We start from the raw sequence: 66,693 nt of genomic DNA, 5'->3' as shown, positions 1-66,693 counted from the left end.
ACTGCTGCAGCAGCTCCCAGGGGCCAGGGAGGAGGACTGGGAAACTGTGGGAAGGGTGAGGAGAGCGGCTGGGCCATTTCCAGGAGCTTGGGACAAGGTCTGTGGGCTGCCTGTGTCAGTGACCCTGCAGGGCTGCAGATGTGGGGAAGGAAGGTAAAGTCTCCTCCCCAGGGAGCTGCTGATCTCGGCACATGTTGGAGAGCAGCTGGGAAATGCTGTGACCCGTGATTCTGGGACCCATCACCCAAATAGGAGCCAGAAGTGAGTCCATCCCTGCCCCAGTGCAGTGAGAAGTGAAAGCCCTGCAGCTCTGAGCAGTCAGACTTTGCACCTTACTCGAGGGCTGAACTTTCTCCTGCCATCCTCATTTGTAAATAGGGAAATGAGGCTGGGAAACAGATCTGTGCCACCCTTAAAGCTTCTCCTCAGAGCTGCACCTTCAGCAGGGAGATGTTTTGGGTTCACTCATGTCCAGTGAGGCCAAGTGGCTGCTGGGCTGGAGCCCTGGCTGGGTTCAGCGTCCTGGCCTGACCGTGTCCCTGTCTGCAGGACGGTGCTGCTGCTGAACCGCTCGGAGGTGCAGAGTGAGTTCCTGTCCATCGCTGAGAAGCTGAGCTCCAGTGAACCCCCCCAGCACTCCACGCTGGTGCTGCTCCTCCAGCACCTCTACCAGGCCAACTTCGGCACCCACTGTGACCTGCACAGGCTGCACCACCTGCTCAAGGTGGGATCGGGCAGCGCCTGCCCTGGGGTGCCACGGGCGCATTTCAGTGCACTTGGCTGCTGCATTTCCTACCCAAAATGGGACTGGCTTGGCAAAGGAAAAGAGTTATGGTAACACTTCTTGGAGGAAAAATGCACGTTTTTCCCTTCTCAGGTTAGACCTGAGTCTGAAGTGTCTTGTGAAGTGTGTGCAGAGGGTTCACTCTCCTTTTATCGTGTCACTCCTTTCCTGTTCTAAAGTGGAGAGAGGAAAGGCCCCCAGATTTGAAAATCAGCAAAAATGTTCGTTTGACCATTGAGAAACACTTGAGCGAGAGGCAAAAAAATAATGAAGAAAACCCCTGGAGTGTTTTCAAAGTCGTTTTAATTTTCACTGGAAAAGTTGGGGGAACTTGGGGGGGGACGGGGGCAGTGGGAGGGAAGAGAGTCGCCCCATCATTGATGCTGCCCCTGCATGGCCTCGGTGGAGGGAGCCCCCTGAACGTCTCCCCCGGCTCTGCTCCGCAGTCCAAGCCCCTGGAGGAGCTCTCGGAGCTCTACGCCAGCGCTGCCGATGCGCAGGAGGCAGCGGCTGCCAGCAGTGACCCCGCGCTGGCCCGGGAGCGGCTCCAGGCTGTGCTGCGCGACATCGCCGGGGCCGCCTCCTTCCCTGCCGTCACAGGTGAGCATCCCCCCATCCCTGTCTTCCTTCCCCTGCGCTTTCTGCCAGCTCAGCCCCTGCAGCAGCAGCAGGGGGGAGTGGTTTTGCAGAGCATCAGCCGAGTGCAAGGACTGCGATAAAAAAGCACCGGCCCAGGTCCTGTTCAATAACCACACCGTGAGCCACAAATGGCTTCATTAAGATAGCAGAAAAATGAGTTGTTCGGCCTTTGAACAATTCAAGGGTGAGATGAAAGCATTAAATCAGAAGCCGATGGTAGCTGTGACATCTGGTGGCTGTGCAGGTGTGAAGTGTCCCCTCTTCCCAATTGCATGTGACCACCTGGAGCTAAGGACAGCAGCATCGGGACTGCCCAAAACATGCAGGGGCTGGAGAGCTGGCAGGGCTGGCACTGGAGGACCCTGCAAACCAGCTGCTGTCCCTCTTCTCTCCCCAGGTGAGGCCCAGCCCTGCAAGCTGCAGCCCATGGCCATCCCCCCCGCTCGCTGCTACACCTACAGCTGGGACCAGGACAACTTCGGTGAGTCAAAGGGGAGCTGAGCTCTCAGCCAGGCCCACCAGTTTTGGAGAAGTAGGTTCCCCTTGTGCTGAGCTGGTGCCCCCAGCTTCCCCATTCCTGGAAGGACCTTGTCTGTTCCTGGGAAGGCTCCGTGTTCCTTCTCTGCTGGCCCCAGGAAGCGGGAGCAGAGCTCTGGCCCACGTTTGCAGTGAAGGCCAGCCCTGATAGGGAGCCAGGGTGGGTCCCTTGGGGGTTTGATCAGGCAAAGGCTTGGCTTTGCTCCTGCTGTCCGGTTAAACCTGGATCAGGTGTGAGGATATTGTGAAAGCCGGGTGGGAAGGAAGCAAAAGCCCAGCTGGAGTTTGCCTTTTGAGAACCCAGCCAGAACCTCGAGGAGAGAAACACAGTTTTCTTTGCATTATTGCAACCGGGCCTTTTGTGAAAATCTAAAAACACTGGGGAGGAGGTTTCCAGCTCTGTGCTTGACACCAGGATGGTGGAAAGCTTTGGCCACGAGGAGTGGCGGTGGGGCTGGGATCACCACGTTTGCAGTGGCTTTGCTGGAGCTCGTGGCAGACACCTCCCTCTGGTTGCTTTCAGACATCCTCAACGATGTCCTCAGCAAGGAGTGCAGCGTTGCTGAGCCCCTGGCTTCGGAGAACGAGGAGGAGGATGAGGACGAAGAGGAGGAGGATGTGGAGATGGACGGCGGGTCCCCTGAGCAGGACTCGCTGCTGTCCCCGCTCTGTTCCATCTCCAGTGACTCCGTGTACTCCGTGCTGTCCGAGGAGAGCTCCAAGCCCTCGCGGGTGTCCCTCTTCACCTCCTCCAAGGAGTCCATCTCGGAGCTAACGGTGGTCTCCAGGAAGTCCCTGAAGTCGTTCGTGTCCAGCCTGAAGGACTGCATGGACAGCGGCTACGCCGAGGACAGCGACGAGAGCTCTCTGGACACGGCGGGCAGGGCGGAGCCGAGGGCGGACAGGCCGGCCCCCAGGCACCGGCAGTCGCTGACCAACAGGCTCTACAAACTGTTCAAGAGCAAGAGCCAGCAGCTGGTGCAGCGCCGGGAGCTCAGGGACTGCCCGGAGCCGTGCTCGCTGCGGCGCGCCGAGAGCCTGTGCGCGTCCCCGGCGCGGCCGCGCGTCCCCGCGCGCTCCCGCCGCGCGCTCTCGCTGCCGCAGCACGGCCCGGGCCAGCGCGGGCCCGCCCCGCTCGCCCCCCGGCCCCTCGGGCTCCCCCGCCGCCCCTTCCTCAGCTACGACGAGGACGCCAAGGCGGGCACGCTGCGCGTCGTGGTGTTCGGCTCGGACCGCATCTCGGGCAAGGTGGCCCGCGCCTACAGCGACCTCAGGTGAGGCACGGCGGGGTGGCCGCAGGTGGCCCGCCCCGCCGGCACGCCCCTCTCAGCCGCCTCTCCACCTCCCAGGCTCAAGGAGGGCTCCTGCCCCTCACTGACACGGTACTTCAGGCTGCAGTTCTTCTACGTCCCCGTGAAGAGGAGCTGCGTGGCCCCATCGACCCCGCAGATGCACCATCACCCCTCGCCGTCCCTGGGGGATCCCCCGCCCCGGGCACAGGTGGGTGTCCCCTCCCCGCGGTGTCAGCGGGGCTCTGCTTGGCCCGGGGGTGCCGTGTGAGGTGGGGCAGGCTGAGGGGACCCTCGGGGTGACCCCGTGTCTGGTTTCAGGACCCCTCCCTGGCTGGGATGGAAAGCAGCACCAACGACATCTCGCACTACATCGGCCTGCTGGACCCCTGGTACGAGCGCAACGTCCTGGGGCTGATGAACCTGCCCATGGACGTCTTGTGCCAGGTGTGTGTGTGTGTGCCACGGGCAGGGAGGGGTGTGCCCCTTCCCTGGGGAGCTGTCTGGAGAACGTTCTGCTGTGCCGCATGGACACAGGATGGACGTGGGGCTCCTAGCAATCAGCAGTTTCCATCCCTGGTGGGGTGGGGTGGGCAGCTGTGGCTGGAGGTACCACCTGCCCCATCGCATTTCTGACCCTTTCTGCCACCCCAGTGTGCCAAGCCCGAGGCTGAGCCCCAGGAAGACTCCCAGGAGCAGCTACCCATCCTGGCAGACATGATCCTCTACTACTGCCGCTTCGCCACGTGCCCCGTGCTGCTGCAGCTCTACCAGACCGAGGTGGGCAGAGGGCTCAGCCCAGCCTGGCAAGGGAGTGGAGGGATGGCTCTGCTCGTGCCACCTGTCAGGAGCTGCCTGTGCAGCACGGGGGGTGTGACACATGCTGCTGAGGCAGAGCTCGGTCCCTTTCGTCCCCTGGCTGGCAGTGGTGCCCTGTCTCAGGGACTGAGAGCAGCTCCTGCCCAGACCACAAGCAGTTTTCCACCCCAGTACTGTTCCCCATGGCACAAAGAGGTGCCTGACAATGCTACCTGGTTTTCCACATCACTGGAATCTCTCCAAAGCTCTGCTTCCCATACCAAGCCCCTCCGTGAGGGGAATTTTCACATCCTGCTGTGTGCCTGGGGCAGGTGTGCCGGGGAAGGTTGAATTTGGGGCTGCAAGCCCTGCTTTAGGGCTGTGGCTGGGGACCGCCTGCAGCAGGGCTTGGTGAGCAGAGCTGCATAGGATTTGTGCTCCCAAAGCAATTCCCAGACCCTGCTATTGGCTCACTGTGTTTTTTGGTTTTTTTTGGTTTTTTTTCCCAGTGGGCTGTGGAGTTTTAAGTGAAAAATGAGAGGTTTGGGTTGTTCGGGGATCTGTCTAAACAGTCTGAAGCACAGCTAAAGGCAGGTGCCACCCCAAGCAGCTGCTGAAAGGTGCTTTGAAAACATGGAAGGATTTTCCCAAACTGACCCGTTTCTTAAGGGCTGAGAGGAGTGAAGGCTGCCTGGCTGGGCTGTCCCCTCACCCCCACATGTCTCCTCTCGTCCCCCTGGCAGCTCACCTTCATGGGAGGGGAGAAGAGGACTGAGGTCTTCATCCACTCCCTGGAGCTGGGGCACTCGGCAGCCACGAGGGCTATCAAGGCCTCAGGTCTGTAGCTGCTTCTGCACCCTCCACCTGCCCTGGGGGTGTGAAACCAGGGTTGGGAGGGAAGGGAAGGAGGGGCTGGGGGAGCCTGGGCTGCAGGAGATGTCTGAGCCAGGCCAAGCAAGGACCCAGGCAGCTCTTCCCTGGTCTGGGAGAGAAACATCCCAGCTTTGTGTTCTCTCCAGGAGCAGAACCATGGCACTGTCCGATTGCTTGTGCTGCTCTTAACTCTAGATTGGATTTACAATAAAACATCTCCAAGCCTGTTTCCTTCCTCTCATCAGCACCCCAAATGCAACTCTTTATCTTTCCTTCTTACTGCTTTCTCTTTGTGCTTTGTCCAGAAGTGTCATTTATTAAATCCCTCTTTTCATCTCCTTATTTTACTGGGAACAGCCAGGTTTGTGTGTGTGCTTGGAGCTTTCTGTGTGTAATTTTTTTGTACATTTATGTTATGAATTTATAACATCAGTGATATTAAGAAGCAGAAGCAGCGGCAGGAACATCTGTCTGCAGTTTCTCCTGGGTACCCAGGACGAGATGCTCTGGTGAAGTGCAGCTCACACAGACACCTCATGGCCAGCCCCCAATACTGCACCTGCAGATGTTCTTCATGGCTTTAACCAACTGCTTTGGTCTGAGCTCTACTTGTCCATCGAAGCAGAGCTCATAAAATTCCCCATTATGAAGTGAGCCTACCCTGCTCCCCCAAAATCAGGCTTGGGCAAAGACCTCTTCCCTCCAACTAATGAAACTTCCAGTGCTGAATCCAGTGTTTTCCCCTTGGCTTGTCTGGCACCACTTCACAGCTGCAAAAAATTATCCAGGGGATAAAAACCAGAGAGTGTCAGGCCCAGTGTTTCAGGGCTCATTTGATGTGGGCAGAAGTCTGCTTGAATAAACAGGAGCAGGGAGGGCTCAGAGAGCTCAGCCAGAGCCACTTGCTTGCTGCAGAGTGGTTTTGTGTTGTAATTCCTCTGTGGATTCTTTGTTTTCTGCAGCTTTTAAGCCACCTTTTCTCTTTATTTTTTTTTTTTTTGCCCTTTTGCACCACAGTTGTGCTCAGCAAGCTCTTTTCCCTTTCTTACAGGTCCTGGGTGTGCTGCTGTATCAGCAGCCAGGGAAGGCTGGGGGTAAGAAGCCCCTGTGTAACATTTTCTCCTTGTTCCCTGCAGGTCCAGGCTGCAAAAGGCTGGGAATAGATGGAGACAGGGAAGCAATCCCACTGACACTACAGATTGCATACAGCAAGGTCTGTGCTGGCACTGCTGGGACACCTCCAGTGCTGGGGACAGTTCTGAGACACTCATGGCAAGGACACTGAAGGGCTGGAGCGTGTCCAGGGAAGGGAGCGGAGCTGGGGAAGGGGCTGGAGACACAGGAGCAACTGAGGAGCTGGGAAAGGGGCTCAGCCTGGAGAAGAGAAAGCTCAGGGGGAACTTCTGGCTCTGCACAACTCCCTGACAGGAGGGGACAGCCAGGGGGGTCGGGCTCTGCTTCGAGGGAACGGCCTTGAGCTGCACCACAGGAAGTTTAGATTGGATATTGGAGACTATTTCTTCACAGAAAAAGCTTTCCAGCCCTGGCACAGCTGCCCAGGGCAGTGGTGGAGTCACTATCCCTGGGGAATGCTTAAAAGATACAGGCTTGGTGCTTAAGGACTTGGCAGGTTAGATTTAGGGTTAGATTTGGCCTTCAAGCTCTTTTCCAAGGTGAATGGTTGTGCACTTCTCTCCTCTGGGCTCTGGCTGGTCCCTGCAGACAGCTGCCAGTGGCAGGAGTCACTGGAATGACGTGGAGAAGGTCTGCACATCTGTCAACCTCAGCAAGGCCTGCAGGAAGCACGAGGAGCTCGGTGGGTGCAGTGCCTGTGCCCCAGGGAGGGTGGGGGGCACTGGGGGGAGCGAGGGAACCGTGTGGATCTTATGACTGGAGCAAATGAGGGAGGTGAGAATGTAGGAGACACGTGGGAATCTCCTGATGTTCCCTCAGCTGTCCTTGGGTGTGCACCAATCCTCAGCGCCACGTCAGGGACAAAGGACGTGTCCTGCCCCACTGTCCCAAAGCTTCCAGCTGGAAAAACATCCACTAGGGATGGGGCTGGGATGGTTCAAACACCAGGATGGTCACGGGAGAGTGCTACTTTCCAGAATAACACTTTAGCAAGGAGGAGCAACAGATGAAACTCCTTAGATGAAGCAGGACCAAAGGCCAGGTGCTTGTCCTGCACCTGAGCAGGGTGTCAGCAGGCCTTTCCTGAGCTGCTGCTGCAGCCTGGTTCCCTTCCTGCAGCTCAGAAACAGTCCCAGCCACCTGGCTTGGCCTCAGAAACCTTTTTCCTAATCAGGTTTCCAATTAATCAAGCTTTGAAAAGCTCCAGGTGTGGTCCACGTATGTATTTAGTTTGTTTTTGTTTAAGAGCTGTTGGTTTGGCCATCAGATACATCCAGTTTTGGGGGGACTGAGGGGGCTTGGGTCCTTTTTCCTGCTGTGCCTGGTGCCTGGCAGGAGTTTGTCAGCAGGGTAATCAGGGAGTGGGTGTTGTACAAAACAGGAGACATCCCTGCATGCTCCGTGGAGCTCTGCACTGTCCCTCCTGTCCCTCCCCATCCTGGAGCCATGCAGCCAATCCTGGGAGAAAAACATCAGGAACGGGTTTTTCACCCCCTCTAAACGTTGGGTTGGATGTTCCTCTAGTTCAGGGTTTGCATCAGGTGTGCCCTCAGCTCCTCTCTGGGGACAAGCCCATCCATGAATCTCTGTCCTTCCAAGAGGAATCTGATCTCCCTGGCTCCGTTGGTTTTCCCGTTCAGCAGTTTGACCGCAGGATGTCACTGTAATTCCAGGCGCACGAGGAGGCATCTCCAGGTGGGCTCAGGAGAGGCCACGCAGGCAGAGTCAGACTCACAGTGATGGGCAATGGTTTTTCTCCTGTTTGCAGCCCAAAGTGGTTAAATGCTCTCTCCTGCTGTGTTTTGGAAAGCAGCTGGAATTGCAGAGGACGTTTGGCAGGAGGGGAGGAAAGCTGGGACTGCACTGCTTTCCCCCAGCAGTGGGATCCTGCTGGAGCTCCAGTTCTGAGATGCTTTGAGAGGTGCAGGGACCACGTGGGTTCCCAGCAGAGCCCCAGGTAATGGCAGTTTCCTACTGTTGCAGCCTCGAAGACAGAATGTCTCAATTTAACCATGACTGAGGTGGTCAAGAGGCAGAACTCCAAATCCAAGAAAAGTTTCAATCAGGTAACTTCAGTCCTGAAGCTTTTACATTTGGGAGATAAGGTCGGCCTGGCCCAGCGGGGCTGGAGAGAGCAGCTCCTTGGGGGATGCCTTTGCTGCTGCCCCCAGTCCTGCCCAGCCCAGGGAATGTGCTGAGGCAGCAGCTCCCTCACTCCAGCCTTTCCTCTCAGCAGATAAGCGTGTCCCAGATCAAAGTGGACAAGGTGCAGATCATCGGGGTCCAGTCCTCCTTCGCAGTGTGCCTGGACCAGGATGAGCAGAAGATCCTGCAGAGCGTAACCAGGTGGGAACTGCAGCCAGAGCTCCTGGGATGGAGCATCCTGACCTGTCCCTGAGCTATGGCTGGGAATGGGGTCCTGGCCTCATGGGGGATCTGTGAGCCAAGCTCTGAGCTCAGCTTGGGTAGATGCTCCTGCTCAGATGCCAGCAGGAGTTCACCTTCAGAAAGTCCCAGAGTCTAAAGGATGGTCCTTTGTCAATTCTTCAACCCCAAAGACTCATCTTTCTGCAGGAGCAGTCATGAGCCAGGGGTTATGAGACATAAAGGAGGCATTGGGAGAGCTCTGGGTGTACGAGGAGAGCCTTCACCTACTAAACCTCCTTTGGGTCAGCAGAGCCTTCTCGTTCTAAGGTCGGGCTGTCCCCTCCTTTGGCATCCCCACTGCGGAGGGAATTTGTGATCCTCGTGGGAGAGTCTGGCCTAAAACAGGAATTGTTCATGGGACTGTTCACCCATCAGTGCTGTCCCCAGGGCACTGGCCTGGCTCCCCAGGTGACGGAGTCTCCATGAGCACAAGAGATCAATCCATGGGTTTCACCCATTGGTTTTAAAAATGTAAAAACATTTTAATTCCACTCTCAGATTGAGCAGAACTCTACAAAGTGATGCTGCCTCCAACAGAAAAATATTTGGGATCTTACACTTAAATAACCCCAAATAGAAGCATTTAACTTGTTTGCTGTGAAACTCGGGGGATTGGTGGAGTTCATTAAATGCTAAAGGAGCTTCATCTCTCTTCCTGAAACTTGGGGCATGCAGAAGTTCTCATTTTCTCTAATGAATTTCTGCAAATGCCTTGGATGGGTGGTGTTGGTTGAGATCCCATCTTGAGCTAACTGAAAGTCCTGAACTCTCAGTGCTCAGGCTTCAGTCCTGTTAAGGACTGGGCTGATTCCCACTGGGTTTGCAGCCCCATTCCCTCTCCCACTGAATTGTAGCCCCATTCCCACTGAATTGTGGCCCTATTCCCTCTGTCCCTGGGGGTTCTCAACCCACACCTCATTCAGAGGTTGCTTCCTGGTGTTCCCCTGCAGGTGTGAGATCTCCGTGTGCTACAAGCCCAGGGACAGTGACCCCCTGGCACCGAGAGGGTCCCCTGTACCCCCCCCGGACCCCTCCGAGTTCCACTCCCTGCTGTGTTTGCCCATTGCCACCTTCAGCGGGGCGCTGCCATAGAGGAGCCATGTCCCTCCGGAGCACGTGTCCCACACCAATCCAGACTCAGGAGGAGGAAGAGGACACCGAGCCCGGCTTGTCCAAGAGCTCCTGCAGCCGAAGAGTGGCACCAGTGTCAGTGTGCTGGCTGAGCTGCTCCTGCTCCAGGCCTACCCCTCCTCGGGAAACGGGATCGCTGTGCTCTGCTGTCTCTGGGGGTTCCTCAGCAAGGGGAGGAAGGTGCTTCCTGGATATCTCCCCGTGGGTCAGCAGATGCCAGTACCTGGGTGGGAGGGCAGGGTGAGGACAGGGATATTCCCTGCCAGAAAATGGTACAAGTGGGATGTGGGGAAAGGGTGAGCTCCTGGGGGGATATTTGGGAAAAGGGATGTCCTTCTCTCAGTGGTGTCAGGTGGCCATCAGTGCCTGGGAAGTACAGATCCCATTGGACTGGTGAAATGCCAGCCCAATGCCAGTCCTGGTGCTGTTTCACTTGTGGCCTGTTGAGGATGCTCAAGACAGTTTTTTGGGATGGGGACAGGTTTCTCAAGGTTTCCCTTCCCTGCTGGAGGTTGGGTGTCTTGCGGGAAAGCAGAGTAGGGATCCTGCAGCATGGGCTGGGTGTGTCCCAGGGAACTGAGTGCAATAGGCCATCCCAGGGCAAGCACAGCTGCTGGTGGATCCATGTATTTCCTGTACATCCAGGAGAGGAATTCCCAATTCCTGCAGGATTCCAGCACTGTGTTGTACTCACTGTCCGTCCCTGGTCTTGCATCCAGCTCGCAGCACTGTGTGCCAGAGCCAGCCCAGAGCTGAACCCCTAGTCGTTGCTGGAAATCCATCAGGAGCCATGCTGGACTCCCAGTAGGGAGGGAAGTACTGGGGAAAGCACCAGGATTGCCTTAGGCCCAGCTGCAGTCACGTTGTCTGGAGAAGGACACAGCTCCAAACCCACCGAGTGACACCTGCAAGTGACAGCAGCATTTGAGAGCCTCCCTCCCACAAACATTCCAGCTTCTTCCTCCCCTCTACAAGGATGTAGGTACAGAGAGGTGCAATATTTGAGGGTATTTGGGGGTTATCTGATCCTATGAGCAAAGAAATAAGACTGGAAAAGCCTTACGCTCTTTCTGGGTGTTCTTGGGCATTGTGCTGGTGCTAGCAGCACAACAGCTCACTGCCTGCTGCAGGCTCAAAGGAGCTCCATCCCTGGGTTTTGTGTTCCCTGGATGTGTCTGGAAGAGACCCCTGGCACTGCTGGGGGCTGCAGGGCTCAGCCACAGTGGGGTCAGTCCACAGGTCCCTTGATCGTCCAGGGAACAGGACCTGGTGAGCTCAGCGCTGTCCCCAAGCTTGGTGGCACAGCAGCAGTGCCACTTGAGGTTCAGTCTACCAGGGAAAGGGCCACAGCTCCTGGGGACTTCAAGTGTGTCTCAGAGGAGTGGGGGGGTCAGGTTGGTCTGCTGGGTTCCCTCCATCCCTGCTGGAGGTGCTGGGGGATCCCTTCTGTGCCCCTGACTCTGCTCCCAGCTCTGCTGGCCGCGTTCTGCTCCCAGTGTCCCAGTGCTGGGGACAGCCTGACCTGGGCCCAGGGCTGAACACTGTGGTCCCCAAGGTGCCCTCTTGGTGTCCTCGGCAGCTCCGGGTGCAGCTCCTGCCAGGGCCAGGGAGAAGGAAACCTGAGATGTGTCCGTGCTCCTGAGGCCTCTGCACTTCCCCCTCCTGCTTGAATCCACCACCTCAGGCTGGTGCTGCCCTGGGGATCCAAGGAAAGCCCCTCGGGGGGTGAAGCCTCCCTTGGGCATGAGCAGGAGCCCTGGCCCCAACCCAGAGCAGAGCCAGGCTGGTCTCCCAGCAAGGATCCACTTCCCTGGCCTCACAGCAGCTGTAGGAGCACGCAGCTCATCCAAGTGCCTGGAGCAGAGTCTGTCCTTGGCAGGGACCCCCTGGCAGGGCTGGGCCCTGCTGGACTGACCCCTCCTCACAGGGTGCCTGGGCACTCCTCTCCATCACTACTTTAAGCCCAGTAGGCTCAAGGGATCAGAATCAGATTTTAGTGGCTCTTTCCATGCATTTGGGAAGGGTTTTCTCACTGACTTTTCCTTCCCCAAACAGTTTTGGGGTGTGTTCTCTCCAATGGGGCTGGGATTTGGCAGGTGCTTGTTTTTGTTCAGGGCTTTGAAACAGCACCTTACCCTGTCAAACGCTGCTCTTTGGGATTTTGGTGTCCGTGGCTAAATCCATGCTAGGACAAAAATGCTTCTGGGTTCACTTGGCCCTACAGCAACCCTGGAGAAGAGAATTTCCATCCCATAGAGAAAATCAAGTATAAACTCCAGGGACTCATAATCCTGGCAAAGGTTTTGACTTCTGATGCTTTCTGGAAATGAAAGAATCCCAGGGTTCTTTGGGGTCATCTTTGTACATTTGTGTAGCCTCAGCAAATCTGTGTAAAGTCTGTGCTGATCTGTAAAATACTGTGCAGAGAACTTTTAAAGTAATTGTAAAATATTAAAAGTTGATTTATTTCTAGCACAGGAGCAGTATTTGGGTCAGTGAATTCCTGGGTGGGTGGGAGGCATGGGAGGAGGCTCCATATCTCCCCAGAGGAGCTGATCTGGGAGTAGGAAAAGGCTCAGAGAGTCATTGGCAAAAGGCAATTCCAGCACCCCCCACAGTTCTGGGATTTTTCCTCCAGGTGCTCCAAAATCTCCTGCTCACAGGTGAGTAACCTGGGATTAACCTGCAGATAGAGCTGGCACAGTCTTTATCAAATTAATTATATTTTCCACCCTCACAGGACATCCTGAGATGCTGGCCAGGTTGAACACTCCATAGTTCATTATCATCAGCAGCATCTTTTTATCTCCTTAGTATGATGTTTTCCAAGGGGGGAAAAAAAAAAGGTATTGGTGATTATTCGGTTTAGACAAATGAGAAAGGTAACTGCACTACCACCAAACTGGCAGCTTGGCTTTCCCTCTCCCCAGATCCTTTCATCTTCTATATTTGCTGGAGCTGGATTAAAATTAGAACTGGGCTGAAAGCCAGGGGTAGAAAATAGAGCCACAGCGTCAGACGTGTTTGGTTTGTGACCTGTTCCCTTCCAAAGGGTGAGGAAATCACCCCGGCAGGGTTTGGCCCTCTGCCAGGGCAGCTTTCCCTGCACGATGGGAGTGGGGCTCGGACAGCTCCGTTTGCTTTGGCCAAAGCCAAAGCTCCCCCCGAGCCCTCGGCTGCCTGCGGGCTCCGTTCTTGCAGCGGCCACGGAATGACGGCAAATGAAAGTGGGGAAGGCAAAGCATCCCTGCATCCGAGCTGCCCTGGCCGAGGGGGGTGCGGGGCAGTGGCCGAAACAGGAACAGAACATCAGAGGAGGAGAAACAGCCCCGGCCCCGATCACTGTCACCCGGCACTCCCCTTGCCACCCAGCACTGGCACTGTCACCGCCACCCTGCCACTGCCCCAGCCCCCCGGCACTGCCACTGCCACCCGACAGCCCTGGGGGGGCTGGTGGCAACTGAGGGGCTGTGAGGGGCACGGAGAGGGGAGCAGCAGGAGGGAGCCAGCCCCGTGTGATATCACAGGAGTGTGACCTGGGTGAGGAGCTGCCACTGCCGGCACAGGTTCAGGTGGCAGCAGGATCTCCACAGAAGAGAGCTGTGGCTGCTGCCGTGGCAGGACAGCCCCTTCCTGAACAGCAAGATCCTCTCCAGGCAGGGAATCCCCTCTGGAATTAATGCTTCAGGAGAGCTTTTTCTGTTTCCTTGAATCCCAGACCACAAAGCTCATCCAGTGCCACCCCTGCCATGGCAGGGACACCTTCCACTGTTCCAAGCCCCAATGTCCAACCTGGCCTTGGGCACTGCCAGGGATCCAGGGGCAGCCACAGCTGCTCTGGGCACCCTGTGCCAGCCCTGCCCACCCTCCCAGGGAACAATTCCTTCCCAATATCCCATCCAGCCCTGCCCTGTGTCAGTGGGAATCATTCCCTGTGTCCTGTCCCTCCATCCCTTGTCCCCAGTTCTCTTCCAGCTCTCCTGGAGCCCATTAGGCCCTGCAAGGGGCTCTGAGCTCTCCCTGCAGCCTTCTCTTCTTTAGGGAACATTCCCAGCTATCCCAGCCTGGCACCAGAGGGTCTCCAGCCCTTGGAGTACCAGAGCACTTCAGGAGACAGAGTTTCTCCATGTGAGGAAGATTCCAACTGCTTCAAAACCTCTCTGCACCCCGCCCATGCATAGAAGTGACCAGGCAGGGCTCCAAAATACCTGTAAATCCCAGAGGCCCAGGGTTTGCAGGGACAAAGAGCTGTTTTGTCCCTGGCCTGCCACACAAGAGGTTCTTTCTCTGCTTAAATTTGGTTCTTCCCATTTTTTTTCCTCCGTCTTCTCACTGAAGGCTTTGTGTGAGCAGGGTCATACCTGGTTCTTCCTCTCTTCATCGCCAGGAGCTGATGTTATCTGGGGAGATGTGGCAGTTCTCTGTGCTGCTGTGAGGGTTTCTGTCAGCTGTGTTTAATGACATCAGAAAATACGGGGAACCAACCTCTTCATCCCCCTTCTGTGGGCTGCTACACAGATGTGTGGCCCCACAGTGGGAGGAGGGTTAATACTGCTGTGACAGAGAAGGAAAAGGCAGGAGGGGAAGAGTGAAGCTAAAGGGTCCCAGCAGGACCCTTCACTGAAATGGATTTTTGGGTTGGGATCCCAAATTTGGTGGCAATGAGTGGGTGCTGGGAGCAGTGTGTGATGGGCAGTGTCTGAGGGACCCCTCTGGCCTCCCCCTTCTCTGGGCAGGGGAACAGAGTCCAGTTCTAAGCATAAACAGGGGATGGTGAAGGCTTGGGGCCTGCAGTGGGCAACTGGGAGGGGAGAAGTGCAAATATCCAGGAGCAAGTGGGAGATCCAGCCCTGAAAGACGCAGCAAAGCAAGAGCACACCCCAAAAGGAGTGGCCGTGGAGCCCCTGCCACTCCTCCCCTCCTGTTCAAAATGTGGGGCTCACCCCCCAGCCCTACCAGAGCCCTCTTCCCTCTGGGATCACAATGGAAAACAGAAGAGCATGGCAGGTCCTGCCCGTGCCACAGCTCCTGCATGCTGGGACACTCCTGCTGAGGAGGGACAGACAGAGGTGGCATCAGGACAGGGGGACAGGCACCGGACAACGCACTCCTGAGCAGTGACGCCCCAAACCTTCACCTGGGCTCTTGAAGGCGCTGATCCCTGGCAGGGACAAACAGCATCCCACACAGTGTGTGCCCGGGCCGTGCCCACCTGCCCGAGGGACCGAGCCGCGTGTCCGTGTCCCTCACGAATGGGAGCGCCGTGGATGAGCACAGGCCAGGCAAACGAGGATGTTTTCACGGCTGCTGCTGTTCCCGGAGCCTTCCTGCCCGCGGGGCGGCTCTGGGCGGGGCTGGGGAAGGGGATGCAGGACTTGGCACCAGAGCAGCGAGAGGGAATTGACGGCGGGGGACGCTGAGCTGCTCCTCCTGCCTTTCTGTCCCGCTCAGGAAGGAAGGAGGTTATTTTTAAACCTGGGGCCCAGGTACGGAGCAGTACCTAAGGCTTTTCCTCGTGCAAAAGAAATGGGAAGTGATGCAGCTTCAGCTGCAGTTCCCACACTCCCCCCAGAAGGATTTTCTTCCCTAAACCACTCCTCCAGCAAAGCTCGGCACCTCAGACCCAGCTCGAGGTACCAGCTGGGGCGAGGGGCTGATCCAGCACGGCCTTGGCCGCAGGAGGGGCCAGCTCTGGCCGTGGCAGTCGCTGGCCGGAGAGGTCCCTGGACTGGCCTGTCCTGGGTGCTGTGCCCAGCAGAGCCCGGTGCACACACGGGAGGCACACAGGGCTCATCCCACCCTGCCCCACTTGCCACAGGGAGCAGCGTTCATCTCCATATTTGGGCTGGATGTGCTGCGTCCCCACACCCCTCCCGTGTGCCAGCCCGGGATTGTGCCAGCCTGCAAACAGATCCCGGGCTGCACCGGGCTCCAGGGCACCGCCAGAGCCCGGCAGCCCTGAGCAGCCTCACCTGGGGGCTCTGGGCCTCAGCCCTGCTCTCCTGACACTTGAGTCACACGCGGTGACAATGCCGCTCTGCTGAGCACGGCCAGAGCTCTGTCAGGGCAGAGTCAGACTGCTCCAGGAACACATTCCAGAGGGGCCGGCCATCCCTGGCCAGGCTGCATCCCGAGCTGGCAGCAGGCAGGAGCTGCCAGGGCAGCCGCAGAGGCTCTGAGCAAAAGCAGATGTGAGAGATGCTGCGGGCGAGAGGTGCTGGCAGAGGCACACACGCCGCGCCTGGAAAAGTGTCTTTGTACTCCTGGTGTCCCGGAGCAACGCTGTTTGTTAGGAGGTGGGAACATCCAGGCCCTCTGTGCCTCACTGGGTGGCAGCAGCACAGGGCTTGTCCCGGTCTGGCACGGCTGGCAGCGCAGCAGGGGCTGGGCTGGGCCAGGGCCGGTGCCAGGGGCGGTGCCAGGGCTCACAGACCCATCCCAGGGCAGCCCGACCTGCGGGGCTGGTTTGAGGGGATTGGACCCAGGGCAGGGCTGAGCCTCCTTCCCTGCTCCAGCCCGTCCAGGGAGCGCCAGGCGACCGAGACCCACACGGGGACAGCTCTGTCACGGGGGGGACCTCTCTGCGAAAGAGGAAGTTGTCTCGAAATAACTCGGCGCTTCCCTTTCTGCCCTGCACGCTTTGAAGCGGCTGCAGAGTCCGGGAGCCACCGGGGCTCCGCCGGCACCCCGATACTCCCTGCGGGACCCTGCTGTGCCCCCCGCGCTGACCGAGCCCGCGGGTGGGGGGGCTGTGACTCCCTGGGCTCCCGTGCCCACCCTGAGCAAGGTAAGAGCCCCGTGGGCAATCCTGTGCCTCAGCCTGTCCCGTGTCGCCGCTGCCCTGAGCGGCCCCGCGGCTCTCGGGGCTTCCCTGTCACTGCGGAGCGCTTTGTTCGGGACTGGCATCCTGTGCCCGAGTGCTGCATGCCAGGGGTGACAGAACCTGGACAGCCAGGGATGCGGGCAGAGCCATTCCTTTTCTCGGGACGAACGAGGGGAGAGAGCGGTGGTGGTGCAGGAGGTCGGGAATGTGCTGCTACAGGAATATTTGTGCCAGCTCCCCTGCCAGCCGGCGGGATCCTGCTGGGTACTGGGTTTGTCTCAGACAGCAGTGCGGGGATTTTGCTGCCCGTGCCCCGGAGAGGACACGGGCTGGGTTTGGTGTCGCCGCTGCTCTGCCACCCCTGCCGCCCGGCTGGGTGGGTGAGTTCGTTCCACCCCATCCCGGGGTTGCTGGCGCACCAGCCCGTGATGGCTGGCTTTGTTCTGTGCGGAACGACAGCTGCACGGGACAGTCACCTGCCCAGTGCCACCCCGGCTCCCCCGGGGGGCTGTGCTGGGGATTTTGGCGCGGCCGGGGGCGATGCGCATGCTGGCACTGGCTGTGTGTGCAGACGTGTGGCTGCCCAGCTCCCCTGGCCTTAGCCCGTTCCCTCGGCTGTCCCCTGGGGCCCTGAAGCAGCAGTGACAGGGCAATAAAGAGCGATGGCAGCGGCGATAACGAACAGAGAGCACGGCCCCGTCCAGAAAGGAAGCAAAAATCTGCGTGCTGGGGCCGAGCTGCGAACAAATGCACGTGAGCCAACTCTGCAGCAGGCAGGGCTTAGTCCTCCTGCCCTGAGTTTTTTCCTCTCATCCTCTGGCTGCTCAGAGCCATCTCACCATGACTATTTACCTCCCTGGGGTGCTGTTCCCTCCCACGGGAGGTCTCCAAGCATTTGTGCAGCTCAGCAGCTCTTTTTCCTTTCTGTCTTTCACTGGAAACTATGGCTTGGTGATCCTGGAGGTCTTTTCCAACCTAAACGATTCTGTGATTCTCCGATTCTTCCTCTTGACAAAGCCCGAAACACAGGAACAAACTCCTTTGGGCTTCCAGGACCGATTTATCATCTCTGAGTATCACACAGACTTGGCCCTGCTGAGAGGGCACAGGCAACCAGCAGTGGATTTGTTGTGCAGGTTGTTCTGTGACACAAACACTGTTTTCTTACTTTGCCTCCAAATGAGAGAACCTCTGCTCATGGAAGGGCTGTGACCAGCTCCTGTTCAGGCACCAACCTGCACATCCCCACTGCAGCAGATCCCGCGTTCTCTGCTGTGTTCAGAGGGCTCCCCCTGGGATCCCATGAGCTCAGAGCAGCCCTGCTGGGATGTGGTGTCACTGTCAGGGGTGTCCCCTGGCAGGGCTTTCCCTGTGCTCCATCTGAGATGGATTCAGGCTCCCACCTCCCCCCAGCTGTGGGCACAGCTGCTGCTGTGACAGGGCCACGGTGACCTTTCATCCAGTGGATGTGGGCAGGACCCCTCCTTGACACCCAAACTCCGCTTTTCCCTTGGACTCCTCTGCTCTGAGTGCTCAGGAGGGCAGTGACCCCAGAGGAGCCTTGTTTTGGTCGAGTCCCACCCTCCTAAGGCTGGCACAGCTCCCACCCGGCCTGGGCGCTCTCAGGGGCTGCTTTCGCTGCTGCCTTCTGGCTCTGCTGAGCTGTGCTGCTGCTCCTGGCTGCTCTGAAGGCAGGGGCTGAGCTGGCTGAGTCGTATCTCTGTTCTGAGCTGTGACACACCTCGCAAACCTGGAGGGGGCAGGGGAGCTGCTGTCAGAGATCTGTGCTGGGCTGGGTTTGATTGAGAGTTACAGTGCTGGAGTTTTCAGGCCAGAATGGAGTTTGGGGTGCTCACTGAAAGCACAGGGGGGTATTGGTGCCTGTGCCCTGTAATTAAATCCCCTTTTTGACCTCGTTGTCCTGGTGCAGCCCTAAACCCTCATCCCTTCCTTGCTAAGGGCTTCTCTGTGCCCTCCCTGCCAGCAGCTGTCACATCACTCTGTCCCCAAGGTGCCAAGAGAGCACCCCCTGCTCGGTCACCCGCTGCCCCCAGGGGTGGATGCCATACACAACGTGGCTGTGTCACTCTGCTCACCTTCTTCCTGTCACCCGGGCGATTCCTCTGTGCCCTGCCCAGGTCACCTCCACTGTAGCAGCCTGAGGGCAGCTCCCAGCAGAGGCTGGGGAAGCTCCTCTGCTATGGAGAGGACAGACCTGTGACCCTGCACAGAGCAGGGCACTGGGACATTGTTCTGTGCCAGCCGGTGACACAGAGATGTCTGTGACAGTGCAGGGCTGGTGACTGTCCTGCCCATGGGAGGGAATGGCTAGGGAATGGGTCTGGAATGAGGCTGGGAACAGCTGTGCCACCCCAGGAAAGCAGCCTGGCCGCTCCCAGGTGGGCCACATTTGGAAGTCTGAGCTCTCTCTGCTTTTATTTCCCCTCAGGTGGACAGTGATTGCCTGGGCTGTTTGTGAGCACAATCCTGGCAGTGGCTTTCAAATCACACATATTTTTTCCCTGTGATTGTTTTTCCAAAGTCGACTCTGGGGATGGAAAGAGATGCTAAATCTAAAAAGCTGCTGTTTCCGGAAAACTCTTTCCTCTCCTTAGGAAGAATGAAATGTGACGTTGGCAAGGAAGTCTCCAAACAGTTGGTGGTGTCCAGGAAACTGCTGGACTTCCACAGCTTCAGCAAAGGCCTGGGGGCTCATCCAGAGCTGGTGGGCTGGTGAACCCCCACGGCAGTGCCAGTGAAAGTGTTTCATTCCTGAACTGGTCCCAAGAGCCATCCGTGCTCTCCCTCTCCATGGGCAGGACTCCCCTGGCAGGGCCTGTTCCCAGAGCAGCCAACAGGCAAATGGAGCCTCAAAGAGATGCTGGAAAGCAGAGTCTGGGCTCAAGATTCTCTTCCTTGGCAGTAAGAGCCCAAGGAAGAGCATCTGCTTTCATCTCAGAGCTGTTTGGAGCCAGAGCTCTGCCAGGGTTGGAGTCAAAACTGGAAATCAGAGCAGGAGTGGGGCTCAGGCTGGGCCCCAGCACACATGGTGCTCCCAGCTCTCCTGCAGGTCTGTCCACTCCAGCGTGGCCAAAGGGGCCGGAGAGGAGGCAGGGCATCTTTCTGTGGGGTTGGAGTATCGTACCCAAAGTTTTGCCCAGTTTTCATTTGAACTGAGAACCCTTGGAGCTGCTGATGGAAGGGAGAGGAGCAGATGCTGCCCTCGCTCTGTAGCCTTGGCTAGGGTGCTCAGGGGACCCTGGAGCTGCCATGGCCTGGACAGCCAGGAGGGCTGAAGGAGGGACAGCTGCCTTTGTCCTGCTTTCCTACTTCGGCTGTGCAGCTGGGCTGGAGCTCGGGATCCAGGCCAGAAATGGTGGATGCTGAACTGGCAGACGGACAGGGATTGAGCGGAGGGAGCAAACAGGATGCAGCATCTGCCTCTGGTGGGGTCCCCTGCAGCTCCAGCGTGGCCTGGGGTGAGGGTGTGAGGAGTGTGAGGGATGGAAAAGATTTGGGGACTAGGGGTGTAAGGGATTAAGGGGTGTAAAGGATTAAAGTGTGTAAGGGATTAAGGGGTGTAAGGAATTAAGGGATGTAGGGGGTTTAAGGGGTGTAGGGGGATTAAGGGACTAGGGGTGTGAGGGATTAATGCGTGAATGGGATTAAAGGGCATAGGGGATGCTTCTGGAACCATTTCTCAGCATTTCGGAGCTGCCAGCTGCAGTTTGGGGCAGCCCAGAGGATGCAATGTCAGATCCCCAGCGCGGATTGGGGGACACGACCCTTCAGCTCCCACACATCCCCCTCCGGCTGCCATCCCATGCTGTCCCATCCCGTGCCCGTTTTCCAGCCGTGCCGGCTCCAGGAGGAAGCCCGGGCTGGGGGGATGCCGGGAGCCGTGCCAGGCTCTGATGTGCCACTTTCAGAACCAGCCTCTCCCGCAGGAGCCGCGGGCAGACTGGGGAGGGCGGCACGAAGGGGTGGCAGATTTGGGCTGTCCCCAGGCCATTTGTCGTGCCGTGACGACACTGTCGGAGCCCATGTGCTCGTGTGTCCCCTCGGGCTGAGCCGTCCCCACGGCTCCCGCAGGAAGCTCCGGCGCTGAACCTCTCGCTCGTCCTGCCGATGGTATCTGTGCGATCCTTCCTTGCTTAGGGACCAGCCCGGGCGGCTGCGGCAGGGTGGGAAGGGCTGGGGCCGGGCGGTGACGGAGGTGGGATGGGGAGAGGGCAGAGCCGCTCTCCTGTGCCGGGGCGAGGCGCAGCTTTCCCCTCTCTCTCCGTGGTGGAGCTGATAAACAACGCCAGGAAAGCTCAGCCGTGCCCGGGCGGTGAATTTGTAATTGAACACGGGCTGCAGGAGGCGTGGGGAGGTGGCTTTGGAGCGGATAAATATAACTGGGGGAGAGCGAAGAGATGTGCTCCATGTCCCGCTGTGGCACAGCTGTGCTCCGGCAGACGGGGAGCGGGGACAGGGACATCCTCCAGTCTGGCTGTGGCCAGCCCGGCTCCAGGTACTGACATTTGGTGTGGGGGAGCAGAGAGAGGATCTTGGACACGCTAGAGCTTCCCAGAAGAGCCTCGCTTGCTGCCAGCCCAGCTCCCACCACAGAAGGGTTTGGGGTTAGGTTTTCTTTCGTGGCTTCAGCTATTTCTGCCTCGCTTCAGCTATTTCTGTGCCTCTCGTGTTTCACCTGACGGGGGGGGGGGGGGGGGATTGGGGTTTAGTGACTGTGTGTGTTGGTAGCCTGTGAGACAGAGCAGGAGGGCTTCGGGGAGCCTGTGCAGCCCCACATTCACAGCCTGAGCCACTGCTGTCCACGGTGGGGCTGAAGCAGATCGATCACCTGGATGGACACGTCCCCGTCCCTCTGAATGGGATTTTCAGTCTCACCTCACAAAGGGCTCAGCTTCAACCCATGCCGCGGGGCTAAGAGGGAAATACCCTTTTGTGGGGACGGGGCTGTGCTTTCCTGCGGGGATGAACTGTTCCTGCAGTGGTTCCTAACATGGGCTGAGTGAACGTGCATCCTCCTTGGTGGAGGACAAGGAGCAGCCCAGCCTGGGCTCTGAGCGGGGACCGATGACCTTATGGGAACAGTGACTTGCTGGCTATACCTGCTGCTGCCCAGGACCCTCCAGACACTCCCAAAAGCCAACAGGGTGATGTTTGATCTGCTGGTACCCATCTGGTGACAATGTCTTTGGTGCTCATGATCAGCCCTCCGAGAAGGGAGGGAGCACTCGGAGTGGTGTCCCCAGAACTTGGGGCGCTGTCCTCAGCGTCCCTCCCTGCCTGTAAGGATTAGGGAAGGGATACCCCTGAAGGGAGGTGACAATTTCCTTGTGCACACCTGGGTCCGAGCAAACAGGGATCCCTGCTTAGGAGGAAGAAACTTCAGTGGGATGAGCAGGGGGAGGATGGAGAGGTGAGAGGGGGGCAGAGGCTGGAGGACCCCAAAATGGGACAACTTCACCTTGGATTAGCTGGGCTGAGACCGAGCAGTGGTACAAACTCCTCCCCTCCCTGGCCCCTACAAACGAGGGGCTGAGGAGGGGTTTGTGGGGTGCTCAGCACCCCGTGCTCAGCCAGGTCCTGCTCTTGACGTCTCCAGCACCAGTAGTTTGGAACAGGAGGATTCTCTTTAACCCTGCGATTCCCTTTAACATGTGAATTTTTCTGCCAGTGTCCAGAGTGAGCTGCACTTTCACTGCCAAGTCTCTCATTTTTAAGAATAGAGACAGGTGTTCCCCAAAACTGCCCCAAACTCTTGGAGAAGGTGGCTTTGGGTCATTTAGGGGTTTTCCACTACGAATCTCAGAATTATGGAAACCTGAAGGGAGAATTGTGACTTCTCTTCTTGCCCTTCCTCTTTCATTTTTTTCCCTGCAAAAGAAATAAAATCCAGCTGATGCCATGGGTATTTTAAGAATTGCAGAGAGGAAGTGAAGATTTGCAGCCCTGCAAAGAAGTGGGATGAATGCAGAGAAGGCTCTGGTCCTGCTGAGCTGGCAGACAGCAAAATGCTCAGTTATGGGATGAGCTGTCCCTCGTGTCTGCTGCAGGGGAGGGAGCAGATCCAGGGTAGGAGGTGGACAGAGAGCAGAGAACCCTCCTGGTGTGGATCAGGGAACCTTCCCGGCCTTCTGGGGAGCAGGGAGGGGTTCCCAGGTGAAGGGGCTGAGTCCAGCAGGTGTTGGGACCAGCAACAGGGTCCATCCCGAGAAATGGGGACAATTCCTGTTCCTTGCACCAGGGATCCTTTCAGGAGGGCTGTGGCACACAGAGAGGCTGGCTGCAGTGGGGAGCTCTAGTGCCCAGTGCTCCCCTTCCTCTGGGCTGGCATCATCCCTGCCTGCCTTGCTAGGATCTGGGATGGGGCACAGCCGGTGCTGAGGGCTGTACCCTCAGCCTCGGGGAGCACAGCAGGCAGAAAACATCCCAGGGAAATGGGGAATTTCTGCTCATTTGGGTTCCTTTGCTGGTCCTGGCCAAGGGAGAACCAGTGGCTGGAGCCTGGCAGGACCCTGTCTGTCCCCACTCTTCCTCAGAGCCTGTTCCTGTGCATGTCCTTTCATCCTCTTCTCCCCTGACACTTGCCTGTCCTCCCTTGGACAGCGCGACTGGGTTCTGAACGTGCTGGGGACCAGGTTTTGTCACTTTATGTTGAATTTTCCCGGGAGACCCAAGCACTGGGAGCAGGCAGGTGCACCGTGGGCTCAGCCTCAGCTGCTCTTTGCTGCCGGGGAGGAAAAGGAGCCTTTTTGGAGCAGACAGGTGAGCCGAGAACCAGAGTTTCTCAGGCAGGCGGAGCTCACGTTGATCTTTGCTAAATTTGGAAGCTCTGGCCGGCCAGCAGCGCTCGCCCCCGCAGTGCCAGGAGGATGCGGATGTGGGAAGCCACCGACACCTTCAGCCGCATTTAGCTGCTGCTTCCTCCGGCAGCGCAGCCGACAGGAGCCCGAGGGCAGGGCCGGGGGTCTCCCGTGGCTTCGGGGCTTTTCCGGCAGGAGCTGAGCTCTGGGACTGGCAGCGCCAGCCTCCTCCCTGTGCCTCGCTGCTGGTGGCGTTCGGTGTCTTGTGCACTCCAGGGATTAGGAGAACCATCCCTTCCCTTCTGCAGCCAGGGATTCAAGGGGCGATCTGGGAGTTTGGAAATGAGGAGGGTTGGTTGAGCTTCTCCTGTGTCCCAGACTGGCATTCCAGCGGTCACACCCCGTTCCTGGCTGTGGTCGGTGGTGCCCGGGCCGTGGGAGCCTCCTGCCCATGCCCACCGCTCTGCCCTGGGGTGCCAGCTGGTGCCTGGGTGGACAGTGCCGGTGCCAGGGGAAGGCAGGGGACTGTCACACTGTGTCCTCTCCTCCCCTGCCCTCTCTGCCGTCGGAGCTTGGTGGGTGATGGAAATCCACAGGTGTAGCTCAGTGCCAGCACCTTTCTCCAGCCTCAGGGGCAGGGACAGAGCCCACACGGGGCTGGGGAGGGTTCTGGAGGCTCCAGGTGTTCAGGGGCTCGAGTGCATGGCAGGAACACACCCACACGTGTCCCTCCTCCTCCTGCAGCTGAAGAGTTGTTGGATTTGGTGGTGGAGAGTTACAGATTTAGGAACTATCTGGGTGAAGGTTGGCCCTAATTCTTCAAATTAAACAGAAAAAATATTAAATCTTGGAAATTCAGGGTTTCCTCTGTGTTTCTTATTCCGAAATGAACCTTGCATTTCAGGCTCAGTTTGACTTAAATTGAACATTTCTTAAATCCTGGGAGGATGAGGATCCTGATCCTGCCCTTCTCGGTGGTGCTGCTGCTCATCCCTGGGGAGCTCCTTGCTGCAGGAGGCCTTGGGGGCCAAATATCCCAATGGAATCAGCTTTGAACTGTGTGTTTGTGCCCCAAACACAGCCTGTGCTCCCCCTAAGGGCTCTGCCTCTGCCCCACAGGGTGCTGGTGACTTTGTGCTCTTCCAAGGTTCATTCTGACCCAGATCTCCATCCCGACCTGAGCCGAGTGTGTCCTCATTTTCTGCAGGCACAGTCCCGGATCCGAGGCCATGCCCAAGGGCTGTGAGGAGTTCTGTGCAGTCGCCCACGAGCTGCAGCCTCAGCCCGGCCATGGAGAGCTCAGGTGGGTGATGCTGAGGCCTCTGGGGCTGCAGAAGGGAGCCAATGAATAAACCCTCCCCCACCTCTTACACCTGGATTTTCCTATGTTCAAACACCTGGATGCTTTCCAAGGTCTTGGCAGGTGCTGCTGGAAGATGGGAAATGAGGCACAAAGCAGTGCAGGGGCAGCCTGAAGCTTTGCTAAGTGTGGGCACTCAGATCTGACAAAACATTTGACTTTTACAGTAGTTTTATATTTTATTACTATTATTTTTTGTGTATTTTGGTCCATTTCCCCCCATTTCCATTTTCATGCTGTTTCAGACATGCTGTTGATCTCCCAGGGTCAGGATGCTGTTGGGTATTTTTTTTTGTTTTGCTTTTTGTTTGTTTTTTGTTGTTGTTGTTGTTTCTTTTTTTGTGTGTGTGGTTTTTTTGGGATTTTTTTTTTCTGTTTTTAGATCAAAGTACCTCTTGTTTGTGCTGGGTCAGATTCTTTGCTCTGCTCCCCGTGAGGAACACTCAGCACTGGGGTTGCTTTGATTCAGGAGGAGAGGACAGGATTAATATCAGTGCTCAGGAAAAGCTTTCCCTGACAATTAAAAACACACACAAAGCAAAAGAGCAGGAAGTTTCAAATAGTCCTTTATGGCACAATTCCCGTTTGCGGGGTTCTGGGTTGTTCATTTCATTTCATTTCATTTCATTTCATTTCATTTCATTTCATTTCATTTCATTTCGTTCCTCTCTATATTTAATGTGAGATTTTTATTGCGCAGGGGGAGAGGAAGGCTCTCACGGCTCAGGCATGAGCTGTTCTCTGCAGAGCTCCTCATCCCTGCAGGGTCACTTTGCTCTCCAGTTTGGCTCCGGTGCCACCAGTCCGTGCGGTGGCATTCCCGAGCCGCTCCAGTGGCCTCGGGAACAGCTCTGTGTTTCCATCGCGGTTCCCCGGGCTCTGAGGGCCGTGGGGAGGGTTCTGTCCCCGTGTCCCCCTCGGGGCTGGCCTGCCCTGGCTCCCGGGGGTGCTGGCCCTGCTCACGTCCCCGTTGTCCCTTGCAGAGTTGGAGTCGGACATCCTGCGGCGGGTGCGGGCGCTGCTGCGGGAGCTGGACGGGCACCACCCCTCCTGCCAGAGCGACCGAGGTGAGCGGGCTGGCACAGCCCGGGCTCTGCTGGCACAGCCCGGGTTCTTCTGGCACTGCCCGGGTTCTTCTGGTACTGCCCGAGCTCTGCTGGCACTGCCCGGGCTCTGCTGGCACTGCCCGGGCTCTGCTGGCACTGCCCGGGTTCTTCTGGCACTGCCCGAGCTCTGCTGGCACAGCCCGGGCTCTGCTGGCACAGCCCGGGCTCTGCTGGCACAGCCCGGGTTCTTCTGGCACTGCCCGAGCTCTGCTGGCACTGCCCGGGTTCTTCTGGCACTGCCCGGGTTCTTCTGGCACTGCCCGGGCTCTGCTGGCACAGCCCGGGTTCTTCTGGTACTGCTCGGGCTCTGCTGGCACTGCTCGGGCTCTGCTGGCACTGCCCGGGTTCTTCTGGCACTGCCCGGGTTCTTCTGGTACTGCCCGGGCTCTGCTGGCACAGCCCGGGCTCTGCTGGCACTGCCCGGGTTCTTCTGGCACTGCCCGGGTTCTTCTGGCACTGCCCGGGCTCTGCTGGCACAGCCCGGGTTCTTCTGGTACTGCCCGGGTTCTTCTGGTACTGCTCGGGCTCTGCTGGCACTGCCCGGGTTCTGCTGGCACTGCCCGGGCTCTGCTGGCACTGCCCGGGCTCTGCTGGCACTGCCCGGGCTCTGCTGGCACTGCCCGGGTTCTTCTGGCACTGCCCGGGCTCTGCTGGCACTGCCCGGGCTCTGCTGGCACTGCCCGGGTTCTTCTGGCACTGCCCGGGTTCTGCTGGCACTGCCCGGGTTCTTCTGGTACTGCCCGGGTTCTTCTGGCACTGCCCGGGCTCTGCTGGCACTGCCCGGGCTCTGCTGGCACTGCCCGGGTTCTTCTGGCACTGCCCGGGTTCTTCTGGCACTGCCCGGGCTCTGCTGGCACTGCCCGGGCTCTGCTGGCACTGCCCGGGTTCTTCTGGCACTGCCCGGGCTCTGCTGGCACTGCCCGGGCTCTGCTGGCACTGCCCGGGTTCTTCTGGCACTGCCCGGGCTCTGCTGGCACTGCCCGGGTTCTTCTGGTACTGCCCGGGTTCTTCTGGCACTGCCCGGGTTCTTCTGGCACTGCCCGGGCTCTGCTGGCACTGCCCGGGTTCTGCTGGCACTGCCCGGGCTCTGCTGGCACTGCCCGGGTTCTGCTGGCACTGCCTGCCCCAGCACCCCTACTCCCCCGCCAGAGCCAACTGGTGACACAGTGGCTTCACTCATTTGCCCTTCCTGACACTCTCCCGAAGGCGCCAAATCCTTCAGCAGCTGCACCCATGCCCCGGCAACTTCTGTTACCCTCCCTGGCTGTCACCCTGCTTGGCTGTCACCCCCTGCAGCCTCTATCACCCCTCGTGGCTGTCACTACTCGTGGCTGTCACCCCCTGCGCTCCCAGCAGCCTCTGTCACCCTGTGTGGCTGTCACACCGCTTGGCTGTCACCCCTGCACAGCCCCTGCAGGCTCTGTCACCCCTGCACTGCCCCTGCAGGCTCTGTCACCCCTGCACACCCCTCGCTCACCCTGGGTCCTGCATTAAGCTGGGACACAAATGCAGAGCCCCCAGGGCTGACGCTGACCCCTCAGCCAGCCCTGCCCGGCTCACGGAGCCCCGAGCTGGAATGTCCCAGTCCCTCTCCACCGGGATGTTCCTCTGCCATGCCCTGGCCAGTTCATCCCTGGCTGCCCCGGGGGTGCTGGCCGGCACTGTTGATTCCTCTGTGTTATGTGTTTGGGGGATGAAAATCTTACAGCCTGAGGAAACCAAACGAAATTTGAAAAACTGATTTTCCTTAGAGCACACAGGATATTTTACAGTTAATTAAATTTGATTTTGCCTGGAATGAGCCGTGGCATCCTCAGGGCTGAGAGATTTTTTGGTCCCTGAACTGAGGGTGAGCTGTTGGCAGCCAGGGACCAGTGCTGGGACCAGCAGGATCCCAAATTCCTTGGGACCTCTAGGGAAAGCAGCTGGGCACAAACAGAGGAACAGAGGAACAGGAAACAAACTTCACATCTTTGCTTTGCTCCAGCACCCACCCCTAGGATCTCCAAGAGCCATTGCCAAGGGTTTCTCAGAATTAGATCTGATACACCAGTGCTGTATCCGGATCAGGGCAGGGGCTGGCCTGGCCCTTGCAGAGGGGCAGAGGTGGAAACAGAGGGCAGAAGAGGCTGGTTTAGCTCTCAGTGATGTCAGGGCAGCGCCCCAGAGGGGATTTTTGCACTCCAGTACTCAGGTCCCTGGTTCCCCTGTGAAAGCTCACCTGGATCCCTCCCTTGGTGACCTGACCTTCCCTGGCTCTCCCTTCTCAGGAATGCTGCGCTGGACCCTGCATAAGAAAATCGACCAGAATCCCAGTACCAGCTGTGTGCTGGTCAGGATCCTGGTGAAGGAGCTGGAAAGGGTGAGTGCTACCTCAGAGAGAGCAGTGCCACCTCACAGATGTGCCCTGAGTGCAGGGCTGGCCCCTCTGTGCCAGGGCTGGGGCAAGGCAGAGGGATGGACTCAACTCAACCCCAAACAGGCGTTTTAGGGCTTGGGACCTGGCTGGGCTCTGGGGCTCAGCACGGAGTGAAAAACCCTGCTGGTCACCAGGGCTTGTCCCAGCCGATGCTTAAGGGCCAGGCTTTGTTCCTAAAGAGACAGTGAGCCAGCCAGGAACCCACCAGGCTCCTCCCTGCACAGCAGCCCACAGCAGGCAGCCCTCACACTGCTAAACCCTCCCAAGCACCCCAAACTTCCCCCACCCCACCCTCTGTGGCCTCAGGTAGAGCGGAAATTCCGCCCCCACATCTCTCATTTCCACCCCACCCAACCCCGTACCCTGCCCTGGTGCCATCGGTGAAACCTGTGATGGTTTCTGCTTTCCTGCAGCAACCTCTGCAGGAAATCTCTGGTGTGAGCTGGTTTGTGGGCTGGGGACGTGTCATGTCCCCAGAAGCAGCACCTTTGCTTTCTTGTCAGCCTGCCTCAGTTCACCCAGAGCCCTCGTTCCCCTCCTGCTCCTCCTTACCCCACAGCTGAGCCCCCACTCCTTGTCCCCTGTCCAGAAACCCCCCTGGACCACATTTTCTCTGCATCTTTGCTATTTCTTCTTTGAACTGGGAGGCTGGAGCAGCCCTGCTGAGCCTGTCACCTCCCTCAGGACCCCCGTGTCCCCCCTGGGCTGTGCCAGCCCAGCCCACATCCCTGTGCACACATCCAGCACCGAGCATCCAGCAGTGATCCAAATCCCAGTTCCCAGCCAGCCCAGCCCTGCCCTGATTGCACCCAGCACTGAACATCCAGCAGGGATCCCAGTCCCAGTCCCAGCCTCTGAAGCAGCTCTGGGATTATTTGTAGGTGCTCTCTCTTGTGATGTCGCAGTTCTGTTTCCATGAGTGCCTTGGGGAGGGATTTTATCCAGTGGCTTTCACAGATCCAGACAGGAACACCCTAGGCTGTGGATTCAGGGATTCTCCTTGAGGTTTGAGGGCTGTTTTCCTCTGCAGAAGCCAGTCCTCCCCTCTAGCTGTTATCACTCTGTCACTCTTCTCTTCCCTTGCCCAGGAGGAGTGTCATCCTTGCTGCTCGGTAATTCCCTTCCTCTCCCTGAAGCTCTTCCAGGAAATCCCTGTCACTTGGGATTTTTGTGTTTTTTTCTTTTTTTTTTTTTTCAATCCTCAGCAGCTCTGAGCCATCAGCACCAAGCAGGGATGATAATTTAGTAATTTCATGCCTGAGTTCTTCCAGGGCTGATACCAACCCAGTAGTTCCCTGCAGTTCATTTTATTGATGTTTTCTCAGGCTTTGCTGCCATCATCTCCATTTAACTCAGACCCATCAGCTCAGCATCCCTGAGGAAAGGGGCCAGAATTATCTTTGGGGTGGGAATCTCTTTCCCAGGTTTATCCAGGCACATTCCCAATGCTGAAGCTGTTGTTAGAGCCAGGCCAGACTGCAGGGAGGGGCTGGAGCATCCCTCGGATTCCCACAGGATGGGGACACAGGATGGCAACACCTCCCTGCTCCCTCTGCTCCCAACCTCACCAAACCCAAGACAGGATTTTTCTAGAGGTTTTGTGTCCCCATGGGAGTGGAAAGGGGCTCCTGAATGGGCTCAGTTAGGAAATGTTCTTCCCCCTCCCACCATCACCTCTGCCCCTCCCCAGGGACGTTCTGCCCACCCTAGAAGCCTGGGGAGGGATCCCAAAGCCCACCCCGAATCAGGGATCACCCCTTAAACCAGGATGAATTCCCATGCTCAGAGACAGAACCTGGCACACCCTGAGGGCTCTAGGGCTGCTCCTGCCCAGCCCAACATCCTTCCAGGACCTGACTGTGCCTTCCCTGCCCTCTGCTCCCACAGGCAGAACGAGGGGACCTGCGGCACTACATCATCCCCCTGATGCACACGCTGATGTACACCCTGATACAGGTGAGCTGTGCCTTCGTAAGGGAACTGCACCTTGACACACCAGCCTGCCCTGGGCCTCGCTGGGGCAGCAGCCAGCGACATCAGGGGCCACAGGAGAGACCACCTCACAACCCAGAAGAGCCACGCAGAAGCAGCAAAGCCCTGGGATGCCCCGAGTGGGCTCAGCTGTGCATTTCCCATGTCCCTGTGACACACAGAATGCCAGGTCCTTCCACCGGATCCCTTTTCTGGAGGCCTTTCAGTGCATGGTGGTGCAGGCAGCCACAATTTGGCAAAAAAAAAAAGCGTCCCAAATCTCCAGTGGGTATTGCTGGAGGTTCCCAAACTGCTGCACGGCCCAATTCTGCTCCATGTTTTGCATTTAAATCCGTAGTGAATTTGGTATAGTGAATTTGGTACAGTGAATTTGGTACAGTGAATTTGGTGCCCTCCCAGACTGGGGGCTGTGTTGGGGCAGTTTGGGGGATCACTGGCTCTCACTTCCCTGTTCCTCTGCAGGCTCCCTGCATCCCTGACGAGCTCTGTGCCAGGGTTTATGACTTCTGTAAGAGGCTGCTGACCCTGCCCAAGCCCTTCTGCACCATTGGGCTGGACTATGCCAGCAGGGTGCAGGTGGAGAGGACAGCCCCAGGTAAGAGGACAGCCTGGCACTGGGAAGGGCTGGGCCCTTGAGGGATGGTCTGAAGAAAATCAGCTCTAAACCAGCCCCATGGGCACTGAGATGTCAGTGGTAGCTGCAGGGAACAGCCCCATGGAGGAAGCAAGCCCAAGGACACCTGGTTTCCTTTTTTCTCAGTGTTGTTTTTCTCTGTTCTCATTGAAATTCTTCTGGTCAAAGTTTTCTTTGATAGGAGCCTTTCAAAGCAATCCTTTAGAACAGAGCAAAATGCAGACACCATGTGAGGGAGAGGTGAAACAGGAGAAACCTGGTGGGGAATTTTGGTGCCATTCTGGGGATCCTCAGCCCACCCCCTCCACCCCAACCACTTCTCCCCAGCACTGCTTTGGCTGCGGCTCCAAGGGGTACCTTTATCTGCCCTGAGTTTTGGTACGGGAATGCCTCAGTGTGGAGAGAGGGGATCTCCAGCAGGGCTTCTCTCAGAACATCACTGGATTCACAGGAGGATTGTCCCTGGGCCAGGGCAGGTGGATGGATCCTCACCCCTAAGCAGGGGGAGGGGGAAGTGCCTCTCTCCTGATCCAGAGATCCCTGGTGCTCCTCAGATGCTCCAAACACTATCCCCATGTGGCCCTGGGGACAGAGCTCTTCCTCCTGCCTCCAGCTCCGCTCCCAAGCTCATAATGCCCTAAACAGAGGAAGGGAAACACAGGAAATCATCCCAGAATAGAAGGAGGTTTCTTTTTCTGGAGCCTGGCCTATCTTTCTCCTTGGCTGTTTTTAGCTCTGGCCCAATTCTTGGCTGTTTAGCCTCATCTCAGTGGGTGTTCCCTGACTTAGCAGAGCCACCTCAGCCTTTACACCTGGGAGCAGCCCTGGGCTGTCCCAAGAGCTGCACTATTCCTTCTGCTCCCACTCCGTGTGTTTCTGCCCTTCCCAGGAACCTTGTACCAAAGAATGGTCATCTCTGAGCAGAGCCTGCCGAGTGCCCCGTTCCCTTACCAGGAGAAGTGAGTGCTGTCTCTTGGGAGGGCTTGGTGCTTTTATTCTGTGGTCTCTAAGGGAAACCTGTCCTTTTCCAACACTCAGAATTAATCTTGGTTGGAACAGATAGCCTGGGCCTAAACCAGGTCTGGGGTGCTCAGCTGGGTGACACCCAGTACCTCACTAAAACTTTGCAATGGAAGGCACGTTCCTCCTGTGTCCCAAATTATTTTGGGAGGCAGGGAGCTGTCCTTGGCAGGGAGGCAGGTGAAGGAGGGGAATATCAGCAGCAACAATGGAAAAAGCGAGACGTGAGCTGCTCCTGCCAGCCCTGATGTTGGTGATGTGAATTTACATTTCCCCCTTTCCCCACCCTGCTGCCCCACCAGGATTTTCATCTTTGCTGACCCAGAGCTGCTGCCCGAAGTCATCTGCAATGCGCTGGTCACTGACACCGAGGCAGCCCAGGTGTCCCAGAGCCCCCAGGGCTGCATGAGCTGCGTGGTCACCCACGCCCTGCAGGCAGCCCTGGGTGACACCTGCGACATCCACGGCCTCAGGGCCCGACTCCAGGTAATACAGCAGCTCCTCCGGTGCTTTTCCAATGGTCCTGCTCTGGCTGGACACCTTGGAGAAGCAAAAGGTGTTTTGGCAAGTGGAGAAAGCCCCTAGCTCCTCAGCGCTGGTCTCCAGCCCCAGCAGCCCCAGAGTTGGGCTGGGGTTGAACCCAAACACCCTTCCAATAGAAAGCAGTGGCTACAGCAGAGCCAGAGTTTGGAACCCTTAGTCTGAGTGTTGGTTTTGTCCAGCAAAACTGAAGCAGAGCTTCTATTATCTCCTCTGGGAGCCCTCTCTCAGGGGAAAGGTTTGAATCTGTTTTCTCCAAAACCTCCTGGAAGGATCTGTGGAGCTACAGTAACACAAATGTCTGCTCAGAAACTTTGCAGGGGCTCTCAGCACTTTCCACTGCAAGGACACATTTGTGTGCCTGCTGTCCTCATCCCCCAAGAGTCACCCCAAGTGCCAGCACTGCTAAGGATGCCCCAAGGGAGACGGTGCATATCAGCTGCAAAGCTGCCAGAAAAGGACCTTTAAGCAGCCAGCACAGCCAGCATCTGTCCCGGGGACAAGAGGATGTTTGTGTCCCCCAGGAAACAATTTTTGCTTCCTGCAATTTTTGCAGGACTCATTTGCTCTTTCTGCCCCTGGATCATTCCCTGTTTGCAGGTGTTCACAGCCCCTCTCCCAACAGGCCTTGCCCCCGGGGGATGTGGAGCACTGGTTCCAGCAGGTGGTGGTGGCCGTGGAGGGCACAGGCAGCGAGGGGGGCTCGGACCGGGGCCAGCACACGGCACGGCTGGAGAGGATCTACCACGGCCTCCTGGGCTCCTCGCCTGCAGGTGAGCCCCAGCCAGACATTCCCACTGGGACAGGGACCCTTTTGTCCCACTGTGTCCCTGCCATCCCCTTTAGCAGCAGGATCAGGCTCCCTGCAGTGACCCCATCGTCAGCAGGGAGAACTGGACTTGGAAGGTAGATTTGTCACGAGGAAAGGGACAATGGAAATTCCTTCTGCTGATTCAGGAATTGTGGGACTGGATGGGCTTTAAAGTCCCTTCCTGCCCAAACCTTTCTCTGATGTGCTGGATGGTGGCACTGCCATCTCCTGCCACCTCTGCCATGCTCTGTTCCAGCCTGGTGCCACTGGAGCTACACAAACTATAACAAAATCCCAATCCTTCACAGATATGGGGTAGCTAGAGGGAAATGGGGTCATGGTTCCTCTGCTGGCTATTCCCTGCATCCAAACCCCCTCCCCAGAAGGCTGAAAAGTGTCTCAGTGCAGGATTTTGGGACGAGCAGCCAGTGGTGCCAGGAAGGGCGTGGGACCATCACCTTTTGGGGCGGTGAGGGGGGTGGGACCATCACCTTTTGAGGGCAGTGAGTGTTAAATTGTCCCAGTATTGCCACAGAGCTCTCATGGGTTAAAAGAGACGGTGTTGATGGGATCAGAGAGTTCAGATCACCATGTGCATTGGAGGCCCAGTGCTAGAGGAATGTTTATTTATTCTGCAGTCCCTCTGCTGGCTGCAAAGCAAGGTTCTTCACTCCTGACCATGCCTCAGTTTCCCCATTTTCATTTCTCCCTCCCACCAATGGTGTAGACAGTTCGTGAGGGCTCAGTTTGTGAGAGCAGAGGCCTCACATCCTGACATCTGGCCAGGAGCACTGGAGAGGGAGAGCCCCAGGGCAGCCTCAGCCAGCGCTCAGCACTGGGGGCTCGTGCTCCTGTGTGGGGAAATGCTCCCATGTGCTCCAAGCATCCTTGTTCTCCCAGGGAATGCTCCCCGGGAAGGGCTGCAGGGAACCCCTCTGCCCAACCCCAGCATCAGCTTCCACCTGTGGACAGAAGACGAGCAGCTCTGTGAGTGTCCCAGGGCTTGGGGGGAGCTGGGTGGGGTCTGAGCCTGCGGTTCTTGTCCCACAGGGGTCACTTAGCCCTGACCCTTGGGCAGGGAGTTTTGGAATCACTGTCCCAAGGCCAAGCTCATGGAGATTTGTGCTGGCTGTTCCAGCCCTCCTTCCTGGGGGCTGTTGGGGCCTGGTCAGGGAATTTGATTTGTGAAGGGATGAAGGAGCTGGGGCTGCAGTAGGAGGTACCCAGAGTACCTGACTTTATTGTGGCTGCCCCTGGACCTCTGGCAGTGTCCGAGGCCAGGCTGGATGGAGCTCTGAGCAGCCTGCTCTGGTGGAAGTCGTCCCTGCCCATGGCAGGGGATGGGAATGAGATGCTCTTTCAGGTCCTTTCCAACCCAAACAAATCTGGGACTCTGGGATTGGTGTGGTGCTGAGCTCTCTCAGTGAAAGGTGGGACTGAAGGGCCGACTGCCAGACTGCCAGACTGCTGGCGGAGATCTCAGCTCTGCGGTGTCCCTGGGAGGAGGGAAGCTGGGGAGGACAGGGCTGAGCCTGGCCGTGCCTGCCTCTCCCTGCTGAAGCTGCTCCGTGCCCGCAGGGAAGGAGCTGGTGCTGTTCCTCCGCCCGCTGTCACAGAGCTGCGAGCCCGACTGCCTCGGGCAGGACATGGACCCCCTCGAGATGCAGGACATGCTCATGGACTGTGGCTGCTGCGAGCAGAGCCGCTTCTCCGTGCTGTCCACGGACAGCGGCATCGAGCGGGACCTGCCCGCGCAGGAGGAGCCCTGTGCCCGCTGTGCCCCCTGTTCTCCCTGTGCCCCCTGTGCCCGCTGTGCCCCCTGTTCTCCCTGTGCCCGCTGTGCCCCCTGTGCCCCCTGTGCCCCCTGTGCCCGCTGTGCCCGCTGTGCCCCCTGTTCTCCCTGTGCCCGCTGTGCCCCCTACGCTGCGGACCCCGAGCGCTCCCGGCTCCACAGGAAGGGCGGCATCAAGAAGAAGCTGTCCCCGCTGGAGAGTGTGGCCTTGCTGCAGGCTGGCAGCGCTGTCCCCGGGGGAAAGCCCGCCGGGAATCTGCCCAGGAGGGCAGGAATGCCCCCGGAGCCCGCGGCCCCGCTCCAGAGACTGCACACCGCCCGTGTGGTGCTGCTGGGGGACGATCGCATCCTGGGCCGTCTGGCACAAGCCTTCCACTCCCTCAGGTACCGGGGCCGCCCGGGCTCTGGGCGACAGCAGGACACGGGGGCTGCTTTGCCCTTCAGGCTCTTGGAGCAGCCGGAGCGGCTGGGGACGGGGTTGGGCTCAGCGTTCCCTGGGACGGGCTCGGACCCGGCTGTTCGGATCGGCTCTCACCGAGAGACTCCGACCCTCCGACTCTCACCGGAGGATCTCCTGGCCCAAGAGAGACACGCAGCGAGTCCTCCCCTCTGTCCGTGGGCTCGGTTAAACGAACAACAAACGAGGCAAGGTGTTATCCCATGCCAAAGGGAAAAATTCTACAGAGAAGCCGTTTCCCAGCCGGCTGTCCCCAGCTGGTTCCCCAGGGGTGGAGCGGGGGTGGGTGACAGTGTGGGCAGCCTGGGGAGCAGAGCTGGGTGCACAGGGACACCAGGCCTTGACAGAATCCTCTCTGGCACTCTCCATCACCTCCCCGTGCTTGTTTTGGGAAGCCAGGGCGCATCCTGGGAAAGGAGGCAGTGAGGGGGGTGCGTGGCAGAGCAGACGCAGTGTCCTAGCACTGCCCAGCCTTGTCCAGGAGCCACGTTTTGCCCCTTCCCCTCGGGACATCTCATTTTTCATTTCAGGAAACGAGAAGCGCGGCGAGTGTTCCTGACGCCCAGGCTGAACCTGCAGCTCTACCACATCCCCGTGCTGCCGGGGCAGCCACACGCTGCGGTGAGCGCTGGGCAGTGCCGGGGGTGGCTGGCTGGGGGAAGGAAGAACGGGGGGATCCAGGAGCTCCCGCCCGTTCCTGCCCTGGTCCCAGAACAAGAAGGGGAGGAACCATCACGGAGCTGCTGGGCTCAGTTTAGAGTTGCAGCTCCTTCAGTTCTGCTTCCAGGCCTCAGCTGCAGGAGAATCTGTGAGGTTTAGCCAAGGGCTGCTGCTTTTCCCACCTCCCAGATGCTGAGGGGAAGCAGTCGCTGCTCATTGAGGGCTTTGCCTCCTTGGCCATGGCCCGGGTTTTGGGCCTGCGAGTCTCTACTTGTGGGTTATGTCAGGCATATCCCTTCCTCTCGAACAGCCTCAAGACAGAGGTAAATAAACAATTGTATTTAGGGTATTTTAAGCTGTCCCAGAGCTGGCTGTGACCCCTGACAAACAGGCTGTTAAAAGAAAATCAGTATTCCTTATTTTCATTCCTCATGTAAGTGCAGCAGGGAAAGGGAAAGGATGGGGGAATCTCAGAGGTCTCTCTACCTCCTCACAGCTCCTGACAGGGTGAAGCCCCTGTTCCTCCTTGGTTGCAGGAAGCTTCCCATAAGTGTGAGCCAAATCCCACAGGAGCTGGATTTAGGGCTGGAAGTGGCTGGGAGGGGCTTTCCGGGACCTTCTCTTCATGTTTTGCTCCATACAAGCCCAGGAGAAGCAAACAGTCCCCACGCTGGAGTGACTGTGAGTTTGGTGTTTCCCCTGCAGGACCACGCTGGCCCCGAGGAGCTGTGTGAGGTGGCCAGGTACCTGGGCAGGGCTGACCCCTGGTACGAGAGCAACATCAACACCCTGTGTCACATGATCCCCAAGCTGGCCACCATGGTATGAGGAAAACCTCCCCATTTCCCAAAAACACCTGCAGCACCTGAGAGGTCTGTGCCCTTCAGGGCTCTCCATCCCCAGACTGAGATTTTCTCCTGCAAACCCTCCCCATGGCCCTGCCAGGAGGTGCCCATGTCTGACACTGCCTTAACCCACAAGAACCATTTGCTGTGATGTTTTTTTTTGACCCGGGGACAGGAAATGGCAGATTTCAAGAGAGAAAACTTTTGCTGAAATGCCCCCCAGCTCTCATTTCCCAGCACTTTGAGCCACCGTTGGCAGCTTACACAAAAAGGGCTGAGAGGTGGGCGCAGCTCCCACTCCCTGTGAGTGGCGAGGCCAGAGGACAGCTCATCCCTCACTCTGTGCACAGGAAAGTGTGTGACTTTGTGGCAGGGTTTCTGAGAAGTGGCAGGGGCTGACCCAGCCTATGATTTACCCCCCCAGCCACCGTCGCCGAGCAGGGCCCTGGTGACCGACCTGTTCCTCACCGATGTCATCGCCTACTACGCCCGCATGGGCACCCAGCCCGTCTGCTTCCAGGTGCACTCTGTCAAGGTGGGTGGCACAGCCCCCGGGCCTTCAGTGGCCCTGCGAGGGCTGGCACAGCTGTGCAGAGCCAGCGGGGTCTGCGGGGTCCCAGCAGATCTGAGCCTGGATCCCTGTTCCCCCCAACCCATCCCTCCCTGCCAAGCTCCCAGAGCCAGAGAACCCTGGAGCTCAGCTGGAGCCAGTGATCCTGGTAGGGCCATTTCAGGATCTCAGCTCAGCAAAGGAAGCCTTGAAATTCCTCACAGGGTCACTGATTTCCTGCTCTGCTGGGTTCAGGGTGCTCAGGAGCCCTGGTACCTCCTCCTGCTTCAGATGATGGGAGCAAACAGGGCATTGCTGAGCTGCTTTGCCAAAACCTCCCTGTACCTGTGGGGGATTTGCAGGGTTTCCTGCAGCACCATTTGATTTATTTCCTGTCAGCTTTGGTCTGAAATGGTATCAGAGCGAGGCCTGGCATTTGATAGGAGAGCAGAGAAGGGTTAATTTTGGGCATACAATATTAATGCTCCCCTCCCTGCTCCCCTGGCAGCCCTGGCAGCCCCTCCAAAGCTCAGGATGACACACAGAGCTCCTTAGAATCTGCTCACAGCAACTGTGGCACCTATTGCAGCACAGGAGGAGCCCCTGCTCGAGCAAACTGGCACAAGGCTTGCAAAGAACTTTGGTAATTCCTGGTGGAGCATCCCCAGGACTTCACCAATAACCCACAGCCTGACAGTCCTTGGAGCACCTGGACCTCTGTTTGTGGTTGGGCATTTGGATTTTCTGGTGAAATTTTCTTCCTTTTTCCTCTCCTCCAAGGTAAAACCTGGCAGTGAGAGTGTGGGTGATTCAGGCAGGGGATGAGGAGCTGGCTCCAGATGTGATTTTCAGATGGAGGCCCCTGAGCTGCTCTCCTGTCCTGCAGGGTGTGAGCTGCCTCAGCCACAGACACTGCCCCTGTTCTCCCTTCTGGCTCAGGACCCCCCTGTTCCTCTCTGGCTGCAGGAAGCTGCCCACAGATGTGAGCCAAGGCCCACAGGAGCTGGCTGTGGGGCCAGGAGAGTCTGGGAGAGATTCTCCAGGCCATGCTCTTCACACCTTGCCCAATACAAGCCCATGAAAAGAAAATAATCCATAGGGCTGGAGTGACCTGGAGATTTAGGTTGGATCAGAGTGAACTGCGTCCCCTGAAGCTCAGCAACATATCAGCCTGGCCTGGGGGATGTGCCCTTGGTGATGTGGGCGTGTGGCTAGGAGCTGGCTCATCTCTGAGGGCACAGTGACATCCAGTGGCAGGGGACACTGCCCGTGGTTCCACTGGCCAGGTCCCCGGGGCTTCTGGCAAGGCCCACCACACTCCTGGAGCTCAGGAAGCTGAGCCAGGGCAGTTCCCCCATCTCAGAGTGCCATGAAAAGGCCCCAGCTCCACCCTGGCTACTCTGGAGAAGCTAAAAGCCTCGTGTGACACCTCAGGGTGCCAGAGGAGATGTTCCTCTCAGGGCTGTGTCTCTCAGGGCTGTGTCTCTCAGAGATGTGTCTCTCAGAGATGTGTCTCTCAGGGCTCTGTCTCTCAGGGCTCTGTCTCTCAGGGCTGTGTCTCTCAGAGATGTGTCTCTCAGAGATGTGTCTCTCAGAGATGTGTCTCTCAGAGATGTGTCTCTCAGGGCTGTGTCTCTCAGGGCTGTGTCTCTCAGGGCTGTGTCTCTCAGGGCTGTGTCTCTCAGAGATGTGTCTCTCAGGGATGTGTCTCTCAGGGCTGTGTCTCTCAGGGCTGTGTCTCTCAGGGCTGTGTCTCTCAGGGCTGTGTCTCTCAGAGATGTGTCTCTCAGGGCTGTGTCTCTCAGGGCTGTGTCTCTCAGGGCTGTGTCTCTCAGGGATGTGTCTCTCAGGGATGTGTCTCTCAGGGATGTGTCTCTCAGGGATGTGTCTCTCAGGGATGTGTCTCTCAGGGCTCTGTCTCTCAGGGATGTGTCTCTCAGAGATGTGTCTCTCAGAGATGTGTCTCTCAGAGATGTGTCTCTCAGAGATGTGTCTCTCAGGGATGATCCTCTCAGGGATGTGTCTTTCAGGGATGATCCTCTCAGGGGTGTGTCTCCCAAAGTTGATTCTCTCAGCATTGATCCTCTCAGCGATGTTCCTCTCTTTCAAGGTGCTGTTCCAGGACCCGACACAGGACCCAGCTGAGGATGTGTTCCTGACAGAGCTGCTGACCCAGGTGCAGGACAGCCCCTCCCACAGAGGTGTGTGTGTCCCACCAGCCCCAGCCTGGGCAGGACTTCTTCCATCCCCACATCCCACCCACACCACCCCTCAGCCTGCAGAGCTGCAGGCCGTGAGCAATATTCCTTGCTCCTGGGCAGACTTCCCTAAACGCCTCCATGTCCCTCCTGGGCCCAGGAAATCAGGCTGAATGGAAGCCCTGGTGGCTGCTGGCTCCTGGGCTCAGCCAGGGTTGGTGGTCTGTGCCTTTGGTTGACTCCAGGGTGCTCAGGAGTTGGACCAGAGTCCTGATGAAGTTGAGGAGACAAGCTGAGCTTCACAGCCAGATGTTTTTCCTGTTAGAAATGCAGTTCCTCGAGTTGCCAGGGATGGAACAGGAGTGCTTGAAGGCTGGACTGTTCCAGAAGCACCATCCATCTCCTCCATCAGTGAACTCTGGCTTGCAATCCAATGGATATTTGTCCCTGAGGCTGGGCACAGAGCCTGCAGTGAGCCTGTCCCACTGGCACAAACCCTCAGCTCCCAAGGCAGGGACAGAAGGGACAAAGTGTGACAGAAGGTCACTGTGTGACACTGGGGTGGCTCAGCCCAGGACAGGATCCCTCTCTGCTGACCACAGACAGGTGGGATGAGGGAAATTGAATCCCACCTGGTTCCCTCCTTGCAGAGCTGAGCACGACCAAGAAGAAAAGCACCTTGGATGGCCCTGGCATCAATCTCACAGTGACCTACAGGAAGGTGAGGGGGGCTCCCTGCACCCCAAATGTTTCTGCTCCCAGGGATGCCCAGCAAGGCACAGGTCTCCTAAAGGGACTCTGACCCTCCCTCTTTGTCTGGAATTTCTCTCCATGCAAGGACAGAGAGGCTGTGGTGTTAGTTCACCCTGTATTTGTGACAAGCTGTCCCCAGCCCCCCCCCCACGCTCAGCCCCCTGCCAGGGGCACTGCCAGGACACTGCCCCTTGCCCACAGGTTGTGCTGAGTGACCGGCAGAAGGAGCTGGCCCTGTCCCTGCGCTCCACGGGCCTGCTGATGAAAGCCATCCCTGGTGAGGAGGCTGAAGGTGGGTTCTTTCTGCTTTGCTGAGGTTTCTGGTGCTCAGTGGAGTAAATCTGGTTACAGTCCTTGGTGCCAGCTGTGTCTGGGCTGTGGAGTGGGATCGGTGACAAGAATATTGGTGTTCCCATGGTCTGGTTGGGGCTTTCTCAGGAATGACATATCTGAGGATCAGACAGGATTTAAGCATCTTCCCTCTGCTCCAGCCTTCCTTTCAAAGCACAACCTCTGAGCTTTCCACCCTGAGCATGATCACACACAATTCCTTTGCCCATGGACTCTGCTGGAGTCCTGTGTGTCCAGTCAGTGCATCCATATGTGGGGCTGAGCTGAGGCTGTGCTATGGCCCCAGACCAACCCTCTGCTTGTGTCACAGACCTGGGCTGTCTGAGTGTGACCATCACCGAAATCATCAGGATCAACAATTTGGCAGGAAGGTCGTTCTCAGTGAGTACTGGGGATCCTCAGGGGGCAGAATCCCTTACAACAGTGGGGAAAGGGGCAGCCCTGAAGGGAGGAGAAGGCTTTGGGGCCACACTGCTCGGAGGGCATTTTGTAATTATTTTCCATGGAAAAGTCTGGATGTTTGAGCCACAGTCCCAGATGCACTCCCTGCTGGTCACTGCCACACTGAATCCTATCTCAGGAGCCCCTGAATGCCTGAGCTGCTGCTGGGGTTACTCTGTGACCGCAGGGACAAAGTGGAGGAATAAATCTTGGCCCCACTTGGGTTGAGGGCAGGGTCTATATTCGGCCATCAACTCCATCAGTTCCACACCTTCAGTTGCACTGCTCTCCCTATATTAATCCCCCCAGAGATCACAAAAAATAATTCAACAAAGCATAAATGGTGAGCAGGAACTTCACCAAATCTATTTTTCAGCTCACAGAGATGAATTTGTTAGAGTGGGGACTGAAATTTTGACTTCTGTCCTTTTTGTTTTATTTGAGAGTTTCAGTAGACCCCAGAGGAATGCCCATGGTAATGTGCCACTGCAGTTTGGGTGGCATTAAATATTAGTGTGCCTTTGTCATTTGGGCCCTGGGGCCTCCGGCTCCAAGCTGGTGGTTTTAGCCAGCACATTTTGCTCATTTTCACCTGGTTTTTGGGAATAGCGAGGTGCTGCAGTCCCCACTGCCCACAGAGACACTCCATGGCCATGGAGAACAGACCACGCCCCACAGCAGACATCCCAAACTCACAGCAGGGACTGTGCAGGGACTGCCAGTTTGGAAAGTCTGTCCTTTCAAAACACGGCCAGGTTCTGAATTCTGAGAAAGCATTCACTTTGTGTCACATCTGAGGTTAAGCAAGAAAACCAGAGAAATGTAATTTTCTGTCCCTGTCACAAACAGCACGCAGCATGGGGATGGGAGGGACACCCCCAGCAGGCTCCCCCTCCTCTCCCCATCCAGGCTGTGGCAAACAAGTTCAAAACACGGAATATCAAGATCAGGAGCCCAGAGCAGAGACCCTTCACGGTGCGGCTGGACAAGGACAGCAGGAGAACCTACAGGGACGTGATCGGGTGAGAACCCTGTGGTGCCAGGCTCTGCCCTGCATCCCCTCCTGCCTTCCAGCAAGCCCTGATCCTCATCCATGACAAAAACACCACGTTCCTTCTCCAGGGAAAGCAGGGCACACTGGGGCTCCCCTGCATTTATGTTTTTGGATTATGGTGTTAGGAATAAAATGGTTCTTTGCACAAAAGGTGCTGTCTTTGAGCCAGTAGAAAAACAGGCACCTCCAGGGACAAACAGAGCTTAGATTTCCTGAATTATGAATTACATCATGATGCTGTTGCTCTCTGCACTGACTGCATCCCTCACCTGGGGGTCTCCAGCAGGTGTAGGTGGGGCAGAGGACCCAGCCCTGTGGAAATGGCCGGGAATAATGTGCCTGGAGCAGCTGTGGTGACATGGGATGTGCTGATGGTTCAAGGTCCAACATAAACTATGAATTCCTGAGCCAGGCTCAGCACCTTGGGTTTGTGTCAAACACTGACACACAGCAGCTCATCTCTGCAGTCAAACCCAGCTGGACAAAGCATAAAAGCAGCTGTGTCCTGCAGTGGGAGAGCCCTCCCCCAGCAAGCAGTGCAGAGAGCTGGGGTTTTCTCAGAGATCAGATCTGAACATGCAGTAAATGTGTTCTGTTGCTCTTCCAGACTGGAGGTGTCTCCCTGCCTCGAGCCCAGCTACTGCCTGCAGAAGACCAGGACCATGAAATTCAGCCCTCATGAAACAGAAGACGTGGGGCTTGTCAAGTACCTGCCTAAGTCTCTGCTGCTGCCCATCAACACTTTTGCTGGCGTCATGCAGTGAAGAAAACGGGAAAAGCTGGTGTGAGTTATGATGTGGGGTCAGCACAGAGGACATAGGAAAAGAAAACACACTAAAAGCCACCCGTGGTGACTTTAAATGGCAGTGGTGTGAAGAGTTGCCCCAGCAGAGGAGGATAAGCTCGGAGGGCACAGCCATGCCCTGCCAGTGACAATGTGACCGTGGCTGACAGCCCCTGTCAAGGGCACAGCTATGCTGCAGCACTGAGCTTTCACCTTTACCACAAGTCAGGGAAAAGCTTTGAGCTCCTCTGTTCAGGAAGAGTGAGGAAGATCCATGGGAGGTGGTGCTGGCTCTCCTGTGGAGCCTGGGGAGCTGGCAGCAGTGATCTTTATTTTGGAGATGTCTCACAGCCCAGAGGGATCAGGTTTTCACCTCACTGCCCAAACATTTTTGGTGCTCCCCTGTGCCAGACTTGGGCAGCAAACATTCTGTCCCTGAAGGGAGGCAGGAGGGTCACAGGCACATCAGGAAACCCCTGCACAAGCAGCTGATGTTGGGATAATGGGGGGTTTAAGGGGTGACCTGTACCCCTCTGCCTCTTTGGGGCTTCACTGTGGGGTTTGTGCACACCAAGAAAATGCTCAAGAAGCCATAAGGCTTTGAGCTCGCTTGGAGTGTGGGGTATATGTCCGAGTTTGTTCTGTACAGCTGTAAATGATGTAGATGGATGATAAATTATTTGTATAGGTATCATGGTTGATTTGTACCAGAGGGTGCAATCCTTTTAATGCCAATTGAAAGGAATTAAGACAAACCCAAGCTGAAATTGCCAGTTGGTTGTCGTTGTGTGTTTGCCCGTGGCTGGGGAACAGATGCCCAGGAATTCCACCTGAACCTGGGATTCATTTGTTCCTTGCGCAGTGATCGAGCCCTGAACCGATTGTCCAGAGAGGGTGAGGAGTGTCCTCACTGCAGATATTCCAGAATATTCCACCTGGACACAATCCCGTTCCATGCAGTTCCCGTCTGTGTCCCCCGCTCCCCAGTGGGCTGGGATGAGGGTGAGCCTGGGGCCGGTCCCCTCCAAGCCCAGCTGAGCCACAGCAGCCGCTCCCCGGCTCACGTGGGGGCATTGGGCTGGATGATCACTGCGACTCCTTCCAGCCCGAGCCATCCCGGGATCCTGGACCAGGCTATTCCTTTGTCAGTACCGGGCCATTCCCGTGTCGGTCCCAGGCCACGCCTGTACCTGTACCGAGGCATTTCCGTGTCAGTCCTGGGCCATTCCCACGCCTGTACCGGGCCATTCCCGTGCCTGTACCGGGCCATTCCTGTGCCAGTCCCAGGCCATTCCTGTGCCAGTCCCGGGCCATTCCCACGCCTGTACCGGGCCATTCCCGTGCCTGTACCGGGCCATTCCTGTGCCAGTCCCAGGCCATTCCTGTGCCAGTCCCGGGCCATTCCCACGCCTGTACCGGGCCATTCCCGTCTCAGTCCCGCGCCATTTCCGTGTCAGTCCCGGGCCATTCCCGGGCCGGTCCGCAGGCGGCACTGCGCCCCCGCCATCCCCCGGCGCGGGGCGGGGCGGGTGAGGCCGTCCTGGGGCCGTCCCGGTGCCGCAGGTGCGGCCGCTCCTCCCGGAGCGGGGCCAGCGGCGGTGGCGGTGGCGGTGGCGGCGGCGGTGGCGGCGGCGGGTGAGGACATGCGGCGGGGGCCATGAGCGAGCGCTGGGACGTGGGCCGGGCCCTGGCGCTGGCCGCGCTGTTCCGGCTGCTGCAGGGCGCGGGCCGGGGCTGTGCCGTGCCCTTCCTGCCGCTCTACCTGCGGCTGCTGGGGCTGCCCGCTCCGCTCGTGGGGGCCGCGGCCGCGGCCCGGCAGCTGGCGGCGCTCGCCGTGCCCCTGTGCTGCCCGCGGGGCCGCGCCGGGCGGCTGCTGCTGGCAGGGTCGGTGCTGGGCTCGGCAGGGGCCAGCCTAGCGCTCACCCTCGTCCCGCCCGCGGGGGGCACGGGGCGCACGGGCTGCGGCAGCAGCCTGCAGCTCGGCCTGCCCGGCTCCCTGCCCTCCCCGCTGCCCCCCGCGCTCCCTTCCACTCTGTTCGTGCCGATGCTCACGGCAGTGCCCGGCCCGGTGCGCGGCCCCGGCAGGAGCACTTATGGAGCGTTAAACTCCAGCGCTCTGACGCACACGAGAGCTGTGCCATGGGGAACGGGGACAACAGCTGCCGACGCGTTGGCAGCGAGCAGGAAGCCCTCTATGGGCAGTTCAACCTCCCAGGTGTTCTTGGGCATGACAGGTGCGCCTCAGGAACGCGGCAGAGAGGTTGGGGAAAGTGATCCGAAGGGAAAAGGCTCCTTGGACGGTCCCTCTGGCTGGACAGAGAAAGGCATTGATCAGCAGACACCCGAACCAGAAGGGCCGGCATCCTACGGACCTCCCTTCCCTGGGCTTCAGGAGGAAACTCCCGGCTCTGCTGCAACCGATCTAGCCGGTAATGCTGAGGAAAGCCTAAATGCTACTGAGAGTAATGAGCCAGCTTTGCTTAAAACAGCTCTTCCCGCTGTTGGAGATGCCCACGTGTCTGAAAACCTTCCAGACTCCCGAGATGTCAACTCCGAGGCAGTGCAGAGCATCTCCCAGAACAGAGAATACCAGGTTTTTCTCATGGTCTTGGGCGCTGTGGTGCTTTGGGAGCTGTTGGCCACTTCCCTGGAATGGGCCATGGATGAGAATGTCTACGAGTACCTGGACTTTGTGGACACCACGGACAGGTACGGGCGGCTGTGGCTGTGGGGCTCCGCGGGCGCGGCCGCCGGAGCGTTCGGCGTGTCCGTGCTGGTGGATCAGCTGGATTGCTCCCTCGGCGGCTCCATCCCCCGCCCCGCCGTGCACTTCTACGGCTACGCTGTCCTGGTGATGCTCTCCCTGATGGTCGGCGTCTTCTTCCCCGGCCACGTTCCCAGGAAAAGCGCCCGTTCTCCCGGGCTGGCCAAAGCGCTGTCCCTGCTGCGGGGGGACGGCCGGGCGCTGCTGTTCGCGGGCACCGTGTTCCTCACGGGTGCTGCCGGCTCCGTCGAGCACAACTTCCTCCTGTGGCAGCTGCAGGACCAGGGCAGCAACGAGCTCCTCATGGGGCTCTGGGTGGCGCTGGGCCCGCTGGCGGAGCTGGCCATTCACCCGCTCAGGGGGCAGCTGCTGCGGGCGCTGGCGGGCAGCAGGCTGGAGCTGCTGAGCCTGGCCGTGCTGGCAGCGCAGCTCCTGAGCTATTCCCTGCTCCGCGCTCCGTGGGCAGCGCTCCCCGTGCAGGCGCTGTCCGCCCTCAGCAGCGGGGCGCTGCGGTGGCGGCTGCAGGGGACGGTGGGGGACATCGCCACGCCGGGCACGGAGCGTGCCCTGCACGCCCTGCTCGGGGGGCTCTGCGCGGGAGGAGCCGGCCTGGGCAGCTTCGCGGGCGGGTTTGTGGTGCAGCGCTTCGGGCTGGCAGTCCTGTTCCAGGCCAGCTGCGCGGGGCTCGGGCTATGGGTCCTCTTCGTCGTGATTGTCCAATCCAGATTGCCCCGGCAGAGAAAAATTAATTATTCCCGACTCCTGGCTGCTGATTCCAGTGAAATGAGTGACTCGGAGGAGGAGAACGAGAAGGACTGGCTGGTAAAGGCTATGAAGGATGAGAGCTTTAACAGGAATTGGATACAGCAGCAGGGGATCAAATAATCTGTACCTAACTCTGTGGGGTGGAAGGGGAACCTGGTATGATGATAATATCCAGAAATCACCAGCAATTCTAAAGTGCTAAATATATACAGCCTATATCTGACAGGAGAGATTTTTATTTAAAAAAATCCCAAACAAACCTGTAAATCTTATTTTCTTATATCCTACCTTTTTTGTAATATTTCCTTTTTAACTTGATAATTTTGCTTCCAAAGTCCCAAAAGGATATTTCAGGTGTACATTGGTTAAAAATAAGGCAGCTGAGTTTTTAGTCAAAAACCAAACTTGGGTTGTTGCTGCCAGAGCTGCTGCTGAGGCTGTGAGTGACAGTTGTGACCCGAGCTGTGACACAACCAAATGGAAATTACTGACATGATGCCAACACACAGAACTCTTTCAAGGTGGCTGTGAACTCTTTGCACTTTGTAAGGGATGCGAATAAAAAACTGGTTCATTTGTAAAAGAAGGTTTTGCCACAGGCTTTCTGCCGTGTCTTGTTCCGTGATTTTAGTGAGCTCCTGCTTGGAATCTGCTGGGAAAACCCTCCCGGTGTGCGCAGAGCCAGCGGCTGGCCCGGCCCACCTGGGCACTTCCTGGTGGTGATTTAAGGTGTCCCCGGCATTCCAGGTGACAGGAAGCAGCCGAGCCTCCCGACTGGTGTCACTTCTACGGGCTGGGAATTTCCGGAGGGCGGGATGGGATATCCGTCCAGCCTGGCACTGCTGGAAGCTGATCCTGCCTGGGTCTCTTGGACCCTGAGCGGGGCTGCTCCCAGGCAGGGACAGCCACAAGCCCAGAAAGAGAAAGGGGAGTTTGTGTCTGTCCCTCACTAACCAGGCGACCCCAAAGCAACACCTGGGCACAGGTGCACAAGCAGAGAGGGACACTCGGTCCACGCCAGGGGACCTCCTGCACACTGAGTTGTTCCGCGTTATTCCCAGCTGGAAGTCACTGGTTTCCAGCCTTCCTCTTTTAACCCATTCCTGGCTTAAGCCTCCCTTACCTGCCCTGCCTTCACCTCCAAGGCACAGATTTCCTCCTGGAGAGGGGCTGGAAATTTTATTTATCAATAAAAAATCGGTTGTGTGAAATCATCAAAAGGTCTTAAATGGGGTTTAAATGAGCCTTGGAGTCCCTTCAGCCACCAGCAAAGCCTGCTGTCATTTGATCAGGTACTCCTTGGTCAGGACATTCCTGTGCAGAGGGATGGATTTTAGTAACATCTGCCTGAGAGGCTCAACAGCCCCGAGACAGGCAGCTGTAACAAGCAGAATATTTATGGAATGCATATTTAATAGGGCATATGCAAATGGCCAGGCAGTGTGTCACCCTGCCGTGTTGTGGGCTCGGCAGGAAGCGCTGGAGACAAGGGAAGGACTCCCGAGCGATAATTCCTTTCTGTGTATGCATCGATCCCGCATTATCTGCGCATCAGATGCTTTCAGGGTAATTAGCTCCCTCTCTTCCTGGCACCGATCCTCAGCCAGCACAATGCGCTGCTGGAATGGTTCTATAGATAGAATTGTCCCCGTGCCAAGAATAGCTGGAACTTTTTATTAAGATGTTATTTTCACCCAGGAATTCAAGCACGAGTGGAGCAATTTTGATGTCAAGAATTTCTCCCCGTCTTATTGTGCAATACCTGAGGAACAAAGCATGTTAATGGGGGATCTGCCTGCAGACAGGCTCATCCCTGCACGCAGCACATCCAGAGCCTTTGTGAGAGGCACAGAAAGAGCTGGAATGGTTTGAAATGCAGCTGCTGCTTCAGAGAAGCAGAGAGCGCTGCCCTCGTCAGAAGCCGATTACCTGGGTGAGCTGTGCCCTTTTCATCCGCCCCAGCACAGCAGCAGCTGATAGATTCCAGTTTCACAAGGAGACGCCTTGCAGTGACAGGTGTCTGTCCGTCCTGGTGCTGTGGAGAGGGATGACTTCCCTGAATCAGCACCGAGTGTGTTTAATGGATTGATCTTAAAAATCTAAAAGTCTTAAAAAAAACCCCAAAACCTTATTGTGCAAGATTATTACACTAATATTCAGCTGTGGGCATTCCCTTAAATCCTGCCGGTTCATAGGACAAGCACATCTCCCTAAGAAGGAGCAGGGGAAGATTCCATTGAAACTCTTCGGGCTCACAATTCCAGGACCCGGAGAGGGAGGAAGCCCAGGCTGCTCCTGTCCCTGATTTGCACTTCCCTCTGCACAGCGGATTTGCCCGAAAGGGTTGCATCCAATCCAGCAGATCCAATGGTGTGTGGATTTTATCCTGACTCTGGGTGACTCTGGACTGTCTGATTTACTCCCGTGCTTTTATTAGGGATAATGTGAGCATATAAAAAGCATTAAAGTCAAATTCAGCCTGCAGCAGCAGACCTGGCCGCTCACAGAGAAAGTCATCTTGGAGAGTATTTGCCTGAAAAACTGTTTAAAATATTTACAGGTTAATTTTCTCTGCACTTCCGAGCGACCAAAACAAGGTGAGTCACTGCAGACCCGCTGGTTCCAGGGCTGGTGGGTGCTCATCATTTAATGACCTGAGAGGCAGCCACTTCATGGCTCTCCTCTTTGCACATCCAAACACCCAAACCAAACCTGGGGTGGCCCTGTGTCTCAGCTGGGAGCTCGGCAGCTCCTTACAAACCCAGGACATTTCTGAGCAATTCCCTGGAATACTGGAACTCCCTGTTTGTCAAGGATCACCATTCCAGTTTATAGTCCATCTCCATGGCCTCCTGGCTTTGTGCTGCTGGGAGAGGTGCTCCTGCATTTTCAGAGTTCTGGAGCAAGGTGCTGCTGCTGCATTTCCATCCCAAAACAGCAGCTCCCGTGTCCTTTCCCCACTGTTTTTACACAGAGGCTCTTAAATTTTTGCCTCCTTGCTGTGTTCCACAGTTACCCGCAAAGAATGAAGCACCATGTCTCTGGCACGTGTTCTGCTTCAAATCACTTGACTGGATCAAAAGCCGGGAGCTCCTCTTTGGCTGTTGGAGGTAATGCCAAGATTTTGCTCAGGTTTGTGTTTCACTGGCTGGAGGGCTGCTAGCAGAGCCCATGGGCTGGTTCTGGGCAGGGGCTGATCCCCCAGACCCCTCCCAGGTGTCACTGTGTCCGTGTTCTCCAGCCAGTGGAATTTCCCAAAGTGTCCCTGAGCTGCCTGGCCGAGCTGGGGTGTCCCTGAGCCCTTGGAGCTGTGAACAGGGACATCAGTGTTACCTACAGGCACCTCCTGGCTGAGAAGTGTCCAGCAGAGGACACTTGTGTGTCCCTTCCGTGTGTTTTGGAGAAGGGGGTGTTGAGGTGTGTCCCTCCACAGCTGTGAAGCACAGCCAAGTGCTCCGGGAACACAAACCCCTGTGAGCAGGGGGATTCGCAACCCACATCCATCCCCACCTTCCCGTGACGTTTACTGGGCCCAGCCTCCAGGACAGTGGCCCTGGTCATTGCTGTCCCGGCCGGAGAGAGGAAGGGCCACCAGGGTCCTGCTGGGGTGGCTGTTGCCACCGTGCCGGATTTCAGCCCTCGGAGCATGGTTCAAAGTCTCGCTATCGGGTTTTTCCACGGGGAAAAGTTGTTTCTACCAGAAAGAACAGCTGCCCTGGCTCAGCAGAGGCTTCGGGGGGCTGTTGGGTGCTGTGCCTCACCTCCGGCACCCCATGTCCCATCCCCGTGTCCCCCAGAGCCTGGACCCCGCTGTCACCGTCGGTGCCGATGCTGCGCATTTGGGGACGAAAGGGCTCGAAAGGGGACGGGAAGAGCCCCGGGGCATGAGCCAGGTGAAGCTGCGGGGGTGCGGGGGCTGCAGGCGGGGACTCGGAGGGAAGGGGCGGTGGGAACAGTGGGAACGGAGGGAGCGGCGGGAGCCCCCGCCCCGGCGGAGAGGAGCCGTGGGGTCGGAGCAGCGGAATCAGTGAGAGCCCCCGCCCGGGCGGAGCGGAGGGAGCGAAAGGAGCAGCAGGATCGGCGGGAGCAGCGGAAGCGGCGGGAGCAGCGGGATCAGTGCGAAGGGAGCGGTGGGAGCAGCCGGAGCGGTGGGAGCAGCCGGAGCGGTGGGAGCAGCCGGAGCGGTGCGGTGGGAGCAGCGGGATCGGTGCAGAAGAGCGGCGGGAGCCCCCGCCCCGGCGGAGCACAGCGCGCTGGGCTGCGGATGGAGGGCAGCCGCGCTTCTCCCCGGTACGGATCCATGGAATCCACCCGGTGGCCGCCGGCCGGCGCGGGGCCAGGTGAGCGAGGCAGCACCGGGACGGGACCTGCATCGGCACCGCCCGAACCCAACTTCCCCCGCCTCCGAGGTTTCGGGACAATCCGGGCACCCGAGCCCCGGGAGCTGGCGGGGAATCGGCGGCTTCACCCACCAAATGGAGCCCAGCCGGGGGTCCCCGGACCGGCACTGGCACCGCCAGAGCCCCGCGCAGCGGCCATCGGGGGTGGGGGAGAAGGAGGGATGGATGATGGATGGATGGATGGATGGATGGATGGATGGATGGATGGATGGATGGATGGATGGATGGATGGAGTGGCTGGGGGGAGAAAGGACGGCGAGAAGGCGAGAACGGGCTGGGTGGGAGGAAGGGTGGCTGCAGTCGGGATGTCTGGAGGGACACCGGGGGAGCGCGGTCACATCTCGCTGCTGCTGCCGTGCGCGGCCCTGGGCACGGCTGTGACCAGGGCGCAGGAGTGGCAGCCCTGTCCTTCATCGCCTTTGCCTCTCTCTGACCAGTCCCTCCAGTAGGACCCCGGGTGAGAAGAGCGGGGGATGCCGAGAGGGGGAATTGCCTTGAGCAGAGCCCTCGACCTTGGGCTGGGAAGAAGAGTCGCAGTGATGGGCTGTGCGGAGGGGAGGCGCTGCAATCCCTCTGCTCTGCCACCCCTCCGAATTCTCCCCTTCCCCGCCCCACCTTGCTCCCTCTTAGCCCCTTGCACACAGTGAGGCAGGGACAGGCAGCTAGAGAGGCAGGGGAGGAGGGACCAGCCGACTTCAGCATCCTGCTGGATACTGCTTGAGGGGTGTGTGGTGCCCACGAAGCTGCTCAGCTCCTGGCTGAGCTGTGGGAAGTTTTGGTTCTTTTCGTTTGTGTCTTTCCTGGCAGAGTGTATCCTCCCCCACACCTCCCGTGGGGCTCTGAGTACCTTTGTCACCCGGGTCCTCTGCTCCAAAAGCTGGGTGACATCGGGGTGGGCCAGGGACTGGACTCAGGGTATGGCCTGGACGTCCCTGTCCCTATTGCCTGTTGCTGCTGTCAGGAGCAGAGGAAAACACACGGCTCAGTTAGAGGCTTCTTGGGATGGTGCCCCCATAAAGAGCTCTGTCCCCTCCACAGGGCGCTGTCAATCGATTTCCCAACTTCAGTCATGAAGAAAATTGCTTGAAACTCACCCTGCACTGTTGGCTGTGGTGACTCATCCCAGGCTTGCTGCTGGCTGTCCAAATGTTTTCCCCAAACCATCAGGAATGGAAGTCTCTGGCTATTACACTCATTAGTGGAGGCCCCTCCCTGGGCCGGGTGTGATGATTAGAGCATCTGCAAAGTTCTGTCAAAGCTTTCTCCCCCTCCTTGGTTTGCCAGGCTGAAATGGTGCCAGGCAGGATCCCTTTGGCTCAGGCACTGTGGGGTTTTCCGGGAGGAGGGGGTGGGGTTCTGTGTATGGCTGTGCTGCTGTAGAAGAGCTGTAGGAGTAGAGGGACCCGTGGGCAGTGTGCCTACACGTGGGGCCAACCCTGTCTGTCCCCAAAGAGAGATTTGGATTGTGGGCTTGATCCCAGCTTTAATGAACACCCTGCCTTGGGTGTCCCCTTCTCCAGGTGCTCCCTTCCAGGGCCTGTGGGCTTAATTTTCCAGGCGTTTTCTCCTGGCATTGCCCTCCCTCTGCTTCTGCTCTGAATTCAGAAGTTCCAGGGATATGAAGGTCCTGTCAGAGCTTCTTGTCTAGCACCGACTGCTTTGGAGAGCAGTTCCCTGGAATTCCTGAGGGATGCAGAGTGCCAGGACCTGACCACAGCACCTGAAGGCACAGCCAAGGGCTTGCACCCTCCAGCTGAGCCCTCCAGCCCTGGCTGGGCTGTGCTGTGACCTTTCCACTGTCCCCATGTCACAGAACACTCCTGGCTTGATAAGCATCCAACAGAAAGGTGACTTCAGAGCAGTGTGTGAGGGCAGGGTCGTGCCAGCCACACCTGATGGGAGCCATCCCAGAGCTGAGCCAGGAGCTTTCCTGCCCTTGTGGCCAATGCCCGGGTGCTGGAATTACATCCCAGCCTCCTGCTGCAAGTGAGGGAAAGCAATTCAGCCCTGCCACCTCCTCCCTTTGCCTACACAGGCAAGGAATCACCTCTCTCCCCTGGAATGATTGTGCCAATGACATTCTGGGATGAGAGGGAGGGATGCTGACAGCTGTTCCAAACCCTGACACTCTCCCCTGGGTAATACCTGGCTGAGAACCTCAGCCCAAAACTTATGCCAGCAGGGATCAGAGACATTCCGGGTTATTCCCCAGCAGGGCAGGGCAGGCCAGGAGTGACTGTCCCCCTCCTCAGACCCAGCCCCGTGCTCCCGGGGCTGCTTGGTGTGTCCCTGGGGATGGAGGCTGCAGGAAGCTCTGGGTTTATCTGTCTCTGTGTTTATTGGCACGTTGGGATGGCCATGGGCCTTGTCACCTCTGCCTGGGCACTGAGGGGACCCAGCAATGCAGCTCTTGGTGACAGCTCTGGGGCTGAGCTGAGATACACCCCCAGGGACTGGCTGCCCACAGGCACATCTCAGCTGTGCCACCTGCCCCTCCAGCTGTGCTGGTACCTGCACATCTGCCAGCATCTGCCATGGGCCTCTGGGGCTGTCCCCAGCTGCTCAGCTGGGTGAATCTGCAGCAAAATATCCCAGGCCAGAGGAGCTTTGGGGTAGCAGAGCCCAAGAATGCTTGGGATGAGGGATCTCAGCATCCTGGTCCCCTAGCAACCGCACTCTGGTCCCTTAGCAACCGCATTGTGATGCTGTAGCAGCCGCAGGCCGATCCCTTGGCAACGAGGTGAAGGGAGGGGGTTGTGCAGAGCCCGGGGCAGGAAGGCTGGAGGGCTCATCCAGCCTCACACCCTGCCCATCCCAGGGGTCTGTCTGTCCTGATCAAACCCTGGCTCCTGGGAGCATCCTGAGGCTCCGGGAACAGGGAATGAGGGTGGAGCCAAGCCCTGGCATCAGCTGAGTGTGGTCTTCCAGTCTGGGGAGAGGGAGACAACCTCTGAGAAATCCTCATGAGTTTCCAAGCCAGAAACAGCAAAAACTCTTCAAACAACTCACATGAATCCAAACCATGGGATTTACACAATAAACCTTCCCTGCTGGAAGTCTTGGAAGTATGTCCCACTCTGGGAATGATTTCCCGAGCACTATTACATAATGGGGAGAGGGCTGAAAGTGCAGAGTGTTTGGTCTTGTGCTCTAGAGGCTGTCTCTTCCTGCCCTATGACCCTCAGCACTGGCCTGGCTCCTGCTTGGAATGCCCAGACTACACACCTTGATATGTCCCAACATCCCTGCCTGGAAAATCCTGCTCCTGGAGCAGCTCCATGGCTGAGCTCTCCTCGGATGGGGAAAGCCCCAGGGTTGCAGGAAGACAGAACTTCAGAGAGAGATATGTCCTGGGAAGATTCAAAGGAAGAAGACGTAGCCCCTGGTGTGGTGTTTGGAAGGGTTTGGAATGTTCTCCCCCATCCTGGCTCTGCTGCAGCCCCTGTCCCCGCACACCCCAGGAATGTCACATTAGCTGGGATGTGATGGAGGCGCTGCTGCCTGGCACTGGTCACAGGCTGAGTGTCGTGCCTGAGAGCCAGACCAGGATGGGAGCTGGCCTGGAGCAAATCCTCAGCTATTCCCATAATATTGGCTGGGATTCACTATGGGATCCACACAGCACCCACAAGGAGATTGATGGGACAGCCTGGAGCAAACGAGTGGGAATTGTGTGTGAGTCACAGAGAGGGAGGCAGAGCTGCTGGCCAGAGCCACGGATGGAGGCGGATGGGCTTTCATCCCGTCCATCCCTCTAAAACAGAAATTACAGCCCCTTTATCACACATTTTGCTGTGAAGCTCCTGCCTCTTGCCCTGAGCAGGTGACCCCCCTTTCCCTGCCTCAGTTTCCCCAGGTGGGGGTTGGATGTGATTCTCAGCCCTGCAGAGGGTGAGGGAGCTGAACAGGGGGGCTCCACCCCAGTAGGCTGGGAAGGATGGGGGGCGTTCATCCAGCGTGTGATGGAGGGGGAGAAGCAGCAGGAATTTCACCCCTGCGACTCCTCAGCTCTGAGCTTTGCTGCTCCTGCTCATGCAGGAGGAGGGGGCTGGGCAGGCTCAGGTCTCTGTGCTGGACATGCTGGAGGCTTCCATGGCTCTGGAAAAAGAAACAGACATTCCCATCCTTCCCTCCAGCAGTTTCCAGCTCCCTTGGCCTCCTGCTGCTTGGGGAGGGGGAGACCCCTGGGAATGTGGGGCTTTCTCCCAGCACAGAGCCCGGAACACTGCTGGGAGCAGGGGAAGTGCTGCTATTCCCAAGGCTGCCCCGAGGTCTCTGCTGGTCTCCTGCTGCCTCAGGTGGCTCCCATTCCTTTTCCAGAGGCTGAGATCGTGTCCATGGCTGACTCCACCACCACCATCGATGACATTGAGGGAGAGCTCTTCAGGATCGAGCGGATCCGGGAGATCCTGGTGCGCAGGGAGTCAGAGCTGCGCTACATGTGAGTCCCTGTCTCCCCTCCTGTGCTGCTCCCCTCCCAGGGACACCCCAGCATCTCGTCCTGCCCAGCCAAGCACAGCTCAGGCCCCGGGGATGAGCAGGGCTGAGGCTGTTTCCCACCTTGCTTCTATTTCAGTAATCAAAGAAGTTTTGGAATTAAATTTTCCAGACCTTTCGGACCTGTGTTGCAATAGTGTCCACCAGCACCTGGGAGGATACACGATGATTTCCATGGGTCTATCAGGAGGTTTCACGTGTTTGGAGGAAAAGGCTGACTAGTTTTCCATAGTTTGGGTTAATTAGGCTTTGTAATCTCACTAAAGGGCTGTAGTTAGCCCAACCCTCAGATCCCACCCTGCCAACTCAGCACAAACTGGGATTTTGGCAAAGGTGGCTTTCCCTGGGCTGAAGCATTTTCTGTGCTGCCTTTTGGGTGTGACTGGGTCCCCACCGGTCCCTGCACTGAGGGACCCTCCACCTGGAAATCCCTGGCTGAATCCCGTGTGAGTGCAAGCTTGGAGCTGCTTCAGAGGTTCAGATTTGGAGTCCCTTCGAGGCCCAGTTCCCCCTAAACTTGATGTTGAAAAGGATTTTTGGGAGCCATCAAAAGTGTAGGTCTTGAAGGCTTTCCATGGCAACAGTACCTGATCCTCTCGGGTGCTGTCAAAGCTCCCAGCTCCCATGTTTCCTTAACCCTTTGTTTGGTTAATCCCTTGGAAACCAAAGGGAAGTCTCCTGAAGAAACCTCAGGGTGGGCTTAGCTGCAAAAACAATTCTGTGGGTGAATGTGGGACATTCCAGGATTGCCTGGATATGAGGCTTTGGGTGTTGTGGGAACTCCACCTCCGCTCTGCAGGGCCCAGGAGTGAGGCTGGGAAGGCTGAGGAGCTTCCTGGGTCTGCTGCCAGAGAAGGGGGTATCCCAGAGCTGGGCTCTGCAGGACAGGCTTAGAGAGGTGGGAAACAGGGCCTGCAAGGCTTTTTTGATTCCCCAGTGAGGGGAAACGTGATGGTCAGGGTGGTTGCACTGCAGGGCTCAGAGAGATGGAAAACTCCTGGGATGTGCAACTGAACAGAGCAGTGGCCTCAATAAAAAACAGTGTTTGCTCCTTGCTGGAAATGTCAGACTAAAACATTACAACATTTCTGAGGTGTCTGTGCTCTGCAAAACAGTGAGGCACCAAACACTTCTTTACAGGGCAAAAGGAAAGGACTGGGGTTCCTGTGGGAGATTCAGCTCCACCCTAGTCCCTCAATGCTCCCTGGGGCCAGCCAGGGACACCCAGCTCCGGCTGACACTGCCACAGGTGTCACCAGCAGGGATAGAAACAATCCTAGCCCCAGCAGGAGCCTCCTGGATGCTTATCCCTGCAACCCCTCCTAATTTTAATTGCAAATAGAATTTATTATCTTTTATTCTCCCTATCAGTTTTCCAGAACTAATTTCCATTTAAATGCAACAATCATCCGGCTCTCATCTGACCGTTCATTTTAATCAATGTGTCTCCAGCAATCTCTGCTGTCCCTGTGCCCCACCTAGTGCTCTGCACACCCTCTCTGTTACATTTCATGTTTCTATCTTTATTTAACTCTGCAGGAAGGTGGGATAAAAAAGATCTTTCTCTATGGCAGCAGCTTCCACTTCTTTTTGGGATTTGCTCTTTGGAGATTATTTTCTGAGACCAGGAGGAGCACAGCAGCTCTTGCCTGGTGGATGGGCCAGGTTTTGATAAGGCTTTGTTATCATTAAGGTGATGAAACTTTCTCTCTGCCAACAACCAGTGCCAAAGAAAAGCTCTGGGATGAAGTGAGCTGGCATTTCCCATGGGAAGGCAGGGAAATCTGGGATCCCCACCACAGGCACTGGCTGGGTGTTACTCTGGGGGTTTTTAACCTCCTCTCTCCCAGTTTTCCCCCTAGAGGTTCCGTTTGTGTCTCCACAGGATGGACGACATCCAGCTTTGTAAGGAAATCAGCCGGCTGAAAACAGAGCTCCAGAAACTCCTGGTCCTGCCAGGTAAGGCTTTGAGCCAGCTCTGTGTGGGTTCTGCACTCCCTGAGGGTTCTGCACTCCCCGAGGGTTCTGCACTCCCCAGGCCCCGTGGAGGTGTGGCAGAGCAGCCAGGGGCAGGCAGGGCCCAGCTGTGCACAGCTGTGTCCCCAGGCACCTCCTGAGTGCTGTGCCCTGGGTTATCCCAGAGCCCAGTGTGACCCTGTCAGGTGCCACCGTGCCACCGTGCTGCCTGTGCCTGGGAACCTTCAGCATAGAGGCAAAGCCCAAGTGCTGCTTAATACTCAGGTTCTGCTCACTTCAATAGACCTGGCTCAGCATCCAGATGGAGGCTCAGCTGGGGAGGAGAGCATCCTGCTGTAAAAACAGGAGCTCCTTGCAAAACAGACCCAAATCTCATGGGGGCTTCTATTTCTAACACCTTCCAGTTCATTATCCAAGACTTTCCTTAAACCATGGCTCAGAGCAGAGATAAATTGTTCTTTTCTGCTACTGGAGAAATGAGCCTGGCTTTCCTTCATCTGCTTTGGGCTTTCATTTCTTGCCTTTTCAGCACTCCCAGACTCAGCTGAGAGCAGAAATTCTACTCTTTTTGTCTTCTTTTTAAGTTGACTCAGACCAGTCTGTGCTGGAAAAATCCTGCACGTCCCCGTTCTTGTGAGACAGCCACGGCAGCCTTGGGTTTGGATAAAGACAGGAACACGTCAGTGCTTACTCAGAGCCCAGCCAAGGCTGGAGCTTGAAATGTCCCTAGCCAAGGTGCCTTTAATGATTCAGATCCTCACCATGACCATGATGGGCTCTGACATCAGCTGGGGGGAGAAAGGGGCAGTGTTTGTCCAGTGGGACCTTATCCCTGACAGGTTCTTCCTCAAGATTGCAGGTTGTTCATTAACTGCAAATAGCCGGTGTTAATTAACCCCAAATAGCCGGTGCTTGGGCACAGCCTGGTGCTCCCCTTTGGTGTGGCAGCCAAATGCCACTTGAAGCAGCTCTATACCAGCAGGCAGGTGGGGGTGGCTCAGAGACCGTGCCCAGGTGAGTCTGCACTAGTTCAGGGAGTGGGAGAGTCCCAGGAGAGCTGTCACCTGCAGCCAGGGCGTTGGGATGATATTCCTGCTTATTGAGCAGCCAGAGCCTGGATCCAGCTGCTCCTTTTGGGTTGGCTTTGCCCCTGTGCTCAGAGTTGAGCAGATATCAGAGCAGGCCTGGCCTTGGTGGGGGGGGATGGCCCCTGGAGGGTGTGGAATGTGCTCCCTGTGCTGCAGAGAACCAGAAATCCAACGAGGAGAAGCAGAGGGAAGAGGAGCTGGTGCAGCAGATCCACAAGCTGGTGGAAACACGGGATTTCCTGGTGGATGACGTGGAGTTTGAGAGGCTCAGGTAGCTGGTGTCACCTACTGTGTGTGCTGGGGACGGTGCAGGACTGTGTCCTGCCTTCTCAGAGCTCCTGGAGGCCTTGCTGCTCCTTTCCCGAGTAGTAACTGAGCTCTTTGTCACAGGGAAAGGGAAGAAGACAAGGAAATGGCTGAGTTCCTGCAGAACAAGCTCTCCAAAAGCTCCCTCCAGAGAGCAAGTGGGTGCTGATGGGGATTATTCCTTGCACTGAACCTCCCTGGCATTTATCCCCTTTCCCAAGCATTCTGTCTCCAAGATTTTACTGCCTGGGACTGGCTAACCTGGAGGAGGGTGGGGAAATGGATCAGGGGAATGCTGGTGCTCGAGGTCACATTATGGGAACGCTGGGAATTGGAACAGATGTTCAGAATCCCTTTCCCTCCTGGCATTTCCCACCATGTCTTATGAGAACGGGGCTGGGGAGGGGCTCTTTTAGAGCTGGCAGCCTTCATGTGGCCCTTTAACACTGGCTCACACCTCAGGTGGATGCAGGATGGACACCACATCCTCAGATGACGGCCACCCCCTTCCCTGGGCTCTGTCACCCCCCCCCCCCCCCCCAGGGTGCTGGGAGGCATTCCCAGCCCTGGGGACACCCCAGAGCACCCAGGGCAGTGTCTTCGTGGTGCAGGAGCTGTGACTCTGAGGGGTCAGCAGCAGCCCCAGAAGAGCTCTAAGCAGCAGCTCCAAGCTGTGCCCTGGTCCCCAGGCAGACCCAAATTCCTCTTTCCACAGCTCCTGTCAGAGAGAAGAAGATGACATCGAGGGGACAGCAAACCTCAGCTCCCTACATGAGCAAGACAGGCCTGACCCTGCTCAAGGAGTGCTGTGGCTTCACCTGTTCCGTCATGTAGGGCATTGCTAGCCCCTGGCACAGGACAAGGCCATGGTAGGGGCACATCCTGGGAACCTGGGATGGGCTGATCCCATCCTGGAGCTGATCTCATCCTGAAGCTGACCCTATCCTGGAGCCAACCTCATCCTGGGCTACTCCCTCCCTGCTCCTCCAGAGACTCTCCAGGCTGCTTTGCTTGGCCCACAGGATTTGCTTTATCCACACACCCCAAAGGCTTCTCTCTGTCCTGCCTTTCCAGGGCCTTACTGGCACAGTGAGTGACCCAGCCAGTGAATTTGGTTGGGCTGAGGGAGTCCTGGGTTCCAGACTTGGAAGCAGCCTGGGCTGGAAGCAGAGCTGGTGCAAGCAGGAGGATGGGCAGGGTCTGTCTGTGTGTCCCACCTGTGGCTCTGAGACTGCTCCTGTAGAAGGCTCAGGCTGCTCCCCTGGGCACATGGAGCTGCTGGAAGTGCTGGGAAAGGTGCCCAGCCCACAGGAGTGACACTGCTTCATGTGCATTGATCTCAACCCAAACCAATAAATGTCTGGTGGAATCTCCCTAGGTGTTTTCCTGACCTGGGACCGTTTTAGGAGATGGCTCAGCTGTGACACAGCAGGATGGGTAAAGAGGAACAGAAACCTGATCCTAAACAGTCAGGCTGGGCTTTGGAGTTCCCTGGGGTGCCCAGAGCAGTTCCTGCTGCTGCAGCAAGATCCCAATCCTTCCATTTCTGGCTCTGACTCACATTTCACTTTTGGACCCTCAGTGTCCTCCACTAGCCCCTGAGGACAGCCATATCCCCAGCCATCCCTCACAGAGCAGGGTACAGTTGTGTCCCCAACTGTCCCTCACAGGGTGGGGCACAACTGTTCCTGTCCCATGAGGTCTCCCCTCCTGCCACCACTGAGAGGCACCCACGTGGGTGACAGGGTGGCCATTGTTGGCCAGGGAGGGGACAGCTGAGTCACCTCTCCAGAGGGGTGTGGATGATCCTGTCCCTTTGGAAAGGTCTCAGCTGAGATGAGATGCAAGGGCACAAAGGCACAGCATCCTCTGCGCTCTGGGATGAGTCAGGAGCGGACTTTTCCAGAGCAGGCTGCAGCTTTTGGTGGCACCATCAGTGCCTCTGTGAGACCTTTGGGACCCCTGAGAGCCATGCAGGGCTCACTGCCTCCTGCTTTCCTCTCTCTTCTGCTTCTGAGTATTTGAGCTCACAGGAGGGCACAGAAGATCAGCAGAAATGAGGAGATGCCTTAAATTATTTGCTATTTTTTTAGTCTTCAATATCTGCAGGGTTCTCTCGTCCTTTCCTTTTTCTGCCCATCCTGCTGCTCCCTCGCTGGCAGGGCAGGTTTTCACAGATGTTGGCTGCACTCCTTCATGTCCTCCGTGAAGTCCTGGAGGTCGTAGATGAACTGCTGGATCTAGGGTGGGAAAAGGAGAGGGAGGGGTCAGGGCAGGAATAAAGGCAGGAAGCAGAGGGACAGCCTGCCCCTCTCGGAGGGCAGATGTCCCCAGGTTAGGTGACAGGACAAGAAATCACGTGCAGCACCCGAATGTGTCTCGGTGGGGGAATGAAACCGAACCCTGGCCATGGCTGGGTCTGTATTACTGCACCCCCGAACTCCTGCACCCCCGAACTCCTGCACCCCTCCAACTATGCACCCCTGAAACTATGCACCCCTGCATCCCTGAACTCCTGAACCCCCGCACCCGAGTCCCTGCATCCCTGCAAACACCTGCACCTCTGCATTCCTGCACCCCCAAACCCCTGCACACTTGCATCCCTGCACCCCTGAACTCCTGCATCCCTGCATCCCTTCACCCCTGTACCCCAGAACCCCTGCACCCCTGCATCCCTGCACCCCTGTCCCTGCCTGGCCCCTTCTGCCCCATAGGGCCCCACTCCCTGCTCCACCTGCTGGGAAGAAACAGCTTTGCCTTTTGGCTTTTGGATTTTGCCACTCCCCAGGCTGGGACCCCAGAGGAGAAGGGGGGCTGTGTTGGACCTGGGGGCTCCCCCTCGGCTTGGGAGAGCCATTCCTGCTGCTTTTCCTGGGCAGGGAGCAGGCTCTGCCCTGGCTGTACCGTGTCCAGCTGCCTGTGGCTGTCCCCAGCTGCCACCCTGTCCTTTGGCTGGAGCCGTGCGCTGGCGGCCTGGAAGAGGCTCTGGATGGCCATGTTGAGGGACTTCAGCTCCGTGGCCTTCCTGGCAGCCCTGTCCTGGACCTCAGCCCAGCGATCCTCCTGGGGGACATGAGACACGTCCTGGCAAAGCTGCTTCAGCACCGGGACCCCAGCTTGGAGACTCTGAATTCCACCCTCATTTGGGCTTGAAGAACCCAGCCTTGCTCAGGGCTGGAGCTGGTTTAGCCCAGTGTAGTGGGAGCAGATCCAGGAGCAAATCCAGCCCAGCCAAACTGGAGCTCCTGCAGCGCTCACCCTGGCATGTCCTCCCTGCCAGCCCCGTGACCTCCCCACAACAGGTACACATCCCCTGCAGCAGCACTGCCACTGCCACTGTCACCTCCCAGACCTGCTGCTGCTTCCAGCTCTTCCTGACGACAAACCTGCTCCACACCTGGGCTCTCCCTCCTCCCTCCTGGAGGGATGGGATCAGGCATCTCCTCCCACCACAAACTGCTGCTGGGCCCTGCCATGAGCACCTGGCTGCAGGAGGAGCCAGCGGCCAGTCCTGACTCCACCAGGCCTTGGAGAGCTCCCCTGCCCACCCCACAGCTCCTTACCCACTGCCGGATGTTGCCTTGAGCCCGGTCAAATGATTCTTTGAGCTGCACCAGGTCATTCTTGCACTGAAGCATCTCAGCTTCCTTCTCTGCCCTGATCTGCTGCTGCAGGACCTTGCCCTGCTCCATCAGCTGTCGGTGCCACCACTGGGACTGCAGCAGGTCCTTGCGTGTCCTCACCAGGGCCTTGTAGTAGGAAATGACGTCCTCGACATCCCGGAACTGCAGCACAGGGTCCTGGGGGTCAGTGATATCCTGCCCTCCCCTCCCTGGGTTCTCCTGCCCTGAGCAGGGCCATGGCACCCCAGCTGGAAGATCTTCCCTTCTCCATTGTCCCTGCAGATCCCTGAGCACAGCCACATCCCCTGGCACATCCCAGTGCCAGGCCTGGAACTGGCAGTGGCACAGGGCAGGTGTCACAGCTGTGCCCCAGAGGAGCAGTGCTGGGTGAAATACAACAGGTCCATGTCCCCAGGCCCTGGGAGGCAGCAGGAACACGAGGGATGAATGGGGAGATGTCCCAGCATCCTGGAGAGGAGGCTGACAACTGCCTGGGTCCCATTCCTGGGCGGTTTTCACCCCTCCTGAACCATCAGTGTGACCTGAGATGGTGACACCTGGAATGGTGACACACTGTTCCCCTCAGCACTGAGCTTTCACCCCATTTCAGGGTTTTTGTTCAGTTTTCTCAATCCTTCATCTGTTCTGGTTCTCCTCTCCTCTCACTGCTCTCTTTGACCCAACTTGGTTGCAGGGGAACCCTTCCTATCCCACCTGGACTCTCTGGGTTTGATCAAGTGTAAATTTCCCCAGCCTTGCCTCATGCCCTCTGGTTCAAAGCCAGGTAAGGCCCTACCTGAGCCACATCCAAGCTCACCTGTGAATTCTCCACCACATCCTCCAGGTACCTCTTGAACAGGGAGTACTTCAGCAATTTTTTGGAGAGTTTCTGGTGCTGTTTTCTGAGAGCTTCCAGTTCCTTCCTAGCCCTCAAGAGCTCACTTTCCTTTTTTGTATTCTTCTCTTTCTCTTCTTTGGCTTTCTTCAGAGCTTGGGTTCGCAGCCTTTCATTCTCCTGGTGAGGTTTTCCCAGCAGCACACACAGCCCGAGGGGAAGGAAGGCAATGGAAGGTGGAGCTGGGTACTCAAGGGCACTGGGAGGAGACCCCAGTACTGTGGCACCCTGGGACCATTCCCCTTCCCTGTTCCCAGGGCCACCCCTCTTGTATTGTCCCTTTGGCCAGGGGACAGCACCTGGAGTGGGTCTGTGCCTTTCAGAACTCCTTCACCTGTCCCTAGAATATGGCTGGGGGTCTGCAGTGGGGACAGGGCTGAGAGCCTTCCCTGGAGATCCCAGGGACAGAACAGGGCCGAGAGCCTTCCCTGGGAGATCCCAGGGCAAGAACAGGGCTGAGATCCTTCCCTGGAGATCCCAGGGCAAGGACAGGGCTGAGAGCCTTCCCTGGAGATCCCAGGGCGAGGACAGGGCTGAGAGCCTTCCCTGGAGATCCCAGGATAAGCACTCTCCTACCCAGTGTACAAATCCCTGTTCTTCACAGCTCCAGCCCCGGGGAGGCTTGGCTGGGAGTGCTGACCCAAGACTGTTCCCAGGGGAGAGGAGTTGGTGCTGTGGCTGAGCAGGGGCAGTGTGCCAGGTGTGCCAGGAGTATCAGGTGCGCCAGGTGTACCTTTACAGTTGTCCCACATGTCACCACGTGGGCTTTCAGCTGGGCCCTCCTGGCGTGCAGGTCCCTCCACTGCTCAGCAATGGCCTCCATCCTCTCTGCAAAGGCCTAGCAGCACCAGAGCGAGGGTGACACGGCTGCCACAGCCGGAGTCACTCCCTGCCTGCTCCTGCCACCCTCCAAAGCACCCACAGCCATGTCCCAGCACCCTCCCAGCTTCCTCACCTCCTCTGTCTCTTCCACAACCTTCTCCATCAGTCGCACTTCTTTCATCTTCTTCATCATGCAGATAAACGAGTTCGTGGAGTCTTCCTCTGTCGCCCGGAGCTCCCTGCCACACATTTCCTGAGGTCACACTGCCTCCGGTTCCTGGCAGGGTGCTGGATTGCTCTGGGAGCTGGACTGTGTCCCAGGTGTGGACAGGACCCCAGCCCTACCTCAGAACCCCTCTGGCAGCGTGGTCTCCCCAGCCCTCCCCTGCATGGCCAGGGCAGCTCCGGGGGACGATGGAGCAGGGAAAGGGAGGTACAGGAGGGAATGGATAAGGGACGGGAGCTTGTCACGGCAGGGGAAGGAGGGAGGAGACACTGGGGGAGTGGATGGAGGAGCCCCTCACCTGAGCAAGGGCAGGAGCCTGTCCTTGTACTGCCCCCGGTAATAGCTCAAGTTCTTGTGCGCCATCACTGCGGCCACAGCTCGTCCTGCTGCTGGCCTGGCCCCTCCTCTGGCAGCCCAGAGGCTACTGCAACACCTGCACAAGCCCTGAGGCTACTCCAGTCCACCAGGACAAGCCCTGTGGCTACTCTTAATCCCAGAGAGAGACACTGTGGCTCCTCCAGTCATTGTGAGAACTCCAGTGGCTACTCGGCATTCTGACAGCTCCAGAGGCTCCTCCACCCATTGTGACAGCTCCTGTCACAATGGGCACTGTGACACATCAAGTGGCTGCTCCCAGCACTGTGACAACTCCTGTGAACCCCTTGGCATCAGGGGGATTGACCACTGCGTCTACGACCTGGAATTTTTTCATTCCCTTTTTTTATTCATTCATCTTCTCTGCTTCTTCCTCTGCCCACATCTTGCCCTTGTGCCCTGTGCTCTCTGTTGCCCTGGGGGTCTGTCAGGGCCCCTAGAAGACAGGTCCCCCTGTCCCAGCACTCCCAGACTCCTTTCCCAAAGCCCAGAGCCCATCCTCAGGGAGGGCTGAGCACTACTCTGCCCAGGGCTCCTTCTCTGGGGCAAGCTAAGCTTTCCCATTTGCCAAAAATCAGCTGATTGGTTTTTAATGGAGTTAATTTCTCCCTCAAAAGAGGGCCTGTGACCAAGGACCCCCCAAAAGGAAGGAGTGGGACTCATGGGCCAGCTGGGGGAACCCAGGGATGATGCAGCCCTTGAATTGCTGCTTCCTGGGGCATTTCAGCTCTAATGCTCCCTGCCAGCCCTGGCTTCCCCCCTGGCTGAGCCCAGAGCAGTTCTGTGATCTCTGAGAAGGGCACGGGGCCTGCAGCAGCAGCTGCAACAGAGGGTTTATAGTGCTCCAACCCCTTTGGCAACTGCAGGGAGCATTTTTGGGCACAAAACCCACTCTTGTGACTGTCCCTATCCCCACTGCTCCTCGTCCCACCAGGACGAGCTCCTGGATCCTTCACAGCACCTCCTGTTCATGATATCTGTTTAAAGAACAGCCACCACAAGCCTTGAAATACTGAAAATATAAAAACTTCCCAAACTGCTTTTTCAATACCTCCCCTTAAGAAATACTATAATATTGATATTGATATAACAAATACTAATGTTAAAATATACTAAAAATGTTGATTTATATGAGTATATAATAATATACAATAGATTATATGTTATATAGCTTTATAGACAATGCATAACATATATAAAATAAAATCTATAGCATATAAATATCTAAAGAGGTAGATTTGCTGACTTTATAAAACTTTTGCTTGCTCTTTCCCAAAGCACTTCCACAAATAGAAGAAATGAGAGGACTTTCAGGATCTCTCAAATGCTCGATATTTTTTAGTTACACCAACACCTAAATTTGAATGTTGCCGTTGTTTTGGTGTTTTTACTGGAGTTTTTAATGGAGTTGTTCTCCAGGAGATGCTCTGATGCTGCCCAGTGCCCACACGTGCTGGACATGCCTCTGTGGCCCAAGCCCGGGGCAGGAGGGACAGAGGGGCCAGGAGGGGTCAGGGCCCTGCTGGCACTGAAGGGTGGCCGAGCACAGCCCAGAGCTCGGGCCGGAGCTCCTGGAGGAATCCTGGGGAGCTGGGGACATCTCCTGGCCGTGGGATGGAGCAGCACTGCTGGAAAATCACCCCCACACGAGAGCTCTGCAGCTCCTCTCCCTGGGCACTGCAGCGTGGGTGCTGCACTCCAGCTCAAGGGAACTTGTCTGGAAGAAAAAAAAAAAAAAAAAAAAAAACACCAATGTTTGCTAAAAGTGACTAAACCCCACTTGTTTTAAATCACAGCATCTCCCTTAACTGCCCTGAACACCAAAGCAGAGCCTGCCTGGTGCTCTAAGCCACATTTTATTTCACAAGTCTGACTTTCTTCTTCAAGCTTCAAAACACACACCCCAATCAGCATTTCCAGGTGATTAATCCTTCT

General features: G+C 57.3%; 5 protein-coding genes across 5 annotated transcripts in view; 4 read left to right on the top strand and 1 right to left on the bottom strand.

Annotated features, from left to right (window-relative positions):
- Positions 1–9,716, top strand: part of PIK3R5 (phosphoinositide-3-kinase regulatory subunit 5) — a 39,384-nt gene extending 29,668 nt beyond the window's left edge. Inside the window, exons 7-19 of the mRNA XM_062506206.1 lie at positions 550–724; positions 1,231–1,384; positions 1,821–1,904; positions 2,484–3,234; positions 3,310–3,460; positions 3,571–3,696; positions 3,904–4,029; positions 4,791–4,884; positions 6,057–6,133; positions 6,643–6,736; positions 8,038–8,120; positions 8,288–8,400; positions 9,432–9,716. Of these exons, the coding sequence (XP_062362190.1) occupies positions 550–724; positions 1,231–1,384; positions 1,821–1,904; positions 2,484–3,234; positions 3,310–3,460; positions 3,571–3,696; positions 3,904–4,029; positions 4,791–4,884; positions 6,057–6,133; positions 6,643–6,736; positions 8,038–8,120; positions 8,288–8,400; positions 9,432–9,573 (2,170 nt within the window). The 3' untranslated portion in view covers positions 9,574–9,716. The remainder of the gene's footprint in view (positions 1–549; positions 725–1,230; positions 1,385–1,820; positions 1,905–2,483; positions 3,235–3,309; positions 3,461–3,570; positions 3,697–3,903; positions 4,030–4,790; positions 4,885–6,056; positions 6,134–6,642; positions 6,737–8,037; positions 8,121–8,287; positions 8,401–9,431) is intronic.
- A 14,827-nt stretch (positions 9,717–24,543) lies between these two features.
- On the top strand, positions 24,544–43,000 carry PIK3R6 (phosphoinositide-3-kinase regulatory subunit 6). Its single transcript, XM_062506312.1, has 21 exons — positions 24,544–24,556; positions 25,597–25,680; positions 27,990–28,081; positions 30,026–30,094; positions 30,593–30,725; positions 31,654–31,723; positions 32,087–32,270; positions 32,950–33,097; positions 34,036–34,122; positions 34,714–34,903; positions 35,057–35,311; positions 35,915–36,005; positions 36,436–36,438; positions 36,750–36,866; positions 37,314–37,424; positions 39,550–39,640; positions 40,288–40,358; positions 40,592–40,682; positions 41,052–41,122; positions 42,092–42,204; positions 42,844–43,000. Exons 1-21 carry the CDS (start codon positions 24,544–24,546, stop codon positions 42,998–43,000), a joined length of 2,241 nt encoding a protein of 746 aa, XP_062362296.1.
- A 1,677-nt stretch (positions 43,001–44,677) lies between these two features.
- Positions 44,678–46,669, top strand: MFSD6L (major facilitator superfamily domain containing 6 like). The gene has a single exon (XM_062506547.1). The coding sequence runs from the start codon at positions 44,678–44,680 to the stop codon at positions 46,667–46,669; it is 1,992 nt and encodes a 663-aa protein (XP_062362531.1).
- Positions 46,670–47,947: 1,278 nt separating this feature from the next.
- LOC134052181 (bMERB domain-containing protein 1-like) lies at positions 47,948–59,651 on the top strand. The gene is made up of 6 exons (XM_062506493.1): positions 47,948–47,968; positions 55,272–55,390; positions 57,332–57,405; positions 58,668–58,782; positions 58,902–58,975; positions 59,533–59,651. Exons 1-6 carry the CDS (start codon positions 47,948–47,950, stop codon positions 59,649–59,651), a joined length of 522 nt encoding a protein of 173 aa, XP_062362477.1.
- Positions 59,652–60,988: 1,337 nt separating this feature from the next.
- On the bottom strand, positions 60,989–64,746 carry CCDC42 (coiled-coil domain containing 42). The gene is made up of 7 exons (XM_062506546.1): positions 64,682–64,746; positions 64,291–64,396; positions 64,069–64,173; positions 63,237–63,455; positions 62,381–62,602; positions 61,722–61,880; positions 60,989–61,057 (listed from the first exon to the last, which is right to left on the bottom strand). Exons 1-7 carry the CDS (start codon positions 64,744–64,746, stop codon positions 60,989–60,991), a joined length of 945 nt encoding a protein of 314 aa, XP_062362530.1.
- Between the last annotated feature and the right edge of the window lie 1,947 nt (positions 64,747–66,693).

This window comes from Cinclus cinclus, chromosome 20 (assembly GCF_963662255.1).
Source record: "Cinclus cinclus chromosome 20, bCinCin1.1, whole genome shotgun sequence".
Classification (NCBI taxonomy): domain Eukaryota; kingdom Metazoa; phylum Chordata; class Aves; order Passeriformes; family Cinclidae; genus Cinclus; species Cinclus cinclus.
The sequence above is the reverse complement of the archived record's forward strand: the minus strand, read 5'-3'. Positions and strand labels throughout refer to the sequence as shown.

What these genes read in the sequence shown, in the direction of transcription:
- PIK3R6 (XM_062506312.1), top strand. An exon ending in CTCCTGCCAGAGCGACCGAG is followed by an intron (nt 25,681 to 27,989) that starts GTGAGCGGGCTG and finishes CTCCCTTCTCAG; the next exon opens with GAATGCTGCGCTGGACCCTG. An exon ending in CAAGCCTTCCACTCCCTCAG is followed by an intron (nt 35,312 to 35,914) that starts GTACCGGGGCCG and finishes TTTTCATTTCAG; the next exon opens with GAAACGAGAAGCGCGGCGAG.
- MFSD6L (XM_062506547.1), top strand. Translation starts at nt 44,678, where the DNA reads ATGAGCGAGCGCTGGGACGTGGGCCGGGCCCTGGCGCTGGCCGCGCTG.
- CCDC42 (XM_062506546.1), bottom strand. Translation starts at nt 64,746, where the DNA reads ATGGCGCACAAGAACTTGAGCTATTACCGGGGGCAGTACAAGGACAGG. An exon ending in TTGTGGAAGAGACAGAGGAG is followed by an intron (nt 64,174 to 64,290) that starts GTGAGGAAGCTG and finishes TGGTGCTGCTAG; the next exon opens with GCCTTTGCAGAGAGGATGGA. An exon ending in TGAGCTTGGATGTGGCTCAG is followed by an intron (nt 62,603 to 63,236) that starts GTAGGGCCTTAC and finishes CCTGTGCTGCAG; the next exon opens with TTCCGGGATGTCGAGGACGT.
- LOC134052181 (XM_062506493.1), top strand. Translation starts at nt 47,948, where the DNA reads ATGGAATGCATATTTAATAGG. An exon ending in GAAACTCCTGGTCCTGCCAG is followed by an intron (nt 57,406 to 58,667) that starts GTAAGGCTTTGA and finishes CCTGTGCTGCAG; the next exon opens with AGAACCAGAAATCCAACGAG. An exon ending in AAGCTCCCTCCAGAGAGCAA is followed by an intron (nt 58,976 to 59,532) that starts GTGGGTGCTGAT and finishes CTCTTTCCACAG; the next exon opens with CTCCTGTCAGAGAGAAGAAG.